The sequence below is a fragment of the Anomaloglossus baeobatrachus genome, chromosome 4, assembly GCF_048569485.1.
Source record: "Anomaloglossus baeobatrachus isolate aAnoBae1 chromosome 4, aAnoBae1.hap1, whole genome shotgun sequence".
NCBI lineage: Eukaryota > Metazoa > Chordata > Amphibia > Anura > Aromobatidae > Anomaloglossus > Anomaloglossus baeobatrachus.
In genome coordinates this window covers 17,834,652-17,906,740 of record NC_134356.1, presented here as the reverse complement: position 1 = coordinate 17,906,740, position 72,089 = coordinate 17,834,652, and the positions used below count along the sequence as shown (strand labels likewise).

Here is a 72,089-nt window from a genome sequence, read left to right as displayed (position 1 = left end):
CACAGCCGCCTCTATATAGAGCTGTACAGACCACACAGAAGCACGGCCGCCTCTATATAGAGCTGTACAGACCACACAGGAGCACAGCCGCCTCTATATAGAGCTGTACAGACCACACAGAAGCACGGCCGCCTCTATATAGAGCTGTACAGACCACACAGGAGCACAGCCGCCTCTATATAGAGCTGCACAGACCACACAGGAGCACAGCCGCCTCTATATAGAGCTTTACAGAGCACACAGAAACACAGCCGCCTCTATATAGAGCTTTACAGAGCACACAGAAACACAGCCGCCTCTATATAGCGCTGTACAGACCACACAGGAGCACAGCCGCCTCTATATAGAGCTGTACAGACCACACAGGAGCACAGCCGCCTCTATATAGCGCTGTACAGAGCACACAGAGCACAGCCGCCTCTATATAGCGCTGTACAGACCACACAGGAGCACAGCCACCTCTATATAGCGCTGTACAGACCACACAGAAACACAGCCGCCTCTATATAGAGCTGTACAGAGCACACAGGAGCACAGCCGCCTCTATATAGAGCTGTACAGACCACACAGGAGCACAGCCGCCTCTATATAGAGCTGTACAGACCACACAGGAGCACAGCCGCCTCTATATAGAGCTGTACAGACCACACAGGAGCACAGCCGCCTCTATATAGCGCTGTACAGACCACACAGGAGCACAGCCGACTCTATATAGAGCTGCACAGACCACACAGGAGCACGGCCGCCTCTATATAGAGCTGTACAGAGCACACAGGAGCACAGCCGCCTCTATATAGCGCTGTACAGAGCACACAGGAGCACAGCCGCCTCTATATAGCGCTGTACAGACCACACAGGAGCACAGCCGCCTCTATATAGCGCTGTACAGACCACACAGGAGCACAGCCGCCTCTATATAGAGCTGTACAGACTACACAGGAGCACGGCCGCCTCTATATAGCGCTGTACAGAGCACACAGGAGCACGGCCGCCTCTATATAGAGCTGTACAGAGCACACAAAAGCACAGCCGCCTCTATATAGAGCTGTACAGAGCACACAGAAGCACAGCCACCTCTATATAGAGCTGTACAGACCACACAGAAGCACAGCCGCCTCTATATAGAGCTGTACAGACCACACAGGAGCACAGCCGCCTCTATATAGAGCTGTACAGGCCACACAGAAGCACAGCCGCCTCTATATAGAGCTGTACAAACCACACAGGAGCACAGCCGCCTCTATATAGAGCTGTACAGACCACACAGGAGCACAGCCGCCTCTATATAGAGCTGTACAGACCACACAGGAGCACAGCCGCCTCTATATAGCGCTGTACAGACCACACAGGAGCACAGCCGCCTGTATACAGAGCTGTACAGACCACACAGAGCACAGCCGCCTCTATATAGAGCTGTACAGACCACACAGGAGCACAGCCGCCTCTATATAGAGCTGTACAGAGCACACAGGAGCACAGCCGCCTCTATATAGAGCTGTACAGACCACACAGGAGCACAGCCGCCTCTATATAGAGCTGTACAGACCACACAGGAGCACAGCCGCCTCTATATAGAGCTGTACAGACCACACAGGAGCACAGCCGCCTCTATATAGAGCTGTACAGACCACACAGGAGCACAGCCGCCTCTATATAGAGCTGTACATACCACACAGGAGCACAGCCGCCTCTATATAGAGCTGTACAGACCACACAGGAGAACAGCCGCCTCTATATAGAGCTGTACATACCACACAGGAGCACAGCCGCCTCTATATAGAGCTGTACAGACCACACAGGAGCACGGCCGCCTCTATATAGCGCTGTACAGAGCACACAGGAGCACAGCCGCCTCTATATAGCGCTGTACAGAGCACACAGAAGCACAGCCGCCTCTATATAGAGTTGTACAGACCACACAGGAGCACAGCCGCCTCTATATAGCGCTGTACAGAGCACAGCCGCCTCTATATAGCGCTGTACAGACCACACAGGAGCACAGCCGCCTCTATACAGAGCTGTACAGACCACACAGAGCACAGCCGCCTCTATATAGAGCTGTACAGAGCACGGCCGCCTCTATATAGCGCTGTACAGACCACACAGGAGCACAGCCGCCTCTATATAGCGCTGTACAGACCACACAGGAGCACATCCGCCTCTATATAGCGCTGTACAGACCACACAGGAGCACATCCGCCTCTATATAGAGCTGTACAGACCACACAGGAGCACATCCGCCTCTATATAGAGCTGTACAGACCACACAGGAGCACAGCCGCCTCTATATAGCGCTGTACAGACCACACAGGAGCACAGCCGCCTCTATATAGCGCTGTACAGACCACACAGGAGCACGGCCGCCTCTATATAGCGCTGTACAGACCACACAGGAGCACGGCCGCCTCTATATAGCGCTGTACAGACCACACAGGAGCACAGCCGCCTCTATATAGCGCTGTACAGACCACACAGGAGCACATCCGCCTCTATATAGAGCTGTACAGACCACACAGGAGCACAGCCGCCTCTATATAGCGCTGTACAGACCACACAGGAGCACAGCCGCCTCTATATAGCGCTGTACAGACCACACAGGAGCACGGCCGCCTCTATATAGCGCTGTACAGAGCACACAGGAGCACGGCCGCCTCTATATAGCGCTGTACAGACCACACAGGAGCACGGCCGCCTCTATATAGCGCTGTACAGAGCACACAGGAGCACGGCCGCCTCTATATAGCGCTGTACAGACCACACAGGAGCACGGCCGCCTCTATATAGCGCTGTACAGACCACACAGGAGCACGGCCGCCTCTATATAGCGCTGTACAGAGCACACAGGAGCACGGCCGCCTCTATATAGCGCTGTACAGACCACACAGGAGCACGGCCGCCTCTATATAGCGCTGTACAGAGCACACAGGAGCACAGCCGCCTCTATATAGAGCTGTACAGAGCACGGCCGCCTCTATATAGAGCTGTACAGAGCACGGCCGCCTCTATATAGCGCTGTACAGGCCACACAGGAGCACGGCCGCCTCTGTGAGCGCTGAGGTTTCTGCAGACACTGAGCACATGAGATGTGAGCGGCGTCACTGCTGTATGGAATATACGGGATAATAATGGAGACGCTTGTGGATTCCTGAGATCCCATCAGCCGCGACAAGCCGCCTCCTGCGCTGCCCTGACCTCCTCTCTCCATACAGCAGCGGCGCCGCTCACACTTCATACACTCGGGGTTTGCAGACATCTTGGCTCTTCCAGAGGCGCTGGATTCTTCTGTGGATTCTGCGGGGATTGGACGTGTTCACATTTGCTGTATTCGGAGTCGCTGCTCCGTTCTCTTTATGCTGCACAGACCCCATTATAAGCCCCCATATAGCGCTGAATATAAACCTACAGAAGAGACAGTCACTCAGCCCCAGACCTCCCCTGACACCGGGGGGCGCAGAGGACAGAGAGCGGGAAACTCAGCCATTGTGCGGGAATTTCAAATTCAGAGCTCAGCCAATCAGCGCGCAGTATGATTCTGCCTCCGCCCACATAATGCTTTCCACAGACGCTCAGTGTTAACCCCTTAGTGCCCGTGACGAATCCGCTTGCTATTAGAACAGAACAGGAATTTAAGGCTGGGGGATTTACACCACTATGGAGAAAGTATAAGCGGCTCTATATAAATTGTTATATGGAAGGAGAACACAGCACTATAAGGAGGTAGGAGATATTCAACTTGTTATAGATAATAAAACAGAAAAATGACAGTTTACAGCAGTATATGGAAGTATACAGCACTATGGACGGTGTATAGGCACTGCATGGGGTATACTGTACAATGTGGACGTATACACTAGTGATGGGTAGTTCGTGAGTGAGTTCAAAATCAACTACTCCTCAGAGTGACCTACGGTAGTTCACCATCCTGACAGAGATTAGTTCATTATGAACTAAACAGCAGTGTGAGGAGACAGAGTGATCCTCTACAGCTGCAGGAGGCTCCTGCTCTCACACTGGCTCTTTATAGCTCCTGATGCTGGAAAAGGAGGTAGTAAACACTAGACCACACATCAAATACAAATATAATAGGAATATTAATAAAAACTGAAATTGCACAGTAGACGGACACAGCTCATATGTGTGTATGAGAGAGAGAATTTGTGTGTGATAGGATCACCCTCCTGTAGAGGATCAGCCTCCTGGAGTCTAGAAGATCAGTTTTGCTAAAATCTTTACCACTGGCTCATGTTCTGTTCTCAAAATGGTGAATGCTGAACTGCTCCTCAGCTCCCTCATACACATTCATTATGGGTCAGTACTCTACACTACCACAGGGGGCGCTGCTGGGCTCAGTGAGATGCATCAGACTGAACTAGGCTGTCCTGATTCATTCTCAATAGAACATTTAGTTCAGCAGCTCATATAGTTCATTTAGTTCACAGGTCACATGATGCATTTCCTGTCAGCTCCTCACAGGATCGGGTTCAGAGAAATACTGAACAAAATGAGCTAATCTTTTGAACTAATCTTTTCAGTGAACTAATCACCAAAATGAACTAGATTATTCATCACTGGTATACACCACTATATTGAAGGATCCAATACTTTATAGATCTACAAAACATTATGGAGTATACAGCGGGGAGATCATTGACCTGTCACATATTTAAGCAGATATTTTTTCGGGGCCGAATAGAGCTCTGCACCTCAATGTAATGCTGTATACCCCCATATATAGTGGTGGATGCACACTAATAGTATAGATCACCATAAAGTGCTGAATTTAACCTATACAGTATACTGTATTAAATTTTCACTCAGAGCCGGAGCCCTCCCGCCTGATAACATAGAACAAAGCTTTATTCGAAGCTCAGCCAATCAGCACTAAGCAGGTCTCTGCCTCCATCCACAGACCCTAACCGTTAACTCCTTAGAGCCCGCGATGTTTCCAGCCGCCCCTAAAGCAGCGCTGCGCCGATCTCCCGCCCCTCCCCCCGCAGCAGGAGCTGTAGCTTCTCCTCAGAAGAGATGGGTGGCTCTTAAAAGAGCCTTTGTTTTGGTTTTCAGCAGAAGCATTAACCCCCGAAGCCGTAGAGAGTGCGGCCCTGGCGCTTGAGCGCGTACACCACGTCCATGGCGGTGACGGTCTTCCTCTTGGCGTGCTCGGTGTAGGTGACGGCGTCACGGATCACGTTCTCCAGGAAGACTTTCAGGACGCCGCGAGTCTCCTCGTAGATGAGGCCGGAGATGCGCTTGACGCCTCCTCTGCGGGCGAGACGGCGGATGGCGGGCTTGGTGATGCCCTGGATGTTGTCCCGGAGAACCTTCCTGTGCCGCTTGGCGCCGCCCTTCCCCAGACCTTTCCCTCCTTTGCCGCGTCCAGACATCTTCCACGTAATCAGCAGAAAACTATAACTGACGAGCGCACAGTCCTCCTTTATATAGAGCGAGGGAGGACCAGAAAGAGAACAGGAGAGTTGATGTGTTTCCGGGGCGGACAATTTAAAACGGCTCCGCCCCTCCTCTGGTGATTGGCTGAGCGCAAAGTTGCTAGTTATTTTGAATTTCCCGCTCAGTGTCCGGTTATTTTATGGCTTCTACAATTATATGGCCACAACATTCAATATAGTAAACCCCATATACTGCTGTAACATCATTCTTAATATCTCCATATACTGTTATATAACCCCATATAATGGCGTAAAGGCTCTTATTAGTGTTGTATAATCCCATATGGTGCTGTATATCTATTTAAAGTGCCACTTAGATACAACATATTGATCTATACCTCCATATAGTATTATATAGTCCCCATATAATGCTGTATACATCCAAATACTGTTACATACCGACATATTTTACTGTGTAATCGTCATCCGTATAATGCACTGTACGTCCTTTATGGGGAAACACAATATTCCTAATATAATACAGTAAACATATAGTCCTGTATACCTCCAAATATCTCTGTTTGAGGCAATCTGTATGAGTTATTTCGCTGGAGCTCAGTTAGTGACTATATATAATGACCTCTGATTCCATTCAAAATACAGCGATGATATTTATATATAGTCACAATCTTCTTTCTAGTAATCACCATACACTGGTGTATATTCCCATATACCGCTTTATATTTCCAAACATTTTGTAGGAGCCGTTATCAGATCAGAGACTGCAAATCAGGCCATAACAGGCGAGATTAGTGCAGCACGGTGGCTCAGGGGTTAGCACTGCAGCCTTGCAGCGCTCGGGTCCTGGGTTCTAGTCCTGTCGCGGGCGGGGAGGGGGGCCTCTGCGCTCTCACCACCACGCTCGGGTCCGGCTCGGGGCTGCTTCGCTTGCTGCTCGGTGGCTCGAGCGGTGAGCCGGATCCGGGGACTCGAGCGGTGCTCCTCGCCCGTGAGTGAAAAGGGGAGAAGGTTTTGGGGTTATTGTCCGTGACGCCACCCACAGTTGTGGTGAGGTTGTGACACCACCGCTGCTCTGGACGGGGATCCCGGGAGCGATGACGGGGAGCAGCTTGGATGTTGTTTCTCCCCTCCGTGGGTAGGGAGGTTGGTTGTCCCGGGGCCCGGTGAGGGAGAGATGACAGGTGGGTTACGGGACCTGGGGAGGTGCAGGGTCACGGGGGCAGCGCGGTGCCTCACGGCACGGTAGTACTCACTCAGCCAGTAATTTACACGGAGTGTCTAGTCAAGCAAACGGCTGGATGGACGGGTCCCACAAGCGGCTGCAGTGTTTTTCCCCTGACCCAGTTTAGTAGTGTAAGTTCTTCCTGCCTTCCTGCCCCTTCGTCTGCGCTCCGGTTTCCAGCTGGTTCCCCGGTTCGGTACCGGTGGGCCACCGCCCAGCCCCGGCTATCTACGGTTCCACCAAGACTGTCTTCCCGGCTCCCACAGACGGCCACTACCGTCTGCCTCACTGGCTACACGAGGGACTTAGGCTCCAACCTAGGCTCCAATCTGCGTCTGCCTCTCTGCAGACCTCCTCTCTCTTACTCTTCCTGGACTTGTCTGTTCTTGTTTCCTGCCTCAGGCCAGCTAAACTCCTCGGTGGGCGTGTCCCATCTGCCTGACTCTGCCCACCTGGTGTGTCTGTCTGAACCCGAGGGAAGAAATCAGGTCTCACTGGGGATGACTGCTGTGAACTGCTGGGGGTGGGGGTGGGTGTGTTGTTACCTGTGGCCCCTGGCTAGTCCATGGCGCCACAGTCCCACTAAGGACACCATCTGCAAGGAGTTTGTATGTTCTCCCTGTGTTTGCGTGGGTTTCCTCCGGTTTCCTCCCACACTCCGAAAACATACTGATTGGGGCTCACAATCTAGAGTCCCTATGGGGACAGTGTTGCCAATGTATGTAAAGTGCTGTGGAATTAACAGCGCTATATAAATGAATAAATATTATATATTATTATTATTATTATCTCCACTGCACGGAGCAGCGACATCCCCCATGTGCTATATTACAGATATACAAAACCAATAGAAAATGTAGCCAAAGACAATACAACAGTAAAATATAAAATTTTTATTAAAATCATAATAAAAACAATAAACTGCAAGGGATAGTAATGAAAAAAAGTGCCGAGGCACCACAAGACTCAAACAGTGAATTGCAATCAGAAAATAGATTGTATAAAGTATGAGTAGCGCGATCAGCTGAGCTGTCACTGAGGTTACCCGCGGCCACCGCTGCATCCACCGCTGGATCCAGGTAACCTCAGTGACAGCTCAGCTGATCGCGCGGCTGTCTTCAGCTGCTGTGTGAAGCTGACAGGAGCGGCGGTGTATTCTGCAGCTCCTGTCACCTTCATGCAGCACAGCTGGATGCGACGCTGGAGGTCCGTGGATTACGCCGGACATGGAGGGTTTGTCCGGGTTAATAAATTGGTGATGAGGGACTTTGTTAGTGTTTTTTATTTCTAATAAAGGATTTTTCGTGTGTGTGTGTTTTTTAACTGTAATTTACAGATTAATCATGGAAGGAATCTCGGGGAGACGCCTGACATGATTAATGTAGGATTTAGTGGCAGCTATGGGCTGCCATTAACTCCTTATTACCCCGATTTGCCAACGCACTAGGGTAAATCGGGAAGAGCCGGGTACAGTCCCAGAACTGTCGCATCTAATGTATGCGGCAATTCTGGGCGGCTGCTGGCTGATATTGTTAGGCTGGGGGACTCCCCATAACGTGGAGCTCCCCATCCTGAGAATACCAGCCTTCAGCTGTATGGCTTTATCTGGCTGGTATTAAAATTGGGGGGACCGCACACCGTTTTTTTTAATTTATTTATTTATTTTACTGCACAGTATAGACACGCCCACCGGCTGCTGTGATTGGGTGCAGTGAGACACCTGTCACTCAGCGTGGGGGCGTGTCTCACTGCAACCAATCATAGGCGCCTGTGGGCGTGGAAAGCAGGGAATATGAGATGGCTGTGTGCAGAGCACAGCGCGCCCGCCTGTATAAAGGCTCGGCCACTCTGTGCAGGCCGGCCAATCACTGCAATTCCACAACTAACAGGGCTGTGGCATTGCAGTGGTCTGCCAGCCAATCCCTGCATGAGGGCTGGCTCTCAAAAGAGCGCCAACATGCAGGGATGAAGACCACGAGTACAGCACGAGTATCGCGAAATTACTCGGTACCCGCCGAGTAGCCCGAGTACAGTGATACTCGTGCGAGTACCGAGTAGTAACAAGCATACTCGCTCATCACTAGTCACTATAGCAATAGCAAAACGGTCTTCGGCTGTGGACTTGGAGAGTGGAGGAGATTCTGTTTATGAACATAAGGAAAAGCTAAAAGGTGTGTGTTACTGCAAGGAGCCACCGCGGAAACACCTCGGTCAATTGTGAGCGGAGTCGTGTTGGAGTTGGGTGAGGAGGACCGTAATGCCTATGAGCAGCATCCTGTGCCAGAGACCAACATTCTTCCGGTACTGTCTATACAGTGTACCGTGAGAGGAGCGTAAAGTCTGTATTTATGGCAACTGGACACCACAGTACCCGGGTACGGTAGGGTGGGCCCATACAGTAATGCATGCACGCAACACTTTGTTTTATTAGCAAAACACTTATCTGATCTAGTTAGGCCAACTATACAGACAATAAGACTTGCTGCCTCTGCTCTGTCAAATTGTCACTTAGGCTAGGTTCACACACTGCGTTTTTTTGACGCTGCGTTTGTGCGTTTTTTGCGGCAAAAATCGCACAAAATCGCACCCGTGTCAAAAAAACGCGGCCAAAAACGCACGCGTTTTGCCGCGATTTGGTGCGGTTTTTTGCTGCGTTTTGCTGCGTTTTTGCTCACTGCGTCTTTATGCGTTTTTTATCAGTGAACAAAAAAAAAGGTCTGATGTCATTTTCTTCTTCAATGTGTTCTTCATTCTCCATTAGTGTATGCAGAAGAGCAGACAGCTGCAGAACTACAAGGCTCAGCATACTCCATCCAATAGTGTATGCAGGAGAGCAGACAGCAGCTGCAGAACTACAAGGCTCAGCATGCTCCATCCAGGACTGTATGCTTGAGGGAGAGTCAGGGGGAGCAGACCTACAAGGCTCAGCATCCTCCATCCAATAGTGTATGCAGGGGAGCAGACAGCAGCTGTCGAACTACAAGGCTCAGCATCCTCCATCCAATAGTGTATGCAGGAGAGCAGACAGCAGCTGTCGAACTACAAGGCTCAGCATCCTCCTTCCAGGACTGTATGCAGGATTTCTTTGCCCCCCCCCAAACAAAAAAAATGACGTGGGCTTCGCCATATTTTTGTATGCTAGCCAGGTACAGCAGGCAGGTACAGGCTGCCCCCAACCCCCAGCTGCCCATTTGTACCCGGCTGGGAACCAAAAATATAGGGAAGCCCTTTTTTTCATGAAATAATTTTAAAAAAAAAAATGACGTGAGCTTCGCCCAATTTTTGTGTCCAGCCGGGTACAACTAGGCAGCTGGGGATTGGAATCCACAGTGCAGGGTGCCAATGCTTTCTGGGCACCCCCGCTGTGAATTGCAGTCCCGCAGCCACTCCAGAAAATGGCGCTTTCATAGAAGCGCCATTTTCTGGCGCTGTATCCAACTCTTCCAGCTGCCCTTATGCCGGGTGGCTCGCTGGGTAATAATGGGGTTAGGGCTAGTTGTATAGCTGGCCCTAAGCCCGAAATTCATGGTATCACGCCAATATTAGACATGGCCACCATGAATTTCTAGTAAAGATAAAAAAAAACACAACACACAGAAATATATTTTTATTAGAAATAAAACACAACACAATTAGTGACTCCATCTTTATTGAAATAAAGAACCCCCCTCCGCAGTAATCCTGGGTCAAGGGTCCCGCGCCGTCCAATCCGGATCCAATATCATCAGATCGGTTTGCTGGAAGGCAAAGCATCTGATGATATGTCAGGTTCTAGGGGCTGAAGCACATCACACATCAGCTGATTGTATAAAAGCCGTTTATACAATCAGCAGATGCATCGGTGCAAAAAAAAAATACTCACTTATGGGCTGATTACCGGCAGCTCCTGGAGCGAGTCTGATCCTGTCCGATCGCTGCAGCAGCTGCCGGTAATCAGGGAAGAAGTCTCCTGACGCATCCGCTGATAGCTTAAGCCGGCTGGGCGCCCACGTCACCGCGATACTTACGATCACCTGATGCGTCCAGTGACTGCATCAGGTGATCCATCGCCAGGTCCTGCATCTATCGGAGGTGTCCCAGCCGTCTGCACACAGCCGGAGCGGCGATACTGTGAGAGGAGATGGGAGCGGGCATGGCACCGGGAGTCTGCAGACAGGTGAGTATAACTTTTTTTTTTTTCTACTGTTAACTTTTGTTTTCGCAGCCGCTTCCACCTCCCGCCCAGACATGACGCCGCACGGCAGCATACATGCACAGGACGGGAGGTGGACGCAGCGGTGACGCTACCGGGAGGATTCACGCTTCTGTGTTTACTGATAGAAGGAATCCTCTTCCTGTACATGTCACTTTACTACCCACCTCCTGCGTTTATAGCTGCGTTTTTGGTCTTAGAAACGCACCAAAACGCACCAAAACTCAGCTATTTGCGTTTCTCATTGCGTCTTTCAACATCCCATTGCACTCAATGGATGAAAAGCGCAGTGAAAAACGTGGGAATAATTGACATGCTGCGTTTTTGTGGCACCACAAAAACGCAGCTGAAAAAAAAACGCTGTGTGCAGAAAGCAAAAATGAAAACTCAGACTTTGCTGGGGAAGCAAAGTCATGCAGTTTTCTGAGCAAAAACGCACCCGAAAACTGCGCAAAAACGCTGCGAAAAATGCACTGTGTGAACTTATCCTTACAGTTAAAATCATAGAGGAACAGCGACATATGTTTGCATTGACTGTTGCTTTACAAGATTTCCAGGAGTGTGTTGCTGAGCTGTGTGGTTTGCATTCACACTTATCATCTGCCTTATCTGTGAGGCTTCAGCCAACAAGGGTATTCATGGGGGGTAATGGGTTTTGTCTATGTTTAGGTAGGATAACTTGTAACCTGTTGTGATGCGCCACTGGTAAGTCGTGTTCGTGTGTGCGCGCGCGCACACACACACACACACACACACACACACACACACACACTGCTGCTATGCAGAGGGATTACCATGTAGTAGGCAACTGTTTACTCAGTCCCTTGGTTAGTCAAAATTTGGTGAGCAGGGTGTATAAATCGCCATTACGAGTGTAGGGTTTTGGAATTGTGAATAGATTGTTTTATTCTTTCAGTTTTATGTATGCTTCTTATTGTTTGTTTTGGGAAAGTTAAACAATCATTTATCAATCCAACTGCCTAGAGTCCTTTTCCTGTTGCCTGGTTTTGCTGCATACTGGGGAGCCCACCCTGTACACGACTTTAAATGAAGCATAAGTCGCAATAGGAAGTTCACTGTGCTACAATGCGGCCTAGCGGGGCTGTGCAACCACCGTCTGCCCCTTTAACTGCATCTGCGTGCTCTTCATCCTCTGTGACTGTGCGGACATTAGTCACACATGCTTTTTCACGCTGACCTTCCAATCTTTTACCCGCAACAGGGAGTGTGATTGACAGGTCATCAGTTGTTTTGGAAGAGGAAACAGCTGGTCGTGTTGAGCTCTGTCAGACCGCGAGAGAACCACCTTTGGATGAAGGCAACTTTATATCCACGCCTGCACCTTCGTCACAGATTGGCTGGACTACCTGCAGTTAATAATTGCATAGCAGAATTGGAGAGGAGTGTAGAATACACATATGTTGCACCTTGCTCAGCAGCAAAGGAACACTAAGGTAGTATTCCAGACACTTTTAGGATGGCAGAAAAAGTGTCAGCTCTTTGGGGAAAAATAATAGCGTGGCAAAAATGGGCAGGTGGGTAGAATGCACGGGTGCTGTGGGTCAGTGGACAGCAAAGGAAGCCTCACTTTCTATCCTTGCTAATGAAAAAAATCCAGCAAGGAATTGCCTGAGCTGAGGTAGCCAGACGCTGATATCTAATGCCCTAAACAGCGTTTGCATGGACCTGCCTAGCAGCTAAGGCTATGAACGCCTGTAAATCAGCCCTGAAAAGGGCTGAAATAACCAGTAGTCCCTAATCCCTAAAGCGCTGTTTAGATTGCACTGTATGTCAATAGCGCCCACAGCAGCGGGAGCGGTGACTGTCACCCACCCACAGCTGAGAGATAATGGCGGCGACGTGGAAAATGGCCGTATCTTATAAGGAAAGGACATGTGACATGCACAGCCTATGACACATGCCTTTGCTTGCATGGCAAAAATCCACTTAGCCATGTGTGTGTCTGTGATTTGCTGACAGCCTGGCTCGCCCCACTATACGCGCGGTGGGGTGGGGGATGGAGATCGACATTCTCGCAGCACTGATATAAACCGCGTCCCCCCCCCGCACACTATACTCTGAATTTTGATAATAGTGTGATTCACAATGACTTACACTATTACAGTCAGGGCTGTATTTTGCCTTCGTGCTGCCCTAGGCACTTTAAGTGGTCGCGCCCCTTAGTGACAACGTAACACTGAGTTTTCGCACACGACATCTGTTTAAGGCAGATCTAATCTGTAGCACACTTTAAAAAGTATCAATAAGAAACTAACCACCCCCCAATGGGAATCACCACAGGCACATCAAAACATAGCATGAGTATAAAATATTCCCACCACACCGTCCCCACTTATATACTGTGACTGTCACACTGCCCTCCCTTATAAACTACTATATATCCACCACACCTTCCTCGATTATGAAATATGATCTGTACATTGTCCTCACATCATGCTGCTCCCTCCTCACAATGTCCCATGCATGCTGCCCCCTCCTCACAATGTCCCATGCATGCTTCCCCCTCCTCACAGTGTCCCAAGCATGCTGCCCCCTCCTCACAGTGTCCCATGCATGCTGCCCCCTGCTCACAATGTCCCATGCATGCTGCTCCCTCCTCACAGTGTCCCATGCATGCTGCTCCCTCCTCACAATGTCCCATGCATGCTGCCCCCTCCTCACAGTGTCCCATACATGCTGCCCCCTCCTCGCAATGTCCCATGCATGCTGCCCCCTCCTCGCAATGTCCCATGCATGCTGCTCCCTCCTCACAATGTCCCATGCATGCTGCTCCCTCCTCACAATGTCCCATGCATGCTGCTCCCTCCTCACAATGTCCCATGCATGCTGCCCCCTCCTCACAATGTCCCATGCATGCTGCTCCCTCCTCACAATGTCCCATGCATGCTGCTCCCTCCTCACAATGTCCCATACATGCTGCCCCCTCCTCACAGTGTCTCATGCATGCTGCCCCCTCCTCACAGTGTCCCATGCATGCTGCCCCCTTCTCAAAATGTCCCATGCATGCTGTCCCTCTCCATGAACTCCTAATGCTGCCTTCCTCTTTTCCATAATGAGACCTTCATGTTGCCCCACTCATGCTAAGACCACCACACTAACGCTTATGCTGAGACCCCCCACACACACACTACCCCACTCTTGATATTGACTCCCCTACATTGCTCCACTCCATACTGAGCCCACACATGCTGCCACTTCTTCATAATGAGCTCCCAATGCTGCCCCCCTCTTATTCTGAGTCCTTACTTTCCCCCCACCCAAATCGATTTTGTCATTGCACTATCCCTCATCCCTTGTCCTCTGTCTCTAGCATTAGCCCTTCTCTCCCACTCCCCCAGCATCAGCCTCTCTCCCCCAGCATCAACCTCTATCTTCCCTCAGCATCAGCCTCTCTCCCCCAGTCTCAGCCTTTGCCTCCCCCCAGCCTCAGCCTCCCTCCAGCCTCCCCCCAGTCTCCGCCTCAGCCTCCCCCCAGTCCCAGCCTCTGCCTCCCTCCAGCCTCCCCCAAGTCTCAGCCTCTGCCTCCCTCCAGCCTCCCCCCAGTCTCTGCCTCTGCCTCCCTCCAGCCTCCCCCCAGTCTCTGCCTCTGCCTCCCTCCAGCCTCCCCCCAGTCTCTGCCACCCTCCAGCCTCCCCCCAGTCTCTGCCTCTGCCTCCCTCCAGCCTCCCCCAAAGTCTCAGCCTCTGCCTCCCTCCAGCCTCCCCACAGTCTCAGCCTCTGCCTCCCTCCAGCCTCCCCACAGTCTCAGCCTCTGCCTCCCTCCAGTCTCAGCCTCTGCCTCCCCCCAGTCTCAGCCTCTGCCTCCCCCCAGTCTCTGCCTCTGCCTCCCTCCAGCCTCCCCCCAGTCTCTGCCTCCCTCCAGCCTCCCCCCAGTCTCAGCCTCTGCCTCCCTCCAGCCTCCCCACAGTCTCAGCCTCTGCCTCCCTCCAGTCTCAGCCTCTGCCTCCCTCCAGCCTCCCCCCAGTCTCAGCCTCTGCCTCCCTCCAGTCTCAGCCTCTGCCTCCCTCCAGTCTCAGCCTCTGCCTCCCTCCAGTCTCAGCCTCTGCCTCCCTCCAGCCAGTCTCAAAATCTGCCTTCCTCCAGCCAGTCTCAAAATCTGCCTTCCTCCAGCCAGTCTCAGCCTCTGCCTCCCTCCAGTATCAGTCTTTGCCGCCTTTCCCCCCCCCCCCCCCGCATGCGCAGATCTCCGGTCTGCATTAGAGACACTCCCATGCTCTTTATGAATCCACTTACCTGCTCCAGTGCCCGCCGCCATCTTCCTGGCTCACGTGGGTATCCTCTTCTGTCACCGGCTTCCATCACGGCATCCTCCGCGGCGTCCTGCTGTGAGCTCTGCATGTGACGTCCACACAGCAGTGGACACAGCACAGAGGAAGGAGCTGATTGGCACGCGCCTGTGACCCCGGAAGTGCAGGCACCGGCAGTTCCGGGGTCAATCAGCTCCCTGTGCTCGGCGGCCGCAGAAAAAAAAAATGTAAAAAAAAAAAAAAAAAAAAATTTTTTTATTTTGCTGCCAGAAGGTGCCGCCCCTCACAACCTGCCGCCCTAGGCACCGGACCACGGGTGCCTAATGGTAAATACGACACTGATTACAGTGAAAAGCCAGCTAGTAACTAGCTAGGCTTTGTGCTGATCGAACCGTTCTCGAACGTAACTCGAACTGTCGAGCTTTTAGCAAAAGGCTCAAGTTCATCGAGCCTTTCGAACACCCCCCAAGATCACTCGAACATGAAATTTGCGAACCTCGAGCATCGAACATTGCTCGTCTCTACTCTACACTCCTATATACTATACCTGTAATATACTGCACCTCTACACTTCTATATACTACACCTAGAAAAAAAAGGAGCCAGCACGATCTGAAATGGGCATGCATCATATAAAAAGTGCAAATTCACAGATTTATTCCAACTGTCCTATAATAAAAATGAGATTTTTAGCAAATAATTGATCAATTCTTTGAGCCACCCCTGCCAACGTCATGGCAAATCTCAATAGGGTGTGTGTGGGGGGGGTGGGTCCTAACCTATATTATGTATTTCATGTGCCATGCGGCCCCCTAGATAAAGTTAAAAGCAGAACCATAATGGAGCACACATACCTGTAACCTGTATATAGCCGCTTCCATGTTGCAAAAGAGGCAATTATGGATAGAGGCCAGCCCAATTGATAAATTATTTGCTAAAAATCTCACTTTATATTATAGTACAGTTGGAATAAATCTGTTAATTTGCACTTTTTATATGATGCATGCCAATTTTAGATCGTGCTGGCTCCCCTCTCTCTATATACTACACCTGTAATATACTACACCTGTAATATACTACACCACAACACCCCTATATACTGTGTTTTTTCCAAAAATAAGACAGTCTTATAATTTCTTTTGCCCCCCAAAAAAGCATTAGGGCTTATTTTTGGAGGAGGTCTTATTCTTGGAGAAACATGGTTGGGTGTAAGTTTACCCCAAAAAAGCAGAACCCCCCCCCACTTCCCAGGAGACTGATACTCACCAGACCCGGACATCTGAGTGGCTCCCAGGTCCTCCCTGTGATCTCCCGTCGGTACTGCATGCCGTTCTCCCCTGCTGCTGGCTGACACACTGACACACACAGCCCGATCGCAGACACACACAGCAAATCACACACACATTCTGCCGGCGAGAAGAGATCGGTGTCGCTGGATGAGGTGAGTGTGTGTGTGCAATCCGATGTGTGTGCGAGCCGATGTGTGTGTGTGTGTGTGTGTGTGTGTGTGTGTGTGTGTGTGTGTGTGTGTGATTTGATGTTTGCGTGTGAGATCTGATTATGTGTGAGATCTGATTGTGTGTGTGTGTGTGTGTGTGTGTGTGTGTGTGTGTGTGTGTGTGTGATCTGATGAGTGCGGGTGTGCGATCACTGCAGGTCCTGCCACTCAGCATCGGGTGAGTGTAATTGCCGGGTGCTGCTGTCTATAATGAGGTGTCCTGCAGTATTTGTAACCTTTCTTTAGCTGCACAGACACTTCATTATTGATCCAGGACTAGGGCTTATTTTCGGGGAAGGGGGCTTATATTTAAGCCTTGCTCCAAAAATGATGAAAATCCATGCTAGGGCTTATTTTTGGGGGAGGTCTTATTTTTGGAAAAACACGGTACTACACCTGTAATATACTGCACCGCAACAACCCTATATACTACACCTGTAATAAACTACACCTCTACACTCCTATATGCTACACCTGTAATATGCCTGTAATATACTGCACCTCTACACTCCTATATACACCTGCAATATACTACACCCCTATATACTACACCAGTAATTTACTACACCACAACACCCTTATATACTGCACCTCTACACTCCTATATACTACACCTGTAAGTACTACACCCCTATATACTGCACATCTACACTCCTATATACTACACCTCCTTTACTCCTATATACTACACCTCTACACTTCTATATACCACACCTGTAATAAACTGCACCACAACACCCCTATATACTACACCTGTAACTAGGGCATACATCGCGTGGGGAGAAGCCCATACAGTTCACCGGTGCCCATAAATCGGGGGGCGGGGAGGGCACTTACAGATCGAGTGGAGAGGGAAGGGGGGGTGCCCCACGTCCTACATACCGCTCAGGTCATAGTGGAAAGGGCCCACACAGAGCCAGAGGGAAGCGCTGTGCTGGGGATCGCTGGCTGGCACTGCGCCTCCTTCATCTGTGGGACCGAGCAGGAAGCCGGGCGGTAGCTCCGCCCACAGATGAAGCTCAATCCAGGAGGATGCAGCAAACGCTGTGGTCTGCGCGCCTTAAAAAGGGACGGCAGCCACAGTTTCCTGCCGAGGACTGGGATCCCCGGAATTCAGCCTGGGGGCAGCAGAAATGACGAAGATGAGTGGGCCCTCCCAGATCTCCAGGGCCCCGACATTTGCCCGGGTATGCCGGGTGCTGACGCCGGCCCTGTCTACACACTCACCACATCCAGCGATACCGCTTTCTTCTCGGAGGCGTAAGGACCTGCAATGCTGTGCACTGTGCAGTGGAGCTTCCAGGACCTGCAGGAGGAACGCATCACTAGGCCAGAAGCAAGTAATAGCACTGGATGTGGTGAGCGTGTATGTGCAATTGTTCTGATATGTGCTATTTTATGAGTGTATGCTTTCTGTTATGAGAGTGTGTGATCTGATGTATGTGAGTGTCGGCCAGACGCAGGGGAGGATGGCGTGCAGCATATCTGGTGGGAGATCATAGGGAAATCTAGGAGCCACACAGATGCCCGGGGCTGATAAGTTACATAGGTTGAAAAAAAATACCTTGGTCCATCTAGCTCACCCTTCCTCCACCAATTATACATTGTCATTTATAACAGACAATGTTGTGTACTGAGGAAATCATCCAGCCCTGATATAAAGCTGTTCTAGTATCGGCCATTACTACCTCTTGTGGTCGCATTCCACAGTCTGACTGCTCTAACTGTAAAGAATCCGTTCCTATTTAGCTGTCGAAATCGCTTTTCTTCCCCCGCAGCGAGTGACCCCTGCTCCTTAGTATTGTCTTTGGAAGGAGTCAGTCATGTGCTAGTCCTTTATATTGACCACACATGTATTTATACATATAAATGAGATCTCCTCTGTGACGTTTTGCTAAGCTAAACAAATCCAACCTCTCATCATACGGGCGGCCTCCATTCCTTGTAGTAGTCTAGTTGCCGCCTTTGAACTAAAGGCCGCTTTAAACGCTGCGATATATCGGTACTGATATCGCTAGCGTGCGTTCCCGCCCCCATCGGTTGTGCGACACGGGCAAATCGCTGCCCGTGTCGCACAACATCGCCCAGACCCGTCACACATACTTACCTGCCCGGGGACGTCGCTGTGACCGGCGAACCGCCTCCTTTCTAAGGGGGCGGTCCGTGCAGCGTCACAGCGACGACACTAAGCGGCCGCCCAATAGAAGCTGAGGGGCGGAGATGAGCGGGACGTAACATCCCGCCTACTTCCTTCCGTCCGCATTGCGGCTGGCGGTAGGTAAGGAGAGGTTCCTCGTTCCTGCGGCGTCACACATAGCGATGTTTGCTGCCGCAGGAGCGACAAACTACTTCGTACCTGCAGCTCCAACGATATTTGAGAATGGACCCCCATGTCACTGATGAGCGATTTTGCACGTTTTTGCGACGATGCAAAAATCGCTCATAGGTGTCACACGCAACGACATTGCTAATGCGGCCGGATGTGCGTCACAAATTCCGTGACCCCAACGACTTCGCATTAGCGATGTTGCAGCGTGTAAAGCCCCCTTTACTCTAACTTCTGAATGTCCTTTATAAAATATGGAACCTAAATCTGGATCCCATACTTTAATAACATTCGTATTTTTAAGGGCACCATGTGGGGGGTGGAGGGGGATGTGCTGCAGAGCACTATATATGAAGGAATCTGCAGAGACAAGCTGTGAATGTGACTTTTTTATAGCCTCTATACAAATTGAAGATGGAAAGAAGCATGACTCAGAAGATATACCTCTAAGGCCAGAATCACATTTGCTAGTGCCTCGCGTGTAACTCGCGCGAGTCTCTCATGGTAGAACCCGGCATGGCCGCACACTCCCCTGACAGGAGCGGGTCGGTTGCATGTATCTCTATGCAGCTCAGACGCTCCTGTATGCATAGTGTGCAGCCATGCCGGGTTCTACCATGAGAGACTCGCGCGAGTTACACGCGAGGCACTAGCAAGTGTGATTCTGGCCTAAAAGGTACCTGGATGTATACTGCACCCTTGTCACTGACTGACGGCCATCCTTAACCCTTTCACGACCGGCCGATTTTTCGCTTTCCGTTTTTTTTTTTCGCCATTCTTTTTCTGAGAGACGTAACTTTTTTATTTTTCAGTCAATATGGTCATGTGAGGGCTCATTTTTTGCGGAACGAGCTGTACTTTTAAATGAAACCATCAGTTTTACCATATTGTGTACTAGAAAATGGCAAAAAAATTCCAAATGCTGAAAAATTGCAAAAAAAGTGCGATAGCACTATGGTTTTTGAGATATTTTATTCACTGTGTTCACTATATGGTAAAACTGATGTGTGGGTGTGATGCCTCAGGTCAGTGCGAGTTCGTAGACACCAAACATGTATAGGTTTACTTTTATATAAGGGTTTAAAAAAAAATCGGAAGTTTGTCCGAAAAAAGTGGCGCACGTTTTACGCCATATTCCGTGACCCGTAGCGTTCTCATTTTTCGGGATCTTAGGCTCAATGACGGCTTATTTTTTGCGTCTCGAGATGACGTTTTTAACGGTACCATTTTTGCGCAGATGCTACGTTTTGATCGCCTCTTATTGCATTTTGCGCAAAAGTTGTGGCGACAAAAAAACGTCGTTTTGGCGTTTGGAATTTTTTTGCCGCTACGCCGTTTACTGATCAGATTAATTGATTTTATATTTTGATAGATCGGGCGTTTCTGAACGCGGCGATACCAAATGTGTGTATATTTTTTATTTTTTTAACCCTTTAATTTTCAATGGGGCGAATGGGGGGTGATTTGAACTTTTAGGTTTTTTTGTTTTTTTTTAATTTTTTAAAACTTATTTTTTTACTTTTTTTTTTTATTTTACTAGTCCCCCTAGGGGGCTATTGCGATCAGCATTCCGATCGCTCTGCAGTATCTGCTGATCACAGCTGGAAGGCTGTAAACAGCAGATACGCTTTCTCTTTTGCTGTGCCCCGGGCACAGCGAAAGTGAAACCAATTCATGTGTAGTACAGGAGTCATCACATGACCCTGTACTACCATGACAACTATCGGGAGTCACGTGATCGCGTCACGTGACTTCCGGTTTCGGCGGTAAGTAAAACTTTACCGCGATTGCGCTTATAATGGCGCTGTCATGTATTGACAGCGCCATATAAGGGGTTAATCGGCACGAGCAGATAACGATTCTGCTCGTGCCTAGCAGGCACACATCTCAGCTGTGAAAATCAGCTGAGATGTGTGCCGATCGCGGCATGCTGCCGCCGGAGGACCGCGGGCAGTAAGATTATGTCATTTAGGACGTAATTTTACGGCCCGCGGTCGTTAAGGGGTTAATAAGACGTTTCACTGCTGAGTCGGCTGTCAGTCAATGCCAGGAGCAGGTACAGCTGCCATTCTCTATGCGCAGAGCGATGACTGAAACCACTCGAGGGCCATCACAACTGGACGCAAAACGCTGCTGGAGGAAATACAGTTCATTTCATTCTGGCAGCATGGCTTTCACGGTGTCAGAGCACTGTTAATCTGCAGCTTAAACCAATCTCCGCAGGTTAATAGCGTTATTTTAGAGGACAGGTTCCCTTTAAAGGACATATGGGGAGTTGTAGGGTCATCAGATAAATGCATATGGAGATGATTTGACAAAACAATTGATTGCTGTACTAAGCTTCGTGATTTATTCACATACTGATGGTGGTTATGGTGATATAAACATGTACTGATAATTTTACTGCTGCCATATTTATTTCTGACAGTGGTTATTGTGATGTATTCATGTACTGATTATGGCTCTGGTGTTGCATTCATGTTCTGATGGTGGTTTTGGTACCATATTCTTGTACTGATATTGGTTTTAGCAACCTATTTTTTTTACAAATAATGTAGTTTGGTATTCATTCAAGAAGAGCATCATGTACAAGCTCCAGTTTGATAGTATAAAGAGCTTCGCTTAATAAATGAAATGATTCCATAGAGTAAAGTGAGAAGAGATTCTATAGCTGTTCAGTATGGGGAACGCTGGAGGTTGGTGTTCAGTTCCCAGCAGGTGATTACTTGTCTCTGACCTGCTCAGGTGATCTCTGTGGATACAGCCGCTGTCATTAGATCTCTACTTTTTTCATTTACTCTAGTTTGAAAGGTCACAGGGCACTCAGTTTTATAATCAGGAGAGTGATCAGAAATGTTTGCAAAAAATATATATTTAAAAAGGACATACATTGTACTAACACACAACTGAAAAAGAAAAAAAAGGTACAGCAGACGGAAAAGGAGGTGTATAAACATAAGTAGCAACTTGTACAGACGAAAAAAAAACTACACAGATCTTCCGTTAAGGTGACTTGTGTTTTCCCACCTCGGTTTTTCTCCCTTTTTAATATTCATCTATTTTGTATTGGAAATTTACTGTTTCCTTATTATCCGAGTTCAGAGGCCACTTTATTAATAAAGTCATGTGCACATGGATTTCCACAGCAGAATTCCAAGGGAAAAAAAAAAGCATTTGTAATTTTTATCTGCAGAATTTCCACACATTTAGCTCTATGAAGGAAAATCTGGAAAAAGTGCAGAATTACTGCTATAGGAACAGTGCTGGAAATTCAAATTTGCACCAGAAGTGGATTTATGCATCGATAGCAGATGGACAGAGGACATTAGACGTCTATATAACTTTCCACTGTGCTCAGGACTGTAGTATGTTGTATTTATTTCACAGGCAAATAAATAGCGACAAGAAGAATCCCCCCAGTAATTATACACTGTGGGTCCGGAGCATTAGACGCTGATTTACTAGGAAGAATTGCAGGAGTTTTCTCTGCACAGTTTTTATAAACTTCCCCCTGGATTTCCATCACCTTTGTGTCTCTATGTCCTTCATTGTATATAAAGAGGTTGTCCACCACTAGTATAACCTCTTCTGATTCATGTTTCCACAATAATGAAGCCTATACTCACCTCCTACCGGCACCTTCCAATGGTGTCCAGGCTCATGGTTGCGGGATCACATAGGGATCTGATGTCGCTCGAGCTCGGAGTCGAATCAGCACCGGCTTCAGTCTCGCCGCCTTCAGGCACAATCAGCAGGAAGTGAGCGCAGCCGCAAATCTGACCTCCTGAACATTAACTAACTCATTTTGTTCTCAGGCGGCGAGAGAGAAGCCATCACTATTAGGACACAGGGCTAAAGTGACTTTCATAACCCCACATGAGCCCCATCACAATCTCGCACACAGCCGGTACCGGAAGGGAGTATTGGTTTTATTATTTTACCACAAGAAAAACGTGGAATCTGAATAGGTTGTCCTAGTAGTGAAAAACCCCTTTACTGTGGCCACATTTTAGCATCTGTACTACAACCTCAAGTGACTCCATAGATTTATATAATGTAGATTATAAGACCCTTAATCATTCTTCTAAGATAATTGTGTCTTTATTGTGCTGCGCCCCCGGCTATTTGTACTGCACCTTCACATACCCATAACGCAGCATGAAGGGGCTCGGAGAAGGCGGCAGTGAAGGTGTGTAAGTGTCTGATGGGGTCACACAGCTCATAAAAGGACAGCTGCCCGGCCTCATAATCCAGACAGACCCTGACTCCATCACTGGAGATCTGCTGAGGTAACCGGATCACTTTACTGTTATGTTTCACTGAACACTGATTATTATCCAGCAGCCCTTTATATAAACCCCAGGACTTGTTATTATTTCCAATAAGCGACTGATCTCCGCTCCGGTCTATACTGGGGTAACACATCCCCACACCCCACACCTCAGATCTCCCGATCTCCACATCCCAGTAATGTCGTCCTGAGGTAAATCCCCTCCTGCTCATCACCTGATGATAACTCAGGAATCTCTCTGCTGTTTCTGGACGATTCTGTGTTATTCCTGTGCAGGTCGCAGTTTTCAGGTCGTCTGATATAAGAAGATTATTATCAGCCGAATTTACATCCAGTAATATGTCTGCAGGATCCTGTCCATAGAAGGTCACATCATTTATATCTCTTACATCAGATACTGTGTGTGACATGTGTGTTATCAGCGCCATACTCCGGTCACTACCACCATGTCCCCCTGTGCCCTCCTCACGTGCACCATGTCCCCCTGTGCCCTCCTCATGTGCACCATGTCCCCCTGTGCCCTCCTCACGTCCACCATGTCCCCCTGTGCCCTCCTCACGTCCACCATGTCCCCCTGTGCCCTCCTCCCGTCCACCATGTCCCCCTGTGCCCTCCTCCTGTCCACCATGTCCCCCTGTGCCCTCCTCCAGTCCATCCTTCTCAGTTTTACACAAGTCACCAGTGTCTGGATCCTGTAAGACGGTCAGTGGATCAGTCATGTTACACAGCTCCTCAATGTGCCTCATCTTCCTGGACAGCTCGTCCTTCTTTATTTCCAGCTTCTGGATCACATCAGACAGTGACAGTGACACCTGCGCTTCCCGTCTGGAGATCTCACTCAGGAACCTCTTCTCCAGGTCGTCCACCCGTCTCTTCATGTCTATGAACAGGGCAGTGACTCGCTCGGCTTCTCCATCTGCTCTTTCTTGAGATTTTCGCCTAAGCTCCTCCAGACTCTGGACTTTGTTCTCAATTTTCCTTCTCTGTATCTCCGTTTTTTTCAGAACAATTCTCAATGTCTCCTTTTTCCAAAACGCCTCATCTAAAGACTCCAATTTATGTCCTTGATGTTCTCCAACCAAACTGCAGGACTCACAGATACAAGCAGCGTCCTCAGTGCAGTAATATTCCAGCACCTCTTTATGGACAGAACATTTCCTTTTCTCCAGAGAACTGGTGGGATCAGATAGGACGTGTTCTGGTCTTTTACTGTGAACCTTTAGATGTTTATCACACAGAGAAGCCTCACACAGCAGACAGGATTTATCAGCAGGTACAGGAGAGTCCACACAGTAAGTGCAGAGGATTGAGCCATCATCCTCATGATTAGACCAGAATTTCTCCAGTAGGTTACACAGAGTAAGGTTCCTCTTTAGTGCCGGCCGCTCCGGAAATGGTTCTTTACATGTAGGACAGGAATAAACTCCAGATCCATCCTCTATATCCAGGACGAGATCAATACAGACCCGGCAGAAGTTGTGTCCACATCTCAGGGTTACAGGATCTGTATACAGGGTCTGACAGATGGAACATTCCAGCTCTTTATCAAAACCTATAGACGCCATCGCTGACAGCAAAAGGAAGAAATTAAAGTAAAAGTTTGTAAGGATCAGAGAACAGCGGGTGCGGTCTTACAATAAAACAATGTTGAGCTCAAAATCTGTTTGCTATAAGGCCACGTATGAGCTTTTGATGAGTTATGGAGGCTGTGTATATATTGCTGCGTCAAAAACAAAAGCATCTTACAGTCCCAGCGAGTTGGACGGAATTAAGGCTTGTTTCACTCATCCGGCATTTCACCGGATTGCCGGATTCGGCACACTCCAGTACAGTGCAATACAGTACAATGGCATCGCGGCAACTTACGGTGACAAGCTGTCATGTGACCAGAGCTTGCTGCGATGCCATTGTACTGTATTACACTGTGCTGAAGTGTGTGGAAACCGGCAAATCGGCGAAATGCCGGATGTGTGAAACGAGCCTTATAGACCTGCAGCTCCACTGTGCTTTTTTCCCGCTTATGGTAAAGCTCACCTGCGGTGTGTTTCAAATCCTTAACATGTCAGTTTCTTCTGTGGGTGTGCTGAGTTTTATGTGCAGATTTTCTCCATAAATTTGCGTTAGATGCGGAAAACGCAGTCATTTTTACTGTTTTTCCTCAGCAAAACAAAAAAAAAAAAAAAACAAAGAAAAGAACACCCGCATGTAATTCGCGCCAAAAGTATATTAAGGTTTTGTCAATACCAAATACCAGGAAATATCAAAAGCATCGCAGACAAACCAGACAAATCACAGCATCAAAATGCAATAAAAAAAAAAAAAAAGTAAGAAGTCTGAAGTAAATAAAAGGTCCAGAAATGGTGCAACATCAAAAGCTCATCAGGGCAATGTAGCCTCCAGATAAAAAAAGACAAAAAGAAGGAGATCTGCTACGATAATCATTCTGGTGTCATTTTTTTTTCTGATTTTTTTTTTTTTTAATCTTCAAGGAATAACATTTTCTGTCTGTGAGTGTGTAACAGGTGCTGGGCCCTTGTGCCCCACTCTGGAGACATTAATCAACATATATATAGAGTTAGGCTATGTGCGCACGTTGCGCAATTACATGCAGATACGCTGCGCTTTGTAGCATGCGTCCTGCGTCCCCTGCATAATCTATGGATTATATATGTGTGTGTGTAAATAAGGGATGCACATCAAAAGAAGACAGTTAAAACGCCAAAGGTGTATAACAAAACCAATTAATGGTACAGATACATAGTTGGAATGAAAGAAAAAATAAAAAACACACAGCACGTAATACCTATTTAGAATGAGTAATAAATGTTTCAGGGTGTAAAAGGGAGAGAATAAGGAATAAAAAGCAAGAGGTGCATAATGTCATCAGTGTTATTGGTCAGGATAGAAAACCCATGTGAGGCGGAGAAATTGAAGTAAAGAAATGCTGTAACTTATAATGACACCGACTCATGAGCAAAATAAAGGTGCAAATTTACCAGCTCTATCAGGAGATAAGAAGGCGGTGGACAGACAGGCCCAACACGTATCACCGCACAGAGAAGTTTCATCAGGTGATGTCAGATTGTGGCAGAGCTGTGTTTGATATGTAGCAAAAGCTTCTAATAGGGAAAACCTGGAATGGAAACAAACCAGGATCTAGCAGCCAAAAGGCAGAATGGAGCCCTGCCCGCACCACATATTACCTGTGCAGAATCCCAAATAACAGGCAGGTGAGTGGGAGAGAACCCGGGAGGTAAAGTTCTAGAATATCAGAGAATATGTAATATATGAATATAGCGGAGGTGCATATAATCAGAAAGGAACAGCCATAAAACTGCATAGAAGGAGACGCGGATTAGGGCTCACTCACACTTGCGCTATTTTGACGCAAACGGAATCCGTCACTAATGTAGTACAGTTCATTTATTTACAGTGGAAGCGCGACATCGTGTGGACACAAGCGGGTACTGCATGACACACACATGCGCCATAGTAACATAGGAAACAAAAAAGCAATTGTGTGCCTGAGATTTCTGAGGTCTCATGGCTTTTGCTTGTAAGTCGTGTACAGGGAGGGCTCCCCAGTTTACAGCAAAACCTCGCACCAGGAAAGGGACTCAGTGGGGTAGATAAGTGATTGTTTTACTTTACCAAAACCAAAAAAACACATGCATAAACAGAAAGAATAGAACAATATATTTACAAGACCAGAAGCCTACACCCCTGTGCTGCGCCACTCGTAATGGCGATTTATACCACCTTATCACCAACCTTTGCCTAACCAACAAATTGTCTAAACAGTCGCCTAATACCTGGTAATGCCTCTGCGTCGCAGGATTTATGGTGTGTGTGTGTGTGTGTGAACACGACCTACCAGTGGCACATCACAAGAGCTTACAACTTATCTACCTAAACATAGACAAAACCCATTAACCCCCCTGAATACCCCTGTTTGCTGAAGCCTCACAGAAAAGGCAGATGGTAAAAGTGGTAAGGCAAACCACACAGCTCAGCAAGACAGTCCTGGAAATCTTGTAAAGCAGGGGTGGGAAACCTCCGGCCCGCGGTCCGTATGCGGCCAGCGAAGGCCTTTTCTACGGCCCCCGGAGACTCTGACGGCAGCCAAGTCTTGCCGGTTGCCGGCCTTTTAAATCCCCATGCGCACTACCAGGACGCGCATTCAGCGTTCACTACTGAACGCTGGTCAGTGTGTGTGTGCTCAGGACTTATTTTGTGGGCGGGGTTAACACTTTTGAACCGTCCCACAGACGCCCAGCAGCAGTTTGACGGCTTCAACTAGTAGGTGAGCACTGCCTCGTGCTGCGTGCCAGCAAACACGTGCTCGCTCCCCCGCACGCGCTCACCCGTGCCCGCTTCTCCATTACAGCTCCCCCGTGCTCGCTACTTTGTTCCAGCTCCCCCGTGCTCGCTCCCCCGTGCCCACTCCCACTGTGCTGCTATGTGCTCATTACCCATCTGCCGTGTGCTTGCTCCCTCTGTGTCCGATCCACCAGGGTTGTGTGCTTCTTCCCCAGGGTTGTGTGCCCCCCCTCTCCACTAGGTTTGTGTGCCCCCCCCTCCACTAGGTTTGTGTGTCCCCCCCCCCTATACTAGGTCTGTGTACCCCCCCTCCCCCAGAGCTGTGTGCCCCCCACTCCCCCAGAGCTGTGTGACTCCCCCCCACCCCCCAGTGCTGTCCACGCTCCCCCATGCTGTCTGCGCCCCTCTTGCAATGTCTGGGCTCTGCATGTGTTGTCAGTTTCCCCCGTGCCTCCTATTGCTGTCCGTGCCCCCCCCCCCCACTGCTGTCTGCGCTCCAATGCCATATCTATGCCTCCCAGTGATGTATATGTCCTCAGCCTTTTTTGTGACGTAAATATTCTCCCAGCCCCACCTGTGATGTATATGCTCCCAGCCCCTCCTGTGATGTATATACCCCATTATCTCCTGTGATGTATATATTACAGGTGGAGCTGGAGCATACACATCACAGGAGGGGCTGGTGGCTTATACATCACATTGGAGACGCTGGGGCATATACATCACAGGAGGGGCGGGGGCATCTCCTATTAATATATATATAAACAGCTGTCCCAATGTGATACATGTACCTCCAGTGTCTCTTGTGATGTATATACAGCGTTTGTTATGTGATGTATATGATTTACCAATCTTATCACAAAGAGTTGACTGCGCTCCAGACCCAGAAAAAAATGAAAAATAAGTTTTGAGAAGAAACATGATTGGTATTGTGAGGAAAGAGTTAACCTTTTTCACTGGTTAGAAAAATAATAGAAATTCATTCTCCCTGGCAAGAACAAGACCAGACTTATTTACGTAACAAACTCTGAGACCAAACTCAAGGACAGAGAATGTTTTGACTTAGAAACAACTGAAAAACATCTTATTATGAGAAGAAATGTTACAGACTGTTATGGGAATAAAAGTCATTATGTTAATTTCTCTTGTTGGGAACATGTAATCAACGACTTTAAAAAATATGTATGTTGCATAATTACTCCCTAATCAACTTTGTAATGTAAACAAAATAAAGACAGTTCTAATTGGGAGCCGCACCTTTCCAGGTCTTATGTGTATAACAGCGTCTGCCTGTTTTCATTGAGCTGGAATAGCAGAGGGGGGTTACCGGTACTCTCGCCGCATTCGGACATCGCTGAAGAAGACGTCACTCAAGTCACCGGAGAAAACACTTGGAGACTCCCAGGGTATCATGTATGACCACCGGTCACCTCTGCCGGATTGCGGGACACGGCGGCAGGACAGTCCGGCAATCAGGTCACCGGAGATCACAGCCCTAATATCGCCACATCCGCTCCTCTCTACAGCAGCAGCCTCACATTGTATAATTACACAGCAGGGCCACAGATAGGTCTGTTACCCCCATATACTCCTGAGTTCTCCCCATATACATCCATACAGGGCCATATACTGCTGAGTGCTCCCCATATACAGCCATAGAGGGCCATATACTGCTGAGAGCGCCCCATATACAGCCATAGAGGGCCATATACTGCTGAGAGCGCCCCATATACAGCCATACAGGGCCATACACTGCTGTGCACCCTCCATGTTGTCTACATCTCATATTGTACTATTTACACCCATATAAAGCTTTTTCATAGTGATATTCAGTGTTACACCAAACAGTGCAGTATTAGTATAATCTGAAGAGTCCATACAGCGCTGTATACAGCAATATAGTGCGGACATATCAATCACTCCCGGCCTGAGAAGATCACCCGAATCACCGCGTGTTACCGACAACTAAGAGCGGAAACTCTCAGCCATAGGGCGGAATTTTCAAATTTAACACTCAGCCAATCAGCAGTCAGTAAGGCCCTGGCTCAGCCCAACCCGTTACTGCCCGCGATGTTCCCAGCCGCCTCTGGAGCAGCAGAACGCAGGGATTCCAGTTATTTTCTAGTAAACCTATATAGAGTACTGTAATCTCCATATGCTGCATATACCGCCATAAACCTCAAAATGGTTTTGTATATGGACACTGCCATATAACCCCATACTTCTGTATAGTGCAGAATATTCCTAATCTAGTACTGTATACCGCAATACTGTGCTACACATCTACATAAAAAGTACTGTATATTCTAACTATAACCCTATATACCGCCCTATTGTGCTGTATACTCGGTTACCCCAGGATAAAGCTCTGCTGTAGACAATGTGGCGGCTCTTAGAAGAGCCTTTGTGGTGCGGAGCAGCGGTGGTGATCACTTGGCGCTGGTGTACTTGGTGACGGCCTTGGTGCCCTCGGACACGGCGTGCTTGGCCAGCTCTCCGGGCAGCAGCAGGCGCACGGCGGTCTGGATCTCCCGGGAGGTGATGGTGTGGCGCTTGTTGTAGTGCGCCAGGCGGGAGGCTTCCCCTGCGATGCGCTCGAAGATGTCACCGACGAAGCAGTTCATGATGCCCATGGCCTTGGAGGAGATGCCGGTGTCGGGGTGCACCTGCTTCAGCACCTTGTACACGTAGATGGCATAGCTCTCCTTCCGGCTCTTCCTCCGCTTCTTGCCGTCCTTCTTCGGAGTCTTGGTCACGGCTTTCTTGGAGCCCTTCTTGGGCGCTGGGGCGGACTTGGCGGGATCAGGCATGATGAGAGGAAAAAGATCTCTTCACTGGAGAGAGAATAATGATCCTGCTCCTCCCAGAGCGGCCGTATTTATAGCCCGGCCATGCAAATGAGCACTAATGACACATCGCTGTTCTATTGGGTGACAAAGGAAATCTGAACCAGCTCCGCCCCCTGCAGCTCATTGGTTGCCTCCTCTCTGCCGTCACATCAGCAGCTTCTCTCCTCTGTATCTCCCCCATACTACAGATCTCCATACAGTGCTATAAACCCCGCAGTCTACACGGCGCTGTGCACCCGCGGCCCCGTCACTCTGCCCCCGCTCTGCAGTGGCCGGTAATGCCCCGTATAACACGGAGGAAGCAGTGACTGCAGGAGCGGAGTCTCGGTGCTGAGCGGCCGCTGCTCACTCTCCTGACAGCGGCTTTTCCTTCTACATTCAGATATTTCACATTAGAAGCTGCAAAAACAACAACGGAGATTGGAAAACGAGAATTAGAGGAAGAGGCGGAGCTGAAGCGTCACCAGCCGCAGTCCTCTGTGCGGTCCGCCGCCCGGTGACTGCGGGGGATGTTCCCTCACTTCTGGGGAAATAGCAAATGATGATAACGAAGAACGACGGCGAGAAACACCGGATACTGAAGGGTTAACAGAGACGGACCACGTGGTGCCTGTAACCCGGAGCAGAGTGTGGGCGGGGACACAGGCTGCCTAAGAAGTGATTGGCCGAAAATCAAATTTTGAACTTCCCGCTCAGTGGCCGATAGCTCCTCCCACTCTGTCTCCATCCGTGTAACACGCGGCCTCTGGGCGGACGTTCTGCTGAGATTTCTACAATCCGCCGATCCCAGCGCCCGACACAGATCTGTGCGATCTGCAGACGCTGAAGTTTCTTTATCTCTTTCTCACGACAACCAATTACAAACACGGCACTATTTGAGCAGCGTGAAATCACAAACCGATACAATCTCCGCCCAACCTGCAGATAGTCTCCAAGCAGAACAGCGATCTGGAGTGAGGATCCCCCCGGAACGTCTTCAGATCCCACAGCTTCGACATCAGACACCGGATCCCAATAACAGCATCACAGGGCGCATGAATACCGCTGCGGAACCTTCCTCAGTCCTTCACTGATCGCTGTGATCCTGACGGGACCGGAGCCGCAAGAAGTAACCACAGCATCTCCTGCTCCAGCGTCACACAATCCGATCACTGCACCCGACACAGCAGGGATTGTAGCGTCTCCAGGACAAGGTGGTGACACTGATCATACAGCTCTGCAGGACAAGGTGGTGACACTGATCATACAGCTCTGCAGGACAAGGTGGTGGCACTGATCATACAGCTCTGCAGGACAAGGTGGTGACACTGATCATACAGCTCTGCAGGACAAGGTGGTGGCACTGATCATACAGCTCTGCAGGACAAGGTATGACACTGATCATACAGCTCTGCAGGACAAGGTATGACACTGATCATACAGCTCTGCAGGACAAGGTTGTGACACTGATCATACAGCTCTGCAGGACAAGGTGGTGACACTGATCATACAGCTCTGCAGGACAAGGTGGTGGCACTGATCATACAGCTCTGCAGGACAAGGTGGTGGCACTGATCACACAGCTCTGCAGGACAAGGTAGTGACACTGATCATACAGCTCTGCAGGACAAGGGATGACACTGATCATACAGCTCTGCAGGACAAGGTGGTGACACTGATCATACAGCTCTGCAGGACAAGGTGGTGGCACTGATCATACAGCTCTGCAGGACAAGGTGGTGGCACTGATCATACAGCTCTGCAGGACAAGGGATGACACTGATCATACAGCTCTGCAGGACAAGGTGGTGACATTGATCATACAGCTCTGCAGGACAAGGTATGACACTGATCATACAGCTCTGCAGGACAAGGTGGTGACACTGATCATACAGCTCTGCAGGACAAGGTTGTGACACTGATCATACAGCTCTGCAGGACAAGGTGGTGACACTGATCATACAGCTCTGCAGGACAAGGTGGTGGCACTGATCATACAGCTCTGCAGGACAAGGTATGACACTGATCATACAGCTCTGCAGGACAAGGTATGACACTGATCATACAGCTCTGCAGGACAAGGTTGTGACACTGATCATACAGCTCTGCAGGACAAGGTGGTGACACTGATCATACAGCTCTGCAGGACAAGGTGGTGGCACTGATCATACAGCTCTGCAGGACAAGGTGGTGGCACTGATCACACAGCTCTGCAGGACAAGGTAGTGACACTGATCATACAGCTCTGCAGGACAAGGGATGACACTGATCATACAGCTCTGCAGGACAAGGTGGTGACACTGATCATACAGCTCTGCAGGACAAGGTGGTGGCACTGATCATACAGCTCTGCAGGACAAGGTGGTGGCACTGATCATACAGCTCTGCAGGACAAGGGATGACACTGATCATACAGCTCTGCAGGACAAGGTGGTGACACTGATCATACAGCTCTGCAGGACAAGGTATGACACTGATCATACAGCTCTGCAGGACAAGGTGGTGACACTGATCATACAGCTCTGCAGGACAAGGTTGTGACACTGATCATACAGCTCTGCAGGACAAGGTGGTGACACTGATCATACAGCTCTGCAGGACAAGGTGGTGGCACTGATCATACAGCTCTGCAGGACAAGGTGGTGGCACTGATCATACAGCTCTGCAGGACAAGGGATGACACTGATCATACAGCTCTGCAGGACAAGGTGGTGACACTGATCATACAGTTCTGCAGGACAAGGTGGTGGCTCTGATCATACAGCTCTGCAGGACAAGGTGGTGGCTCTGATCATACAGCTCTGCAGGACAAGGTGGTGGCACTGATCATACAGCTCTGCAGGACAAGGTGGTGGCACTGATCATACAGCTCTGCAGGACAAGGTGGTGACACTGATCATACAGCTCTGCAGGACAAGGGGGTGACACTGATCATACAGCTCTGCAGGACAAGGTGGTGACACTGATCATACAGTTCTGCAGGACAAGGTGGTGGCTCTGATCATACAGCTCTGCAGGACAAGGTGGTGGCTCTGATCATACAGCTCTGCAGGACAAGGTGGTGGCACTGATCATACAGCTCTGCAGGACAAGGTGGTGGCACTGATCATACAGCTCTGCAGGACAAGGTGGTGACACTGATCATACAGCTCTGCAGGACAAGGTGGTGGCACTGATCATACAGCTCTGCAGGACAAGGTGGTGACACTGATCATACAGCTCTGCAGGACAAGGTGGTGACACTGATCATACAGCTCTGCAGGACAAGGTGGTGGCACTGATACAGCTCTGCAGGACAAGGTGGTGACACTGATCATACAGCTCTGCAGGACAAGGTGGTGGCTCTGAGAAGAGCCTTTGTGGTAGGAGGACAGAGCGGCTCCGCTTATTTCTTGGCCGCGGGCTTCTTGGGTTTAGTCGCCTTCTTAGCCGGACTCTTGGCAGCTTTGGGTTTTGCCGCCTTCTTAGCCGGACTCTTCGTCACCTTCTTGGGCTTTGGAGCGGCCTTCGGCTTCTTGGGGCTCTTTGCCGCTTTCTTGGCGGCTGCTGCGGGCTTCTTGGCCTTTTTTGGGCTTTTCTTGGCCGCGGCCGGAGCCTTCTTGGGCTTCTTCGGAGATTTGGCCGCTTTCTTGGCTGCCGGCTTCTTAGGCTTGGCCGCAGCTGCTGGCTTCTTCTTGGCCGCTTTGTCCTTCGTCTCCTGCTTCTTGTTCAGCTTGAAGGACCCGGAGGCGCCGCTGCCCTTCACCTGGAGCAGGGAGCCCTTGTTGACCAGAGCCTTGATGGCCAGCTTCAGGCGGCTGTTATTCTTCTCCACATCGTATCCTCCGGCAGACAGAAGCTTCTTCAGGGCGGCCAGAGACACCCCACTGCGCTCCTTGGAGGCGGACACGGCTTTCATGATCAGGTCGGAGGCGCTGGGACCGGAGGATTTGCTGCTTTTCTTGGCGGCCCCGGATTTCTTCGGCACCTTCTTAGCTTTGGCGGCCGGTTCGGCGGGAGGAGGAGCGGCGGCCGGTGCGGTCTCTGCCATCGTGTGATCGGGAAATAAGCACAAAGAAGTCCGTAGGGAAAAATCACTGAGACCGAAGCTGGCGGCGCCTATTATATATACAGACTTACTGCGCACTAATTGGTTGCTGCACTATACCGTCCTGAGCTTCCATTGGCTGACACTGAGCACAGGCCCCGCCTTCTCCCGGCTGAGCCCAGTGAAGCTCCGCTCTCCCCTTGTGCTTCCCTGCCCGGGATAAAAGCTCTATATTATCGGCTACAGCCGGACGGGTGAGGAGCTTCCGCCATCACTTCTCCTCCACCATCATCTCCGCGGAGCGTGTGTGGCCGTCACTGCCAGAGATGCCGGGAAAGAGCGCAGAGGATCCCGGGATCAGCGCCGCCGTCCTCCCGATCTGCTCATCACTAAGTGTCCGGGAAGATAAACCTGCTGCGGGAGCTCGTCCTCCTATTCCCAGCTCTTGTCACCACCACAGGGATCTTCACTACAATATATATCGTGCAGGAAGCGGATCGTACAATGTGGGGGCGATCTGGAGCTGCTGACATCCCAGAAGGGTAACACAGGCGATGGCCTCCGCTGCCTGCACCTCCCGGAGCTGGAATATATCTATCCCGTGTGTGCAGAGTATTGGGGGGGGACACGTCTCCACATTAGTGGATCACACCCGGAGGAGGATGAGTGCGATCTCCGGCACAAGATTGTGTCTTATCCTCTGTGAAGCTTTTATCTCTGAGGCCTGTAATGGAGGGAAGAGCTGTGCTCAGGCGATGGCTTCACAATGCGACTCACTCCACATCAGAAAGCGGAAAAAGATTCGTGTGATCACAGAAATATTAATTGACACATCTAACACAATCTATTGTGCAAAAGGTGAAATACTGAGGAAGAAGCGGAGACACAAAATGCAAAATCCACACACAGAGCACCGCTGTATATACTGCACCATATTTAGTTATAAGTAAAAAGGTTTTTGGTGCCATTAAAAGGTATTACAAATACGAGAATGAACTGTAAATTTTTGCTTCACTGAGAGCAATCAATCATACTGCACAATTAGCACAGCACTGATCAACAGTGTCCATAATAATAAAGCAGGGTGTAGAGTCCACATCGGTATGTACTATATATACAGCTGTGTACAATATATACTGTATAGCCTGTGTACAATATATACAGCAGTGTGTACAATATATACAGCAGTGTGTACAATATAGTGTCCTCATATCTTTACTTTATACAGACTTGCAGAAGAGAGAAGAAGGAAAATCATCCTGATGTATCTGTGAACTCTGCAGAATTCTCAAGTAAGTGCTGGGAACAGGGGAAGGTTATGGCTGCTACAGCGAAAGAAACGTGTGAAGACATGGAGAAAGCGGACAAAGTTATGAAAATGGAATGAAAGCTTACATGCCAACAAAGGATAAACAGAAAAGAAGTTTAAGGACCTAAATGCTTCCTCTGTTTTCTTCTTGTTTTGCTCTGACTTCGTCTTGAAATCAGAGGGCAGCAGCCAAATGTGGAGTTACATTTCATCAGGGAACAAGGCGCTTTACGAGAAGAAAACATCGAAGCTGAAGACGTACAAGGATATGGCGCTGTATCGGTTCAAAGGCAATTAGATAGAGCTAAAAAAAAAGCCCTGCTGAGCCTAAAAAATGCAAGAGAGGAGGATGATGAAGACGAAGAAGAGGATGAATGAGCAATCTCCATCCGTCTAGCATTTATCCTCTGTACGCCCCATTCGCTGAAAGTGTAATAAATGTTTTCCTTCAGAAAGTTATTAAATTATTTCACAGGTTTCCTTAATTTGGAGTTAAAAAATAACCCTTATTAATTTAAAATCAATTCCTATAATGTCCAATTATGGAAATCACAAATATGAAACACGTGAAGTGCAAATTAGATGAGTGTAATGTGGGCAGATCCTGCTTCTCTTCCAGCGGCTCCTGATGACTCCACTGGTACAAGACGCTCCTGTGTCCAGCCCCGTCCTCACTCCCCATGGGGCGGCGCAGTGTGGTGCACGGACACTGCCGCTCACACTGGATCTATATACAATGAGGACAGACAATGTGTGATACGAAGTCCCATCCATGTATCTCCAGTGTTTTATACTCCCATATCGTACCATGTATCGCGCCTCTATATAGAGCTGTGCAGACTCGGACGTGTTCACACTTGCTGTATTCGGAGTCGCTACTCAGTTCTCTTTATGCTGCACAGACCCCATTATAAGCCTCCATATAGCGCTGAATATAAACCTACATATGAGACATTCACTCAGCCACAGACCTCCCCCTGACACCGCGGGCACCGAAAGCAGAGGAAACTCAGCCATTGTGCGGGAATTTTAAATTCAGAGCTCAGCCAATCAGCGCATGGTACGAATCTGGCTCAGCTCATATAATTCTTTAGAAAAAAACTGTGGAAAAGAGAAGCGCAATAGGGTCTTACCCCAATAGATTGGGGGGGGGGGTATCAAGAGGAAAAGTGGTACTCACCTATAGGGGTTGTGACAGTCACAACGCCTATAATCGCATATATGTCACTCCACAGTCACGGCAGCGGTCCCCGGGTATGGCAGATAAAAGAGAGTAGTAGAGTCGGGTGTCCTAGCCGCGCCAAATGACCATTCGATCATGGAAGTAGGAGATAATTGTAACTTTAATTGAGCATAAGTCAACGCGTTTCATAAGCCACCGCTTCCTTCCTCAGGACAAAGATAGCAAAAGTACAACAAATCTGTTTGTTTTTACTTTTGCTTTTGTTTTTAATTTGTTGTACTTTTGCTATCCTTGTCCTGAGGAAGGAAGCGGTGGCTTCTGAAACGCGTTGACTTATGCTCAATTAAAGTTACAATTATCTCCTACTTCCATGATCGAATGGTCATTTGGCGCGGCTAGGACACCCGACTCTACTACTCTCTTTTATCATATAATTCTTTACTCAGACGCTCAGTGTTAACCCGTTAGTGCCCGTGATGCTTAAAGCCGCTGATAGAGCAGAAGAGAACTTTATGTCTGGAATGTTTACACCACTATGGAGAAAGTGTATGCGGCTCTGCATGGAGTATAAAGTGGTGTATGGAAGGAGAATACAGCACTATATGGAGGTATTCAGTTTATGGATAAAAACAGCACAATATGACAGTTTACAGCAGTATATGGAAGTATAAAGTATATTGGTGGTCTGTGTGCGTGCCTCTGGATAAGTGCCTCATAAGTGTCAGAAATATACCAGAAATGAACCAGACATGACCAGAAGGTAAACTTCAGCTCTTTCTAACCAAGTTTTCCACTGACACAACTTACTTGTTAAATCATACACTTACCACACTACCCCCACCATGTTCACCTATGCCCTCACAGTCTTTGCCCTCTCCTCCTCACTCTCCTTCACTATCCCCACACCCCAGCACCCTCTAAGCAAATATTCATCTCCCCCTCCCTCCTGCCTTCTCATCTGTCCTCATCTGCTGACCTACTCCTGAACCTCAGGTCGCTCCTAATATCGCGCAGACCATGCCGTCCACTCTCCTTCTCCCACCTGCTCTCCCTTTCTCTACTCCTTCTCACTGCTGGTGACATAGCCCCCAATCCTGGCCCCCCGTGGATGGTACACCCCTCTTTATCACCCACCCACCACTCTCCACATAATAGTAACTACCGCAATCTATCCAACATAAAAACTATTCCCCTCTCACCCACTCTGCCGCCCCCTCTCTCAGGAGCGCTCTGGAATGCCCGTTCAGTGTGTAATAAACTGCACATCATTCATGATCTCTTTACCTCTAACAATCTATCCTTTCTAGGTATCACCGAAACATGCTGACACCATCCAACTCTGCCTCCCAGCTGCACTATGCTACGGTGGCCTGCACTTCTCCCACACTCCTCGCCCTGGCAATAGACAAGGTGGAGGAGTGGGCCTCCTTCTTTCTAACAACTACAACTTCACCACAATCCCACCTCTACCCTCCCTCGACCTGCCTTCCTTTGAAGTGCACTCTGTCCGAATCTATTCTCCCTCCAACCTCCAAGTGGCTGTCATATACAGACCCCCGGGCGCCACCACTGCCTTCCTCGACCACTTCTCTGCCTGGCTTCTACACTTTCTCTCTGCTGACATTCCCACCATCATCATGGGTGACTTCAACATCCCCACTGACACTCGCCAACAAGCTGCTTCCAAACTCCTCTCCCTTGCTTCGTCTTTTGGCTTAACTCAGTGGTCCACCTCTGCCCACCCACAAAGATGGACACACACTAGACCTTATCTTCACCCGCCTCTGTCCCCTTTCTGACTTCACAACTTCCCCCCTCCCCCTATCTGACCACCATCTTCTGACCTTTTCAGCCCTGTCCTCCTCACCTACCCCCCCTGTCCAGCACCTAGCACATCCCCGCAGAAACCTTGCACACCTCAACATGCACACCCTCGCCGACTCTATCCTCCCACTGTCCTCCATATCGTCCCTCCACGACACAGACAGCGCCACTACTTTCTACAACACCACCCTCACATCAGCTATTGATTCAGTCGCTCCCCTTGTGCATGGCAGAGTGAGACAAATCAATAGACAGCCCTGGCACAATAGCCTCACTAAAAAACTTAGGCAAAGGTCTAGGGGTGCAGAGCGGCGGTGGAAGAAAACGCACTCCCAGGAAGACTTCACCACATTCAAAAATGCAATTCACACATTTCGTTCAGGTCCTCACCTCCGCTAAACACGATTACTTCAGAAACCTCATATCCTCTCTAACACACAACCCCAAACAGTTATTCAACACTTTCAACTCCCCTCCTTCGCCCACCACTGCCCCCTCCAACCTCCCTCATTTCTGCAGAAGACTTTGCCACCTATTTCCAAGAAAAAATCGACCTAATAAGGCAAGTCTTCTCTGCTCAGCCACCACAACCCCTTCATGTAGCTGACCACTGCCCCCTCCCCCATAAACTTCCTCCCCACCATCACCGAAGGAGAGCTTGCACGTCTGCTCTCAAAAGCGCACCTCACCACCTGCGCACTTGACCCCATGCCATCCCACCTCCTTCCCAACCTCACCACCATCCTTATTCCAGCCTTAACCCATCTCTTCAACCTATCTTTAACGACTGGAACCTTCCCCTCTGCCTTTAAACATGCAACAGTCACACCTATCCTAAAGAAAACCTTCCCTCGATCCAACCTCTACTACCAGCTACCGCCCCATATCACTACTCCCACTTGCCTCAAAACTCCTGGAACAGCATGTCCATGCTGAACTTTCCTCCCACCTCTCCTCTAACGCTCTCTTTGACAACCTACAGTCCGGCTTCCGTCCACATCACTCCACCGAAACTGCCCTGACTAAAATCACAAATGACTTGCTTACTGCCAAAGCGAACAAGCACTTCTCTATACTCCTACTCCTAGACCTGTCCTCAGCCTTCGATACCGTTGACCACTCCCTCCTATTACAGACCCTCTCTTCCCTTGGTGTCAGAGATCTTGCCCTCTCTTGGATCTCTTCATACCTCTCAAATCGCACTTTTAGTGTCTCCCACTCCCACACAACCTCTTCATCCCACCATCTCTCTGTTGGCGTCCCTCAAGGCTCTGTCCTAGGACCCCTACTTTTCTCTATCTACACATTTGGCCTGGGACAACTCATAAAGTCCCATGGCTTCCAATACCACCTATATGCCGACGACACCCAGATCTACCTCTCTGGCCCAGATGCCACATCTCTGCTGTCCAAAATCCCGAAATGTCTATCTGCTATATCCTCCTTCTTCTCCTCTCGCTTCCTAAAGCTCAATGTGGCCAAAACTGAACTAATCATCTTTCCTCCGTCTCACCTACACTCTCCACCTGATCTATCTATTACAATAAATAACACCACGCTCTCGCCAGTACCCAAAGTTCGCTGCCTCGGAGTGACCTTTGACTCTGCCTTATCCTTCATACCACACATCCAATCCCTCACCACCTCCTGCCGTCTTCAACTCAAAAATATTTCCAGAATCCGCCCTTTCCTCAATTTGCAATCTACTAAAATGCTAGTGCATGCCCTCATAATCTCCCGCCTCGACTACTGTAACATCCTCCTCTGTGGCCTCCCTGCCAACACGCTTGCCCCTCTCCAGTCCATCCTTAACTCTGCTGCCCGACTTATCCACCTCTCTCCTCAATACCACCCCGCTTCTCCTCTCTGCATGTCCCTCCACTGGCTTCCAATCTTCCACCGTATCCAATTCAAACTTCTAACACTGACCTACAAAGCTGTGCATAATCTTTCCCCTCCGTACATCTCCGAACTACTCTCCCACTACACTCCAACACGTCACCTCCGGTCCTCCCAAGATCTCCTCCTCTCCTCCTCTCTCATTCGCTCCTCACACAACCGACTCCAAGACTTCTCCCGAGCATCCCCAGTCTCCTGGAACTCGCTGCCTCAACACGTCAGACTATCCCCTACCCTTGCAAACTTCAAACGGAACCTGAAAACGCACCTGTTCAGAAATGCCTACAATCTACAATGAACTCGCTGCCGCCCGACCACCGTGCGGAGCTGCCGCCCGACCACCGTGCGGAGCTGCCGCCCGACCACCGTGCGGAGCTGCCGCCCGACCACCGTGCGGAGCTGCCGCCTGACCTACACCCCACCTATTGTCTCCTCCCCATAATCCTATAGAATGTAAGCCCGCAAGGGTAGGGCCCTCTTCCCTCTGTACTAGTCTGTCTACTGTAACTTGTATACGTATTTTGTATGTAACCCCCTTCTCATGTACAGCACCATGGAATTAATGGTGCTCTATAAATAAATAATAATAATAATAATAATAGTATAAAGCACTATGGATGGTGTATAGGGCACTGCACGGGTTATACTGTACTATGTGGACGTATACACCACTATATGGAAGGATTATGGAGTATACAGTACAGCGGGGAGATTGAGACCTGTCACATTTTAGCGAAAAATTGTATTGTTTTTTTTTTCGGGGGCCTCAATAGAGACTAGTACTGCTAGAGCGCTGTATAACGTCCACTCAGGGCTTTCTACTCATCATAAAGTGCTCTGCACCTAAATGTAATGGTAGACATCTCTATAGAGTGCGGACACCCCCTAATAGTAAAGATGACCAGTGTTGAAAATAACCTACATATTAAACATTCACTCTGAGCCAGACCCTCTCGCCTGACACCACGGACTGAAGAAAGCGAGATAGAAACTCAGCCAATCAGCACTAAGCAGATCTCCGGCTCCGCACAGAACCATCTCCGGCTCCGCACAGAACCAAAGCGTTAACTTAGTGTACGCGATATCCCACGCTGCGCTATAGGGCTGCTACAGCAACGAAGCCCCTCTCCGCAGCAGGACCTGTAGCGTCTTCTAGACTAGAAGATGTGTGGGGCTCTGAGAAAAGCCTTTGTGTTATATTTTTTTACAGCAGAAGTATTAACCCCCGAAGCCGTAGAGTGCGGCCCTGGTTAGTTTTCCCAAGTGCCCCTAAAGCAGCGCAGCCTGCAGTGATGGAGCACAGCGCCGATCTCCCACCCCTCTATGCAAGAGCTGTAGCTTCTCCTTGTGGATGGCTCTTAAAAGAGCATTTGTTTGTTTTTTTTCCAGCAGAAGCATTAACCCCCGAAGCTGTAGAGAGTGCGGCCCTGGCGCTTGAGCGCGTACACCACGTCCATGGCGGTGACGGTCTTCCTGTTGGCGTGCTCGGTGTAGGTGACGGCGTCACGGATCACGTTCTCCAGGAAGACTTTCAGGACGCCGCGAGTCTCCTCATAGATGAGGCCGGAGATGCGCTTGACGCCTCCTCTGCGGGCGAGACGGCGGATGGCGGGCTTGGAGATGCCCTGGATGTTGTCCCGGAGAACCTTCCTGTGCCGCTTGGCGCCGCCCTTCCCCAGACCTTTCCCTCCTTTGCCGCGTCCAGACATCTTCTATGAAGTCAGCAGAAAACTATGACTGACGAGCGCACAGTCCTCCTTTATATCCAGCGAGGGAGGACCAGAAAGAGAACAGGAGAGAAGACGTAATTCCGAGGCGGAACATTTGCATCGTCAGCTCCGCCTCTCCTATGCGGATTGGCTGAGCGCAGAACTGTTAGGGATTTTGAATTTCCCGCTCATTGTCCGGTTATTTTCCTGCTTCTATCGTGATTATGTTAAATATAGACAACCTTCATTCCAGTAAACCCCATATAGTGCTGTATATTCCAATTTTATCCTGCATATCTCCATATACTGGTATATAACCCCCATATAGTGCCATAAATATTACTGCTGTACACTCCCACATGGTACAGTATACCTGCATAAATTAGCCATATACATACGACATATTGATCTATAAGCCCATATAGTACTAACGTGTATAGTCCTCATATAATCCTGTATACCTCCAAGTACTGTTGCATACTGCCATTATGTGTTATATAACACGCACCAATAAAATCATTTTCTGTCTGCGGAGCTGGATTTCTCCTCTTTGCAGTTAGTCCCGGCAGTAACTATCCGTGCTCCGCAGATGACTGCACTCAGGCATTACTGGGGAGCTGGACTTTGTCTCCTCACAGTCCTGATTACCGCCATATAGTGCTGTACACCCTATATACATTGTGCTACAAATCACCATAGAGCATATTGGTGCAAACACCCACATTGTGCCATGTCCCTTTTGTTTTATTTCTCCATGTAGGGCTGTATCTTCCCATATAGTGCGCTATAATGGTAATATAGTCCTATGAGGGTCAAGAAACTTGCTGCAAAGTGATGATTGGCTGAAAAAATTGAACTTCCGCTTAGTGGCCGATAGCTCCTCCCGCTCTTTGTCGCCATCCGTGTATAACACGCGGCCTCAGGGCGGACGTTCTGATGAGATTTCTACAATCCGACGATTCCCAGCGCCCGACACAGATCTGAGCGATATGCAGACGCTGAAGATGTTTATCTCTTTCTCACGAGTCTTAACGAATTACACACACGGCACTATTTGAGCAGCGCCAAATCACAGCCCGATACAATTTCCGACCGATCTGCAGATATTCACCAAGCAAAACAGCGACCTGGAGTGAGGATCCCCCTGGAACATCTACAGATCCCACAGCCCCCGACATCAGACACCGGATCCCAATAAGTGCATCACAGGGCGCATGAATATCCCTGCGTAACCCTCCTCAGTCCTTCACTGATCGCTGTGATCCTGACTGGACCGGAGCCGCGGAGAGTAAATCCAGCGCCACAGCATCTCCTGCTCCAGAGGTGACGCAATACGATCACTGCCCCCGACACAGCAGGGATTGCAGCGTCTCCAGGATCAGTGGCGGCTGAAGAGAGCGGTCTGGAAGACTCCGATATCACCCCAAACTGCGCCGCACATTGAGCCGCTCCTAGTGAAAGGACAATGGTAAGAAACCACCATAATAATCTAGATACAGACACTGCGGCTTGTGCTTAAGAAACAGAAAACAAGAGACAAACCGGAGACTCGGCAGCGCCGCCCGTCACATGTACAGAGACCGCGGGGAATGAGGCGGAATCAGAAACCAGGAATCAGCTCGTCTGAGGGAGGATGTGGTGGCTCTGAAAAGAGCCTTTGTGTTGTGCTCGGGGGTGCGGGACAGATCTACGCCCTCTCCCCGCGGATGCGGCGGGCCAGCTGGATGTCTTTGGGCATGATGGTGACCCTCTTGGCGTGGATGGCGCACAGGTTGGTGTCCTCGAACAGCCCCACCAGATAAGCCTCGCTGGCCTCCTGCAGGGCCATGACAGCCGAGCTCTGGAAGCGCAGATCGGTCTTGAAGTCCTGGGCGATCTCTCTCACCAGGCGCTGGAAGGGAAGCTTCCGGATCAGCAGCTCGGTGGATTTCTGGTAGCGGCGGATCTCCCGGAGAGCGACTGTCCCCGGCCGGTACCGATGCGGCTTCTTCACTCCGCCGGTGGCGGGAGCGCTCTTCCTGGCGGCCTTAGTGGCCAGCTGCTTGCGGGGAGCTTTCCCTCCGGTGGATTTACGGGCGGTCTGCTTAGTTCTGGCCATAGCTCTGTATAGAGGAGAACAGGAGTGATGAGAGCAGTGGCGGGAGCAGAGTATTTATCCTCCTGTGCGCGTCCTCATTGGCCTGTTTATAACCGCCCCTGCACGCCATTAGTTACTGCACACAAAAAAAAAAAAAAACTATCTAGCCAATAACCACCTGAGGACTCTGACCAATCACTTTTGAGATAAAGCGCCGCCCCTCAGTAACCCCGCCCCTCAGTCTGCTCGCCACCCTTGTAACCCCGCTTTTTCCTGTGCGTGTCGTCAATGATCTGCAGAAACACGCTCCCTGTAGTCTATTGGCGATGTGACAAAAAAGAAAAATAATACAGCCAATAATCATCATCCTAAGTCTCTTACCAATCAGTCTTCAGAAGAAGCTCCGCCCTTTAGAATCCCCCCTCGGTAACCCCGCCCCTGTTGTAACCCGGCTTGTGTCCCCTCCCATGTTGCGCTCAGCTACTCACTCATTTCCCGCCGCTCTAATAAACAGTCACTTCCCGGCTACACGCGGCTCTGGAGCCACCGATGTAACTGCAGCTTCATCTCCCCGCACACAGCGCTGTACAGTGCAGCCCCCGCATTATCACTACATCCCCCGGCAACATAATCATCTACCGCCCCCTGTACACGAGATCACCGCGGAGATCTACATAGCGAGAAATACAAATACTGGTCATAGGGGGACAAGAGTGACACTGATCACACAGCTCTGCAGGACAAGAGTGGCACTGATCATACAGCTCTGCAGGACAAGAGTGGCACTGATCATACAGCTCTGCAGGACAAGGTGGTGGCACTGATCATACAGCTCTGCAGGACAAGGTGGTGGCACTGATTATACAGCTCTGCAGGACAAGGTGGTGACACTGATCACACAGCTCTGCAGGACAAGAGTGGCACTGATCATACAGCTCTGCAGGACAAGAGTGGTGACACTGATCACACAGCTCTGCAGGACAAGGTGGTGACACTGATCATACAGCTCTGCAGGACAAGGTGGTGACACTGATCATACAGCTCTGCAGGACAAGGTCGTGGCACTGATCATACAGCTCTGCAGGACAAGGTCGTGGCACTGATCATACAGCTCTGCAGGACAAGGTGGTGGCATTGATCATACAGCTCTGCAGGACAAGGTGGTGACACTGATCATACAGCTCTGCAGGACAAGGTGGTGGCTCTGAGAAGAGCCTTTGTGGTAGGACAGAGCGGCTCCGCTTATTTCTTGGCCGCGGGCCTCTTGGCTTTAGTCGCCTTCTTAGCCGGACTCTTCGTCACCTTCTTGGGCTTTGGAGCGGCCTTTGGCTTCTTGGGGCTCTTTGCCGCTTTCTTGGCGGCTGCTGCGGGCTTCTTGGCCTTTTTCGGGCTTTTCTTGGCCGCGGCCGGAGCCTTCTTGGGCTTCTTCGGAGATTTGGCCGCTTTCTTGGCTGCCGGCTTCTTAGGCTTGGCCGCAGCTGCTGGCTTCTTCTTGGCCGCCTTGTCCTTCGTCTCCTGCTTCTTGTTCAGCTTGAAGGACCCGGAGGCGCCGCTGCCCTTCACCTGGAGCAGGGAGCCCTTGTTGACCAGAGCCTTGATGGCCAGCTTCAGGCGGCTGTTATTCTTCTCCACATCGTATCCTCCGGCAGACAGAAGCTTCTTCAGGGCGGCCAGAGACACCCCACTGCGCTCCTTGGAGGCGGCCACGGCTTTCATGATCAGGTTGGAGGCGCTGGGACCGGAGGATTTGCTGCTTTTCTTGGCGGCCCCAGATTTCTTAGGCTGCTTTTTAGACTTGGCGGCCGGTTCGGCGGGAGGAGGAGCGGCGGCCGGTGCGGTCTCTGCCATCGTGTGAGCGGGACGTAATCACAGAAATCTTCTGAGAGAGAAAAATCACTGACACGGGAGCTGGAGGCGCCTATTATATATACAGTCTTACTGCGCACTGATTGGTTACTGCGCTACACCATCCTGAGCTTCCATTGGCTGAAACTGAGCACAGGCCCCGCCTTCTCCCGGCTAAGCCCAGTGAAGCTCCGCTCTCCTCTTGTGCTTCCCTGCCCGGGATAAAAGCTCTATATTATCGGCTACAGCCGGACGGGTGAGGAGCTTCCGCCATCACTTCTCCTCCGCCATCATCTCCGCGGAGCGTGTGTGGCCGTCACTGCCAGAGATGCCGGGAAAGAGCGGAGAAGATCCCGGGATCAGCGCCGCCGTCCTCCCGATCTGCTCATCACTGAGTGTCCGGGAAGATAAACCTGCTGCGGGAGCTCGTCCTCCTATTCCCAGCTCTTGTCACCACCACTGGGAACTTCACTACAATATCCATCGTGCAGGAAGCGGATTGTACGATGTGGGGGCGACCTGGAGCTGCTGACAGCCCAGAAGGGTAACACAGGCGATGGCCTCCGCTGCCTGCACCTCCCGGAGCTGGAATATAAATCTATCCCGTGTGTGCAGAGTATTGGGGGGAGGACACGTCTCCACATTAGTGGATCACACCCGGAGGAGAATGAGTGCGATCTCCGACACAAGATTGTGTCTTAAGGCCCCGTCACACACAGAGATAAATCTTTGGTAGATCTGTGGTTGCAGTGAAATCATGGACATATTGTTCCATTTGTACACAGCCACAAACCTGGCACTGATTGTCCACAATGTCACTGCAACCAAAGATCTGCCACAGATTTATCTCTGTGTGTGACAGGGCCTTTATCCTCTGTGAAGCTTTTATCTCTGGGGCCTGTAATGGAGGGAAGAGCTGTGATCAGGCGATGGCTTCACAATGCGACTCACTCCCCATCAGAAAGCAGAAAAAAATCCGTATGATCAGTGAAATATTAATTCACACAAGTGACACCAAATATTGTGCAAAAGGTGAAATACTGAGGAAGAAGCGGAGACACAAAATGCAGAATCCACACACAGAGCACCGCTGTATATACTGCACAGACTGCACAATCAGCACAGCACTGATCAACAGCATTATAAGTGCCCATAATAATAGAGCAGGGTGTACAATATATACAGCTGTGTGTACAATATAGTGTACTCTATTGTTTACTTTATACAGACTTGAAGAGAAGGAAATGCATCTGTGCATCCTAATGCATGTGAGAACTTTGCAGAATTCTCCAGTAAGTGCAGGGAACAGGGGAAGGCCATGGCTGCTACAGCGAAAGAAAAGTGAAGACATGGAGAAAGCGGACAAAGTTGGTTATGGAAGTGTAATGAAAGCTTACAAGTCACCAAAGGAGAAAGAGTGAAAAAGTTTAAGGACCAAAATGCTCCCTCTGTTTTCTTCTTGTTTTGCTCCAACTTCCCTCCTGAAATCAGAGGGCAGCAGCCAGGTCTGACCATTGGGGACGAGGCAAAGAAATTAGGAGAGATGTGGAATAATAATTTATCAGGGAACAAGGCGTGTTATGAGAAGCAAAAAAAACCCTGAAGAAGTACAAGGATATGGCGCTGTATCGGTCCAAAAGCAAACTAGATAGAGCCAAAAAGGTCCCTGCTGAGCCTGAAAAGGGTGAATAAGAGGATGAAGGAGCAATCTCCATCAGTCTGTTTTCATTTGCGTCTATAGCACGTCCCATTCACTGAACGTGTAATAAATGTTGTCCTCCAGAAAGAATTATTAAATTGTTTCACACGTTTCCTTAGTTTGGAGTTAAAAAATAACCTTTATTAATTAATTGAAAATAAACTCCTATAATGTCCAATAATAGAAATCACAAATATAAGAAAACGTGAAGTGCAAACTGCTGCCTAAATATGATGTACCCATCCACAATCCATATTACATGGGCTTTTTATAAAGCATTCATTCTGCCATTATTTACAGAGCAGACAATGTATATGGCGCTGATTCATCTACTATACGAGACAAGTCACTGAACAGATCATATAATGTTGATAGACAATAGATCTGAGAGGGGCACACTTATTATTATAATCATTCACTAACGTCTCCACTATAGATAGTCAATTATCTTATTTAAGAAATGCTCAAGTGACTATTACAACATTCCAGTCAGTGACTGAGTAGATTAATACCAGTCTCAAGAATCAGGCTATACATCCTATTTTCATTGGTCAAAAGTGAGAGCAGATAGCAGCGTTAGAGGAACGTTTTCAGTAACTAAATCAAGTTTTCCTGGTATAGTATGCACCTCCAGCCAGAAGAGTAAACATTTCTACTATACTCAGGCGGTAACATCAGGCCACGTGGAGCTGGACTGTGGAGATTCCCAGCAGCTAAACTGCCAATACGCCCTGTGCAATGTACTGAGCGGTAGATCGTTTTATCTCTAGTGCCTGTGCTCTCTATCGTGTACGCGCCCTACGCGTTTTATCTGAATTGTTGATTGCTGCCCAGATTCATCAGGGGTATGTGGCAGCTTGTCTAGTTGCATGATGTTACATATGATGCATGTAACAAATAGTAGGCTGCATTATAGCTACAGCGGGGAGCGGCTCCTGCTTCCTCCCTTCAGTCCACCAATCAGCCTGCGATCCATGACATGATGGAGACTGCTGGCTATCAAAGCGGAGAAATGGGGAAACAGTAACCACGGCCTAACACAGCCAATAGCGTTGCTCAAAGCAGCATCAGCAACCAATAGAAATGGATTTCGGACCCAATCATAACTTATGCAGACACAGACCCTATGCAGTACAATGTAAGAATCTGCAGCAGTAAGTGACAATAATAATTACATTATATTTATCACCAGCAGTCAGTAACATCAGCATTTACTATAAATTCATAAGAGACCGGCCTAAATCTGTATAACATAAAGCCCATTCACTTCTATAGGTGCACGGCAATATATCAGCCGCGGGGATAATAATGGGGTGTTTATTATTAGCTGTAACATTAGCATTAGATCAGATGAATTACCTGCAATACAAGCAAAGCAGGTGACAATGAGGAGCTAAACACGGGGCTGATACATAGCGGCATTATTGTATCTACACTGCAGCCGCCATCGCAGCAATCCCGATTATTCCAATATCAGACACAGAACAGCTCTACTCAGCAAATACAATGCTCAGACTCGCAGGGATTATGCAGCAGAGCATAATAGCCATGTATAGGATTATAGTTATATTACAATTATTACATTTCTTCTCTTTATAATAATACACTCACAGATGAATCTATAACTCAACATTTCATTGCACAAATGTCCTTGTTCTGGGCAGAAAGAGGAAGATGAAAGCTCCTAAACCCGAACATCTTCATTGCACGACCTGCTCTGCTGGGAATCTGGCTCTGACAGTTTCTGAGAAGCTACATCTCCTGCTGAGGGGGGAAGGGCGGGAGATCGGTGCAGCGCTGCCCGGCTTCGCCCGGGTTAATAACTGCTGTTAACAAAATAGAATGTATTAACATTCCCGGGATAGAATGTATGAATAGAATGTATTAACGCCCGGGATAGTAACTGTCTCTCTGTTTCTCTCCCATTCTCTGTCTGTCTCCTCCTCTGTATATATCTCTCTGTCTCTCTCACTATCTTTGTCTGTCTGCCTCTGACTGTCTCTGTCTCTTTCTCCGTCTGTCTCAATCTCTTTCCCTGTCTGTCTATCTATCTCTTTCCTTGTCTATCTATCTCTGTCTTTTTCCCTGTCTGTTCCTTTCCCTCTCTTTCCCTGTCTGTCTGTTTCCCTGTGTCTGTCTCTGTCTCTTTATCTGTGTCTATCTCTTTACCTGTCTCTCTCTTTCCCTGTCTGTCTCTTTCCCTGTCAGTCTGTCTCTTTGTCTGTGTCTGTCTCTTTGTATCTGTCTCTTACCCTGTCTATGTCTGTTTCTTTCCCTGTCTGTGTCTGCCTCTTTCCCTGTCTGTGTCTGTCTCTTTCCCTGGCTGCATTGTGACACGCCAACATTCCATAAAAGGGCGTGGCTGCACATTCTTCTGAAGTTCTGGCTGCACTGTGGCTCCCAGCTTCATTCGCTTTAATGGAGGCAGGTTTTTTGGCGAATAACTGTAAAGCGTGGGGTTAAAATTTCCCCTCAAAACATAGCCTATGACGCTCTCGGGGTCCAGAAGTGTAAGTGTGCAAAATTTTGTGGCTGTAGCTGCGACGGTGCATATGCCAATCCCGGACACACACACACACACACACACACACACACACACACACACACACACATTCAGCTTTATATATTAGATATATATACACCGTGTTTTTCATTTTATAAGGCACACCAGATTTTAAGACGCACCCCAAATTAAGAACTTAAAAAGGCAAAAAAAAAAAAATTGTTGTCCTTCATATAATCCGGTGTTGTCTTACCGGAGGGGGGCAGCATTGGTGGTGAAGCGGGGTCACAGGAGGCAGAGGTTGTGCTGGCAGCCGCAGCGGGTTAGTAGCGTAAGCCACAGCGGGTCCATACAGAGAGGAAGCCAGCACCGACAGGCACCCGGCTGCCTGCATGCAGCCACAGGCACCCGGCCGCCAGAACGCATCTGGTCGCCACACAAACAGCACCCCGGTAAGCTGTTTTAGAATTTTAAGATGCATCCCTCATTTTCCTCCTAAAGAGGAAAAATGCGTCCTATAATCCGAAATATATATATATATATATATATATATATATATATATATATATATATGCATCTCACATGGATACGCAAGATGCCCAGTGTCTGAATTATGGCCTATAAATGGTGCACAACACTAGGTCAGGCGGGTTAGTTAGCACTATATTATAATTATAAGTGCATCACACATGACATACTTGCCAATTTACCACCTGAATTCAGAAGGTCCACACACGTCCTGCAAAAATGTATAAAATGTGCCATACCTCAAATAGTGAGATATTAGTTGATATTTTGGCCCAAAATATGGAAGCTCGCAATCCACGTCAAGGATTCTCACATTCGTGTGAGATGCACATATATATAGTGCTGGTTATCCTCCTGACCTAGGTTTCTGATGTTATTTAAAGCTCCTTTTGGTGAGTTTTTTGTTACAGCTCTCCACAGGCAGAGCTAGGCCCCATGGCGGATGTTGGGAGTAGTAGTCTATTAGTGAAGCGCAGGGCTGAAGGTGGATGAAGAAAGGGAACGACACAGGGATTGCAATCAAAATTCTTTACTCACTGTTGAATATCCCATAGCAGCACCCATAGTTCAGTGACCCAGTTGTCCATCAAACAATAAAACTGGGTTAACAGGAACACATGTCTAATATGGGTAGGGATACTCCGGACCGGTTGGCATTCCAGAGCTTGTTTCCAAAGTCTGAATATATTTATCAAGAGCCCTAATGGTATGGGCTGGGGTAAGTTCCTGGTGGGGGACTGGCACCGGTTTCTGTTCCAGGACAGCCGCCTCCGGACGACACAGCCCCACATCCAGGGCGTACCAGCCCCGCTCACCCTTGTGCCAGGTGAAAGACACAGAGTCTCTTGGGTAGAGGTCATGACCCGGTTGTCCCCTTTCTTACGTGGGCTTCAACATCCCGCCGAGTGATGAAGACCTCCTTGGAAACCCCTGGCTCAGAGATGAAGCCCCACCCTTTTTCAAGGTCGAATGGGATGACCATTTACTTCCTCAGCAGTCCCTGGGCAGACGAACATGCTCTCCGGAGCTGCTGTTTCGTGGCAATGTTGCGGGCCTCTATCACCTCCTAGCGGACCTGACACTGCTCCTCCTCGGCTGCCAGCTGGGTGATCATCGCCTGGCACACCTCGTAGTTGCTGTCAGAGGCTGTACTGCTGACATCTTCCGCACGCCAGGGTACGGTGGTGGGCGACAAGGATGGTCAGCAGTCCTCCCAAGCGGATGGCGGATCTTGGCTATAGGCTAAGGTCTGAGGCTCGACCAGCGGTCCCACTGGGATTTAGAATGTGGTCAAGGGTTGCTCATAGTCACTGATCTGAGCCGTGGCAACAGGCAGCCCGGTGTCGTCAGCTGCCAGGTCAAGGTCGGGAGCAGGGGGACGGGCAGGAGTTACCCCAAAGGTGTCACCATCCACTGGGGAAACGGGATCTGTCGTTGCCTCAGTTCCGGTGTCTGTCTCCTCCGGGGTTGTCATCGCTTTTAGCTGGTAGGTACGCAATTTTTCCACCGCTCCCATCATGGATGCCTGCCAGCGATGCATGGTGTCCAACTACATTTTCTCCAGCCTCCGGCTCAGCCGGTCCACCTCTACCTGCAGGTAATCGGTGTCCATCACCATCGGGTGCTCCGGTTCACCTCAAGGACAGCCAGGGGACAACATTTTCTTCCCCTTGTGCTCCAGGTAGTTCCGGTTGCTGCTGCCTCTCCGCTGATCTCCTGCTGTCTGCCCAGTTATCCCATCCTCTTCCGGTCTTTCAGGAGTCGGGATTTCTGGGCTTTGTCCTAAGTTTCGTTTATCCTCTTCTGCTGCAGGGGGCGGGTATACGGCATTTCCCGCCACAATGCCAGCCAGCCCACGAAGGGCAGATACATCCATGCCTTTTGATTACAAATGGCGGCTGTTGTTCTTCAATGGCCGCCAATGTGTTTTCTTTTAACAAACGATCTGTAGGCGCACATCACCCGCATCCTGGTAATCCTGTTCTTAATGCCAAGTGGACGTGCCCATGGGGTCTTGGGGGTTACTCATCACCGGGCCGGTTTAGGGAGAGGGATATCACAGTGGCCTGGCCCGGCTTTGTGACCTCGGCGTTGTCAATAAAGATGGGGATGATGAGAGTAGTTAATTGTGACACCGCCTGTGGTATGCGTCCAGTTATTAGCCGCTGCTCCGAGAGGTATAACTTCTGGGGGAAATGGTGACTCAGCTTGGTTGTTACAGCTCTCCACAGGTAGAGCGAGGCCCCAGGGCGGATGTTGCGAGTAGCAGTAGTCTTAGTGAAGCGCAGGGCTGAAGGTGGATGAAGAAAGGGAGCGACACAGGGATTGCTATTAACGTTCTTTACTCACTGTTGAATATCCCATAGCAGCATGATATGTCAGGGGCCACCTTTGGAGTACCAGGCTCCGTGGTGATGGGCTCCAGTCAATCCCGTGTAGTTCGGAGGTCTAGACCGTTGCACCTTTCTGTATGTCCTTCCCTGGTCGTCTTCCTGCACTGACTCTCTCCCGCCTGTCCTGTGCCAACGTGCACAGTGCCCTGAGCCAATTGCTCCAAGTTTCTTGTCCCTGACCCTATATGGACACCTTCCAGCGGATTTGTGTGCGGATTTGGCTCTGGTACTTGAAGTATCCTCGGCCTCTGGTTTACTAACAGAGCACGTAGTTATTCTCTCCATACCTAGGGTCCAGTCCCTGTTCTTGCGGTCAGGTCCCTCCACTCAATTGGCTATGAGTGGCACGAGCCCACAGGTGTATGGCGCACAACCTGTAGACCCTAGGACCCCTTTCCACCTTCCACCTGAGTTGAGCTGTCCCAGCTTCAGACCATAGGTCTTTCCTGCTCGACTCCTGCTCGATTCTCTTTTCTCCACACACTTCCTTCCCATTGGCTATGCTCCACCCTCGGGTAAGCCAGAATGTGGTGTTATCACCCGTGAGGGTGGCTATCTTGCATTAATGAGCCACCCCACCCATGTCTCCGGACAGAGCTGCTAACTAGGAGTGTTGTGTGCACCAGTGGTCGACCTCCTCCTTACCCAGGAATGGGGCAGTACACCTCTGGCTGAGGTGCAATACCTCTGTGGCGACTGAAGCCGCAGGGACGCCACATCTACTTTCCTTGTTTCCATAAGTCTCACATCCTTGTCCAATTTTGTGTTCCATGTTGGTCTCCGTATATCACCCTGATCCCATCTTAGTAACCATATGTTTCCCTTTCTGGACACTGATGACTAACATCCTGTTCACCATATGTGAACTAGTCTTGTTCCTATGTGTCTCACATATATGTAACATCATCATCCGTACGTCACCTGGTCCCATTCTGTTTCATATCCTGATCCCCATATATGTGCTATCCTTGTATCCATATGTGTCCGATTATGGTCCCTACTTGTTTTCCATTCTCGTCCACATATGTAATTTTGGTCTCCATATGTCTCCCATCCTGATCCCCATAATCTTTCTATTCTTCTCTCTATAAATATTCCATCCTTGTGCCCATGTCATCCTGTTACCATATGAGCTCCATCCTTCTCTCCATGTGTGTTCCATTTTGATTGTCATATTTCTACCATCCTATTCCCTATATGTCATCCTGCTTCCATCCTGGTCCTCATATTTCTTACATTCCGGTCCCCATAAGAGTTCTACACTCATCCCTTTATGCCTCCCGGCCAGGTCCCCATATGTTTCCCATCACAGTAACCAATTGTCTCATTCCTGGTCCCCATGAATCAACCTGATCCCATCTTGGTAACAATGTTCCCATTCTGGTCCCTGTATGACTTACATCCCGCTCACCCTATTGTGTGTTATACTGTCTGCACCAGATTGGGTATATATATATATATATACGGTATATATTGATCAGGATCAGGAACCATCTTCATCGTCTGCAGATCGCACAGATCTGTGTCGGGTGCTGGGAATCGGCGGATGTAGAAATCTCAGCAGAACGTCCGCCCTGAGGCCGCGTGTTACACGATAGGGACAACAAGTGGGAGGAGCTATCGGCCACTGAGCGGGAAGTTCAAAATTCGATTTTAAGCCAATCACTTTGCAGTAAACCTTTGGCCCCGCCCACAGGCTGCTCCGGGGACATGCACCAACGTGGTCCGTCTCTGTTAACCCTTCAGTGTCAGGTGTTTCTCGCCGTCGTTCTCCATTATCACAACCATTTTTATTTCCCAGAAGTGAGAACTGCACCCGATCTCCCGCAGCCGGAACATCCCCCGCAGTCACCGGGAGGCGGACCGCACAGAGGACTGCGGCTGATGACGCTTCAGCTCCGCCTCTTCCTCTAATTCTCGTTTTCCAATCTCCGTTGTAGTTTTTGCAGCTTCTAATATGAAATATCTGAATGTAGAAGTAAAAGCCGCTGTCAGGAGAGTGAGCAGCGGCCGCTCAGCACCGAGACTCCGCTCCTGCAGTCACTGCTTCCTCCATGTTATACGGGGATTACCGGCCACTGCAGAGCGGGGGCAGAGTGACGGGGCCCCGGGTGCACAGCGCCGTGTACACTGCGGGGTTTATAGCGCTGTATGGAGATCTGTAGTATGGGGGAGATACAGAGGAGAGAAGCTGCTGATGTGACGGCAGAGAGGAGGCAACCAATGAGCTGCAGGGGGCGGAGATGGTTCAGTTTCCCTTTGTCACCCAATAGAGCAGCGATGTGACAGCAGTGTCATTTGCATGGCCGGGCTATAAATACGGCCGCTCTGGGAGGAGCAGGATCATTATTCTCTCTCCAGTGAAGAGATCTTTCTGCTCTCATCATGCCTGATCCCGCCAAGTCCGCCCCAGCGCCCAAGAAGGGCTCCAAGAAAGCCGTGACCAAGACTCAGAAGAAGGACGGCAAGAAGCGGAGGAGGAGCCGGAAGGAGAGCTATGCCATCTACGTGTACAAGGTGCTGAAGCAGGTGCACCCCGACACCGGCATCTCCTCCAAGGCCATGGGCATCATGAACTGCTTCGTCGGTGACATCTTCGAGCGCATTGCAGGGGAAGCCTCCCGCCTGGCGCACTACAACAAGCGCCACACCATCACCTCCCGGGAGATCCAGACCGCCGTGCGCCTGCTGCTGCCCGGAGAGCTGGCCAAGCACGCCGTGTCCGAGGGCACCAAGGCCGTCACCAAGTAAACCAGCGCCAAGTGATCACCGCTGCTCCGCACCACAAAGGCTCTTCTAAGAGCCACCACCCATTCATCACAGGAGCTGGCGCCGCTCATCTCTACGTATATAGGACATACGGAGTGCGGGGATGTGGCTGCTCCGTGCAGTGGAGATAATCTCGTTCACTGGTTTATCTGGGGCTGATTTGCAATCACTGATCTGATGTCGGCTTCTATAACATAGTTTGGAAATATAAAGCGCTATTTGGAGGTACACAGCTCTGTATTAGGATTATAGGACACTGGGGAGATACAGCCCTACACGGAGGCAGCAAACATGGTGCAAAGTGGGTGTATGCTTTATATACTGCCTGTGGTGATTTGTATCACAATGTATACAGGGTGTACAGCACTAGATGGCGGTAATCAGGACTGAGGAGACAAAGGCCAGCTCCCCAGTAATGCCTGAGTGCAGTCATGTGCGGAGCACGGATAGTTACTAGTAATGGGTAAAATGCGATTTTTTTTGGTGAGCCGGCTCTTTTGGATCGGCTCACCAAAAAGAATCGGCTCTTTTGGCTCCGAAAACGGCTCTTCATTTCCTATTACCTTTGGCTTTAAATTTGAAGCCCAATTCTGGTATGTTTTAACCCATGATTGTATACCTTTTAGTAAAAATCTACACATGTGCCAATTTATGACATAAAACAGAATAGTTTCCAGAATAACCAGATTTTATATTATTTGCTGTAAAAACTTTAACAAACACAATGTTTGATAAAAAAAAAGTGCAGAAATCAAACAAGTGCAATTCAATTAGCTCAACACTACTGGCAATTGTATGCAAAATCGGATGTGATTTGAGAGTGCTGCACTGCCTTGTATAGGACTAGTTCTGTGCATGAAGTTGTCCCTCAGATTGGCACTGCTATCATGTAACAGGGGCTGCTGGGAGGTTATTCACATACCAGAAACAACAGAACCATTCCAAGTTGCACTAGCTAATGGTGCATTTACACAGTCACTGCAGCACCCGAGCCTGCGATCCAGTGATGCTCAATCCAGCATCGCGGATCATTTGTTCTCTTCCATTCAAGTGAATGGGAGAGAACAAGGGACGCACATTTACATCCGCTGTTTCTCCCTCGCTCAGCGAGGATTTACAAACTGGCGGTAAATAACTATAATCAGGCTAAATCCAGATGTCAGTGTTCCTTTAATAAAGTGCCTGACTGCTGCTTGCTTGTCACAGATTGGAGCGGGGCTGTGAGTCAGTGCTATGTGCGGCAGCAGGAGGAGCATTCTCAGTCTCCTGGATAAGATCAGAGTGACTACTGCCGGGAGGGAGGGGCCGAGAGGGGCGGGGCAAGAGGGGCGGGGCAAGAGGGGACTGACTGTGGAATGGAACTGGCAAAGAGCCGTTTACATTTCAATTGGCTCCCTGCCAGGAGCCGACTCATATGATTCACTATGAAGAGCCGGCTCTTAGAGCCGGCTCGTTCAGGAGCTACCCATCACTAATAGTTACTGCCGGCACTAAATGCAAGCAATTGTCAGACGTCAGTGTGAATAGTCACTAACAGCTCCAGTGATTTCATGTGTAGATCATCTCAAAGAAGAGTATATAGCGGTATACAGCGCACATCACTAGATAAGGGTATATATCTAGCAGTATTTAAGTGTATACAGGGAATATACAGCACGATATGATCGTATGCATCATTCTGTGGAGACTACAGCGCGATATGGGAATATACAGCTGTAATGAAGTCAGAGGTCATTATAAATAGTCACTAACTGAGCTCCAGGGATCTCATTCATTTACATTGCCTCACACAGTATATGGCGGTTTACAGGACTGTATTGTGGGTTTTCAGCGATATATGGAGGTATACAGTTATAGGGGGTTTACTGTACTATATTGGGTATACAGCACTGTATGGGAAAGCACAATATAGGAAGCATAGTGCAATAAGTGGATGACGATTATACAGCACAATATGGCGGTATGCAACAGGATTTGGAGGTATACAGCATTATATGAGGACTATACAACACTATATGGCGTATAGATCGATATGTTCTATATATGGCACTTTATCCAGGTGTACAGCATCATATGGGCGTGAACACCACTAATATGGAGCTCTTCAGAATGATATTGGAATATACAGCAGTATATGAGGATTTCTGGAATAAAAGTTGAGTCTATATTTAACATAATCGCGGTAGAAGCAGGAAAATAACCGGACAATGAGCGGGAAATTCAAAATCCCTAACAGTTCTGCGCTCAGCCAATCAGCATAGGAGGGGCGGAGCTGACGATGCAAATGTTCCGCCTCGGAAACGCGTCATCTCTCCTGTTCTCTTTCTGGTCCGCCCTTGCTCTATATAAAGGAGGACTGTGCGCTCGTCAGTCATAGTTTTCTGCTGATCACGTAGAAGATGTCTGGACGCGGCAAAGGAGGGAAAGGGCTGGGGAAGGGCGGCGCCAAGCGGCACAGGAAGGTTCTCCGGGACAACATCCAGGGCACACAGGAAGGTTCTCCGGGACAACATCCAGGGCATCACCAAGCCCGCCATCCGCTGTCTCGCCCGCAGAGGAGGCGTCAAGCGCATCTCCGGCCTCATCTATGAGGAGACTCGCGGCGTCCTGAAAGTCTTCCTGGAGAACGTGATCCGTGGCGCCGTCACCTACACCGAGCACGCCAAGAGGAAGACCGTCACCGCCATGGACGTGGTGTACGCGCTCAAGCGCCAGGGCCGCACTCTCTACAGCTTCGGAGGTTAATGGTTTTGCTTAACCCCTTCACCCCCGGCCACTAAAACACCCTAATGACCGGGCCATTTTTTGCAATTCTGACCAGTGTCACTTTGACAGGTTATAACTCAGGAACGCTTCAACGGATCCTGGCGATTCTGAGATTGTTTTTTCGTGACATATTGTACTTCATGTCAGTGGTAAATTTAGGCCGATATTTTTTGCGTTTATTTGTGAAAATTTAGGAAATTTGGCGAAAATTTCGCAATTTTCAAACTTTGAAAATTTATGCCCATAAATCTGAGAGATGTCACACAAAATAGTTACTAAATAACATTTCCCACTTGTGTACTTTACATCAGCGCAATTTTCGAAACAAAATTTTTTTCCGTTAGGAAGTTAGAAGGGGTCAAGTCATCAGCAAATTCTCATTTTTCCAACAAAATTTACAAAATATTTTTTTTTAGGGACCACATTACATTTGAGGTGACTTTGAGAGGCCGAGGTGACAGAAAATACCCAAAAGTGACCCCATTCTAAAAACTACACCCCTCACACTGCTCAAAACCACATCCAATAAGTTTATTAACCCTTTAGGTGCTTCACAGGAACCAAAGCAATGTGGAAGGAAAAAATGAAAATTTTACTTTTTAACACAAAAATGTTACTTTAGCCATAAAATTTTCATTTTTACAAGGGAGAAAAGAGAAAGTACACAATACAATTTATTGTGCATGTTCTCCTGAGTACGCTGATACCCCATATGTGGTAAAAATCAATTGTTTGAGCGCACGGCAGAGCTCGGAAGGGAAGGAGCGCCATTTGAATTTTTGAACGCAAAATTAGCTGCACTCAGCGGACGCCATGTCAGGTTTGAAGACCCCCTGAGGTGCCTAACCAATGGAGCTCCCCCACAAGTGACCCCATTTTGGAAACTAGAGCCCTCAAATAATTTTTCTAGATGTTTGGTGAGCACTTTGAACCCCTGGGGGCTTCACAGACGTTTATAGCGTTGAGCCGTGAAAAGATTTTTTTTTTTTTTTTACCACAAAACGGTTGCTTCAACTAGGTAGCTTTTTTTTTTCACAAGGGTAACAGGAAAAAATGCACCATAAAATGTATAGTGCATTTTCTCCTGAGTACGCAGATACCTCATATGTGGTGGAAATCAAATGTTTGGACACACAGCAGTGCTCGGAAGGCAAGGAGCGCCATTTGAATTTTTGAGTGCAAAATTAGCTGCACCTGTTAGCGGACGCCATGTCGGGTTTAAAGACCCCCTGAGGTGCCTAAACAATGGAGCTCCCCCACAAGTCACCCCATTTTGGAAACTAGAGCCCTCAAATAATTTTTCTAGATGTTTGGTGAGCACTTTGAACACCTGGGGGCTTCACAGAAGTTTATAGCGTTGAGCCGTGAAAAGAAAAAAAAAAATTTTTACCACAAAACGGTTGCTTCAACTAGATAGCTTTTTTTTTCACAAGGCTATCAGGAAAAAATGCACCATAAAATGTATTGTGCATTTTCTCCTGAGTACGCAGATACCTCATATGTGGTGGAAAGTAATTGTTTGGGCGCATGGCGGGGCTCAGAAGAGAAGGAGCGCCATTTGACAGCAAAATTGGTTGGAATCATTAGCAGACGCCATGTCACGTTTGGAGACCCCCTATGGTGCCTAAACAATGGAGCTCCCCCACAAGTGACACCATTTTGGAAACTAGAGCCCTCAAATAATTGTTCTAGATGTTTGGTGAGCACTTTGAACACCTGGGGGCTTCACAGAAGTTTATAGCGTTGAGCCGTGAAAAGATTTTTTTTTTTTTAACCACAAAACGGTTGCTTCAACTAGGTAGCTTTTTTTTTTACAAGGGTAACAGGAAAAAATGCACCATAAAATGTATTGTCCATTTTCTCCTGAGTACGCAGATACCTCATATGTGGTGGAAAGTAATTGTTTGAGCGCATGGCGGGGCTCAGAAGAGAAGGAGCGCCATTTGACTTTTCAAACGCACAGACGCAGTGCACTGATCGGCCGCTGCAGGACGCACGGTCGGATGCGATAAAAAAAAGCGTCGGGGATACGTAAAAAAAAAGTCACGCCAAAAATTGACCATGGATGCAGATACGTTATGTGCATCCCTGATCAGCGCTTGGCGGGATGCACGGACGGATGCGATACAAAAAGCGTCGGGAATACGGAAAAAAGTCACGCCAAAAATAGAGCAGGGATGCCGATCCGTTATCTGCATCCCTGATCAGCGCTTGGCGGGACGCACGGACGGATGAGGTGTAAAAATGGACAGGGGATACGGAAAAAAAAAAAAAAGTTATACTCACAGTACCCAGAGGACTAGCAGGAGGATCACTGACCAGAAGAGCTGCAGAGGAACAGATGGCAGAGAGATGGACAGCTTTACAGGAGCAGCAGGCAGATCAGCAGAATGCCCAGGAAGGACCCAGCGATGGACGCAGATGTGATCAGGCCGGTGAAGACAGGTAAGAGGACGTCGGGGGAGAGCAGAGGGGGAGAGGGGGGGTTGAGAGCAGAGGGGGGGTTGAGAGCAGGGGGGGTTGAGAGCAGAGGGGGTTGAGAGCAGAGGGGGAGACCGGAGAGGGAGCTGCAGAATAAAGATAATGGGGGAGGCAGTCAGATCGCGGGGGGAGCAGATCGGGATGTCGGGGGGGGGGGGTGGGGGTTGGGGGGAGCAGATCGCGGGGGGGGCACGGCAGGGGCTATCACGGCAGCGCGCAGGGGCACCACGGGAGCGCGCACGGGCTGCAAAGTGAGCACAGTACTCATGTGCAGCAGCAGCAGCGGTGACCTCAGCGACGGCGGCGGCAGCAGCAGCAGCGGTGGCGTGGTACCACAAGTACCAGCCACTGCACGCTGCAGCCATGTTGGGGGAGGGCTCGCAGGCCAGCACAGGCCTGGGGAGGGCAGCCACCGGCAGATCAGACCGCCCCACTGCACACTGATTGGAGCGATTGTGCGTCATAGCACGATCGCTCCAATCAGTGCTGCAGGGGCTGGGGGCGACATGTTTGAGGTCCACCTATGATATGCTGCAGCAGCTGCGGCATCTCATAGCTGGATCTCACAGGATCGCACTAATTCGGGCATTATTTTTGCCGAAATTAGTGCGATCGATGTGGATGGCGGTTCAGATTTGAACAGCCAATCACATCGATCGTCGATAGGGGGTGGCGATGCCGCCCCCCCTGGGGTCAAGCAAAGGTCCCCTGCTGTAAGAAACAGCAGGGGACATCATTTGAAAGCCATTGCTATGGCCACGGCAATCAAATGAAGTTTAGGCCGTAAAATTACGTCCCTGGTCGTTAAGTCACGTTAAAATAGGACGTAATTTTACGGCCCGCGGTCGTGAAGGGGAAAACAAAACAAAGGCTCTTTTAAGAGCCACCCACATCTTCTCAGGAGAAGCTACAGCTCCTGCTGCGGGGGGAGGGGCGGGAGATCGGCGCTGTTTACTGTCATGGTGGCTGGGAACATCGCATGCTCGGAAAGGTTAACAGCGTCTGTGGGAGGAGCCAGAAGTCCCCTGAGTGCTGATTTGCTGAACACCGTGAATATGAAATTCCCGCAGAACGGTTGAGTTTCCGCTCTTTGTTCTGTGCACCCCGCGGTGCATGGCGGGAGATCTCGTGTGACTGGAGCGATTATCTAATGTATATAGACTAAATTCCGCACTATATGGCGCTATATTGCATTGTTTGATTATAGTGTATTTGAAGGTTTATTGCACTGTATGAAGAATCCAGCATACGAGTATTACACAGCGCTATATGGAGGGTGTACGAAACTATTGGGGTAGAAAACAATATGGTGCATATAAAGCTCTATATGGCAGTATTGGGAGAATAAGGCTGAATGGTGTGCACGCTCTATGGGGGCATACTACAATATGGGACTTTATAGCAGTATATGGGAGTATAAAGCGCCAGAACTGAAGCAGTATATTAGGGTTACACGTAGCTATTGAGAGTATACAGCACTGTAGATATATAGCAGTGTATAGAACATAAGAGAGTTTACAGCACTATATGGAGGGTATACAGCGCAGAAGATTAGGGTTAAAGAGCACTAGAGTATTCAGCACTATCTGGAGAGATACCGCCCTATATGGGGAGTAAACTGCAGTAACTATATGGAGGGTATATAGTCCTATATAGGAAGTATACAGCACTATATGGAAGTAAAAACAAAAAGCCAGCACCAAATGTGCAGTTCAGCACTAAACATTCCAAACTGTACTTATTACTTACTTTAAAAAGCCAGCACCAAGTAGTGCTGTAGTGCACATTTGGTGCTGGCTTTTTGTTGTTTCTTCATTGAATTGGTCGGTGGTTGACCTCCACCTTGCTATGCACCCCAATTTGGGATGTATTCCATCTGTCTAGATTTTGGCGGTTGGTGACTGTTCACATTAACCCCTTCACCCCCGGCCACTAAAACACCCTAATGACCGGGCCATTTTTTGCAATTCTGACCAGTGTCACTTTGACAGGTTATAACTCAGGAACGCTTCAACGGATCCTGGCGATTCTGAGACTGTTTTTTCGTGACATATTGTACTTCATGTCAGTTGTAAATTTAGGCCGATATTTTTTGCGTTTATTTGTGAAAATTTAGGAAATTGTGCGAAAATTTGGAAAATTTCGCAATTTTCAAACTTTGAAAATGTATGCCCATAAATCTGAGAGATATGTCACACAAAATAGTTACTAAATAACATTTCCCACTTGTCAACTTTACATCAGCACAATTTTCGAAAGAATTTTTTTTTCCGTTAGGAAGTTAGAAGGGGTCAAAGTTCATCAGCAATTTCTAATTTTTCCAACAAAATTTACAAAATATTTTTTTTAGGGACCACATCACATTTGAAGTGACTTTGAGAGGCCGAGGTGACAGAAAATACCCAAAAGTGACCCCATTCTAAAAACTACACCCCTCACACTGCTCAAAACCACATCCAAGAAGTTTATTAACCCTTTAGGTGCGTCACAGGAACCAAAACAATGTGGAAGGAAAAAATGAAAATTTTACTTTTTAACACAAAAATGTTACTTTAGCCATAAAATTTTCATTTTTACAAGGGAGAAAAGAGAAAGTGCACCCTACAATTTATTGTGCATTTTCTACGCTGATACCCCATATGGGGTAAAAATCAATTGTTTGGGTGCACGGCAGAGCTCGGAAGGGAAGGAGCGCCATTTGAATTTTTGAACACAAAATTAGCTGCACTCATTAGCGGACGCCATGTCGGGTTTGAAGACCCCCTGAGGTGCCTAAACAATGGAGCTCCCCCACAAGTGACCCCATTTTGGAAACTAGAGCCCTCAAATAATTTTTCTAGATGTTTGGTGAGCACTTTCAACACCTGGGGGCTTCACAGAAGTTTATAACGTTGAGCGGTGAAAAGAAAAAAAAAAATTACCACAAAACTGTTGCTTCAACTAGGTAGCTTTTTTTTTCACAAGGGTATCAGGAAAAAATGCACCATAAAACGTATTGTCCATTTTCTCCTGAGTACGCAGATACCTCACATGTGGTGGAAAGTAATTGTTGGGCGCATGGCGGGGCTCAGAAGAGAAGGGCACCATTTGACAGCAAAATTGATTGGAATCATTAGCGGACGCCATGTCACGTTTTTAGACCCCCCCCCATGGTGCCTAAACAGTGGAGCTCCTCCACAAATTACCCCATTTTGGAACTAGACCCCTCAAGGAATTTATCTAGATGTTTAGTGAGCCCCTTGTACCCCCAGGAGCTCCACTGAAAGTTGATAACGTTGAACCGTGAAAATTATTTATTTTTTTAAAAAAAAAATTTTTAAATTTTTGCAGCAACAAGGTAGCTTTTTTTCTTTTTACAACGGTATCAGGAAAAAATGCACCATAAAACGTATTGTGCAATTTTTCCCGAGTACGCAGATACCTCACATGTGGTGGAAATCAATTGTTTGGGCGCATGGCGGGGGCTCAGAAGACAAGGAACGCCATTTGACTTTTCAAACGCACAGACGCGGTGCACTGATCGGCCGCTGCAGGAGGCACGGTCGGATGAGATACAAAAAGCGCTGGGGATACGGGAAAAAAAAAGTCACGCCAAAAATTGAACAGGGATGTTGATCCGCGCTCAGCGGGACGCACGGACAGATGCGATACTTGTTTTTCTGTATCCCCGACGCTTTTTGTATTGCATCAGTCCGTGCGTCCCGCCGAGCGCTGATCAGGGATGCACATAACGGATCGGCATCCCTGCTCAATTTTTGGCGTGACTTTTTTTTCCGTATCCCCGATGCTTTTTGTCACGCCAAAAATTGAGCAGGGATGCCGATCCGTTATGTGCATCCCTGATCAGCACTCGGCGGGACGCACGGACAGATGTGATACAAAAAGCGTCGGGAATACGGGAAAAAAAGTCCCGCCGAAAACTGACCACGGATGCAGATACGTTATCTGCATCCCTGATCAGCACTCGGAGGGACGCACGGACGCATGAGGTGTAAAAATAGAAAGGGGATAGAGGAAAAAAAAGAAGAAAAAAAAAAAAAGTTATACTCACAGTACCCAGAGGATTAGCAGGAGGAACAGCTTTACAGCAGCAGCCAGCAGGCAGGAAGTTGGACAGCTCAGCAGAAGACCCAGGAAGAAGGACCCAGCGATGGAGGCAGATGTGATCGGCCGGTGAAGACAGGTAAGAGGACGTCGGGGGGGGGGCAGCAGAGGGGGACGGGGACAGCAGAGGGGGACGGGGACAGCAGAGGGGGACGGGGACAGCAGAGGGGGACGGGGACAGCAGAGGGGGACGGGGACAGCAGAGGGGGGCAGCAGAGGGGTAGAGCAGAGGAGGGAGATACCGGAGGAGATGCAGAATAGAGATCACGGGGAGGCCGGCAGATTGGGATGGCGGGGGGCAGACTGGGATGTCTGGGGGCAGATCGGGATGTCGGGGGGGGGGGCAGATCGGGATGTCGGAGGGCAGATCGGGATGTGGGGGGGCAGATCGGGATGTCGGGGGGGCAGATCGGGATGGCGGGGGGCAGATCGCAGGGGGGCACGGGCAGGGGCCATTACGGGAGCGCGCAGGAGCAAATCACAAGAGTGTGCAGGGGCTGCAAGAGAGCAGGGGAGGAGGGATACCGGAGGAGCTGCAGAATAGAGATGGCGGGGGGCAGATCGGGATGTCGGGGGGGCAGATCGGGATGTCGGGGGGGGGGGGCAGAGCGCAGGGGGGCACGAGCAGGGGCCATTACGGAAGCGCGCAGGGGCTGCAAGGTGAGCACAATACTCACCGCTCCTGCTCCGTGACGTGACAGCAGCGGCAGCGGTGGCGTGGTACCACTAGTACCAGCCAGTGCTGCATGCTGCCGACATGTTGGGGGAGGGTCCCCAGACCAGCACAGGCCTGGGGAGGGCGGCCACCGGCAGATCAGACCGCCCCACTGCACACTGATTGGAGCGATTGCGCGTCATAGCACGATCGCTCCAATCAGTGCTGCAGGGGGGGGGGCACGGTGTCTGCTTGCTTCCAGCCAATGATTGGAGCTGCTGCAGCCCCGTCCTAGCTGGATTTTACAAGATCACACCATTTTTGGCATTTTTTTTTTGCCGAAAACAGCGTGATCAATGTGATTGGCGGTTCCGATTTGAACAGCCAATCACATCGATCGCCTATGGGGGGGGGTGGCGATGCCACCCCCCCTGGGGTCAAGCAAAAGTCCCCTGCTGTAAGAAACAGCAGGGGACATCATGTGAAAGCCGTTGCTATGGCCACTGCAATCAAATGAAGTTTAGGCAGTAAAATTACGTCCCTGGTCGTTAAGTCACGTTAAAATAGGACGTAATTTTACTGCCCGCGGTCGTGAAGGGGTTAAGTCATCAGGCCTTGTCCACAGGCTTTTTACTTCATGCAGCATTTGCTTGGACCTGTACCGCCCACAGCCATGACTCAGTCATGGGTACGGGATTGAAATAGACCAGGTGAGTGCTGCTAAGTGCAGTTCTACTATTCATATGTGAGGCCGTATGGCACATTTTATAAAAATATTTTAGTGTAGGACTGCCTCAAATGAGATTTGCCGTGACGTGGCGAGGCAGCTCAAGAAATTGCAATTTTTTGCCAAAAATCTCAAAATTTGTATAAGTACAGTTTGGAATGTTTAGTGCTGTAGTGCACATTTGGTGCTGCTTTTTGTTTTTTCTTCATTGAATTGGTCGGTGGTTGACCTCCACCTTGCTATGCACCCCAATTTGGGATGTATTTCACCTGTCTAGATTTTGGCGGTTGGTGACTGTTCACATTCAGTTATCAGGCCCTGTCCACAGGCTATTTACTTCATGCAGCATTTGCTTGGACCTGTCCCGCCCACAGCCATGACTCAGTCATGGGTACGGGATTGAAATAGACCAGGTGAGTGCTGCTAAGAGCAGTTCTACTATTCATATGTGAGGCCGTATGGCACATTTTATAAAAAATTTTTAGTGTAGGACTGCTTCAAATGAGATTTGCCGTGACGTGGCGAAGCAGCTCAAGAAATTGCAATATTTTGCCAAAAATCTCAAAATTTTTATAATAAGTACAGTTTGGAATGTTTAGTGCTGTAGTGCACATTTGGTGCTGCTTTTTGTTGTTTCTTTACTATATGGAAGTGTATAGCATTATATGAATGGAGGAGATTTAGTTCTTTATGGAAGGAGCACAGCTGTATATGAGGAGTATATAGTACTACCGTATATAGGGACTATACTGCATGATGTGGCAGTATCCAGCATTTTACAAGAAGTTTCATATAGTGATATTGGTGAAAGTTATCAGATTTGCTTATTTGCAATCAGTGATGTATGTTCGGGTTTTGCCAGACTTTAACCCCTTCACCTTCCTTACCCGGCCATTTTTTAGAATTCTGTCAAGCGTCACTTTCACAGGTTATAACTCTGGAGCTTCAGCGGATCCCGGCGATTCTGAGATTTTTTGGTGACCTGTTGTCACATAAAATAGTTAATAAATAACCTTCCCCGCATGTTACTTTACATCAGCACAATTTTTGAAACCTCTTTTTTTTTTTTGTTGGAAGGGTTCAGAGTTCATCAGCAATTTCTAATTTTTCCAGCAAAATTTACAAACCCATTATTTTAGTGACCACATCACATTTTAAGTTACTTTGAGAGGCCTAGATGATAGAAAATACTGAAAAGTGACACCATTCTAAAAACTGCCCCCCTCACACTGCTCATAACATGTGTGAGACCACAAGTGGAAAATATCCAAGTATATATGACGCGCCCACAGGATCTGTGGGGGAGGGCTACCCGTCACCGGCCCGGTTTGGGATGTCACAGCGGCCTGGCCCTGTTCCGTGAGCCCGTCGGTGTCTAGAAAAGATGAAGGGGTTGGTTGGGGATGTTGGGAGTAGTAGTTATTTGTGATGACACCTGTGGTATGCAGCCAGTTAGCGGCCGCTGCGGAAAGTCTCTCTCGTCTGGGGCAGATGGTGACGCAGCTCGGGTGTTGCAGCTCTCCACAGGCAGCGCTAAGCCCCAGGGAGGATGTTGAGAGTAGTTGTCCTCCCCAGTGTGGGAAGCGTGGGGCACGGGAAGGATCAGAAGAAACAGCGGTTGCAGTTTAAGTTGTATACAGGGCGGCACGGTGGCTCAGTGGTTAGCACTGCAGTCTTGCAGCGCTGGGGTCCTGGGTTCAAATCCCACCAAGGACACTATCTGCAAGGAGTTTGTATGTTCTCCCCGTGTTTGCGTGGGTTTCCTCCGGGTACTCCGGTTTCCTCCCACACTCCAAAGACATACAGATAGGGACTCTAGATTGTGAGCCCCAATGGGGACAGTGTTGCCAATGTATGTAAAGCGCTGTGGAATTAATAGCGCTATATAATGAATAAAATTATTATTATTATTATACTCAATGATTTGCTCCTGTCGTTGGACTACCAGACTCCGCTGTGATGGGCTCCAGCTGATCACGGATAGTTCAGAGGCCAGAACTGGTGGGATGCTTCGTGAGTCCTTCCTCCCTGCACTGTGTTGTGCGAGTCCCTGCGGCTTGTAGCTACGCTGGGACCCGAATCCCGGGGGTGATTGTTTCCCGTCTTGTATAGCAGGCAGCGCGAGTCCGACGATGGGGTCGCCCTATGCTCCTGGCTCTCTGTGCTGCTTTGTCCCAGGCACTGTTGTGGGCCAGAAGACTTGAAATATTCTGCCCGGGGAATTCTGCTGGCAGGCAGTGAAGTGCCCACCAGCCTAGGGTCCGCACCCTGAGATCTGCGCCGGTCCTGAGGGAGCTATGAGCTTCTCCTCTTAGCGACCATAGTCTCCTGCGTCTCACTTGGTTCCCGGTGGTTTCTCGACTGTGTATGTGGCTCCTCTCTCCCCAGATCAGTTACCCCGCCAACCCGAGTACCTGAGCAAGTGGGTGGGAGGCCCCAGACGATGTGGTGACCATTAGTGATGAGCGAGTACTAAAAAGCTCGGGTGCTCGAGGCTCGGGCCGAGCATCCCAAGATACTCGTGTACTCGGCCCGAGCACCGAGCCCAATGTTATCCTATGGGAGACCCGAGTATTTTTATGAAATGACCCCCGGCAGCATGTAGAAATCCTAAAAATGTCACAAAAGTCTCAGAAGAGTGCTCAAATGACATGGCAACAGTATGGGGAAGACCCTTGAAGCATTTATCACTCAAAAGTCACAGCTGTGAACAATGTTGTCCGCGTTTTACGCCATTTTTACGGACTCACCAGAAAACCTTCAAAAATGACACCAAAATGAATTTTCATGGCGGAAATGTTAAGGGCACATACCCAATAGTGAGATAGAGCTGGTGTATGTTACTTTTGGAGATTACATGAAAGATTTTACGTGAAAACATTGTGTGGCACTCCGATGTCCCTGAGAAGAGACGTACATGAAGGCCTCTTGAGTCTAATGTGCCCATTTTGAGGAAGTGAGTCTTTGTAGTATTTTCCTTTGCCAGGGCAGTCCAAAATTGTGAGGTTGACCAATGCCCCTGCATACAGACGTGCATGAGGGCCTGTAAACCTGAAGTGCCCATTGTAAGGAAGTGGGTCTTTTGTAGTATAGCCCTTTGGCAGGGCAGCCAAAAATTGGGAGGCTCCACGTTGTCCCTGGATAGAGACGTGCATGAGGGCCTGTAAACTTGAAGTGCCCATTGTAAGGAAGTGGGTCTATTGTAGTATAGCCCTTTGGCAGGACAGCCAAAAATTGGGAGGCTCCACATTGTCCCTGGATAGAGACGTCCATGAGGGCCTGTAAACCTGAGGTGCCCTTTGTAAGGAAGTGGGTCTATTGTAGTATAGCCCTTTGGCAGGACAGCCAAAAATTGGGAGGCTCCACATTGTCCCTGGATAGAGACGTGCATGAGGGCCTGTAAACCAGAAGTGCCCATTGTAAGGAAGTGGGTCTATTGTAGTATAGCCCTTTGGCAGGGCAGCCAACAATTGGGAGGCTCCACATTGTCTCTGGATAGAGACGTGCATGAGGGCCTGTAAACCTGAAGTGCCCATTGTAAGGAAGTGGGTCTATTGTAGTATAGCCCTTTGGCAGGGCAGCCAAAAATTGGGAGGCTCCACATTGTCCCTGGATAGAGACGTGCATGAGGGCCTCAAAACATTGTTCCCATTGCAAAGGAGCGGGTCTTCTGTCGTTTTAATGTCCATTCTGAAAGAATGGGCAAAAAAATTTACCACTGGGGGTATACCTGAAACAACGGCCTAACTATTGTAAGGGTCATCATGGTGGCGCATGAGGAGAAGGAGGAGCAGTCCAGCGATTATCCAAAGTCCAGAAGTGTGTACCCATGGGTGAGTGGAGGTACATGGCAAATTCCCGTTACAAACTTTAAATTCCGCTCTCATTTGCTGGTGGTGTGGTGAAGTCTGGCCCAATCCAACCCTTGTTCATCTTGATCATAGTCAGCCTGTCAGCATTTTCAGTTGACAGGCGGGTGCGTTTATCTGTAATGATTCCACCTGCGGCACAAAAAACACGCTCTGACAAAACGCTAGCAGCAGGGCAGGCCAGGACTTCCAAGGCATAGAGAGCCAATTCATGCCTCGTGTCCAGCTTGGATACCCAATAATTGTAAGGCACAGAGGAATGTCGGAGTACAGTTGTTCGATCTGCAAGGTACTCCTTGAGCATCTGGGCAAACTTAGGATTTCTTGTGGCACTACCCCTCACCTCAGGGGCTGTGGTACGTGAGGGGCTGAGAAAACTGTCCCACATCTTAAAGACTGTTCCCCTACCTCTGGCGGATTGGACTTGTGCCCCTCTCGGCTGTACGCCTTGGTTGTCCACTGATTCCTGACCTATGCCGCTAGCGTTTTGTGAGGGGAATGCTTTGCCTACTTCCGTGAGTATGGCCTTCCGAAACTGCTGCATTTTGCCTGACCTCTCCGCCTCGGGAATAAGAGACATAAAGTTCTCCTTGTAGAGTGGGTCCAACAGTGTTACCAACCAGTAATGATTGTCGGCCAAGATGTTCTTAACGCGAGGGTCACGAGACAGGCAGCTTACCATAAAGTCAGCCATGTGCGCCAGACTCTTAACAGCCATCACTTCAGTATCCTGACCAACACGATGACTGAACATGCTGTCCTCCTCCTCCTCCTCATCTACCCTGTCCTCTGGCCAGCCAAGCTGAACCGAGGATATGACTGGTGTGCATGTCATATCCTCAATTTGGCCGGAGAGTTGCTCCATGTCTTCATCCTCCTCCTCGTCATAGTCCTCCACTGCACGTTGTGATGAGACGAGGCTCGGCTGTGTGTTATCACCCACACCCACTACTGTTTCTTGCTCCAACTCATCGCGCTCCGCCTGCAATGCATCATGTTTGTTTTTGAGCAGAGACCGTTTTAGAAGGCAGAGAAGCGGTATGGTGACGCTAATAATGGTGTCATCCCCACTCACCATCTTGGTGGAGTCCTCAAAGTTTTGGAGGATGGTACATAGGTCGGACATCCATCTCCACTCCTCAGGTGTTATGTGTGGAGTTTGACCCATTTCCCTACGGCTTAGGTGATGCAGGTACTCAACAACTGCCCTCTTCTGCTCACATATCCTGACAAACATGTGCAGAGTTGAATTCCAACGCGTGGGGACATCACACACCAGTCTGTGAGCTGGAAGATGCAAACGGCGCTGAAAGCCGGCAAGGCCGGTTGAAGCAGTAGGTGACTTTCGAAAATGTGCAGACAGGCGGCG

At 49.1% G+C, this 72,089-nt stretch overlaps 3 protein-coding genes across 3 annotated transcripts; all 3 read right to left on the bottom strand.

Moving 5' to 3' along the window:
• Positions 1-33,738: 33,738 nt before the first annotated feature.
• LOC142302668 (histone H1.01-like) lies at positions 33,739-34,383 on the bottom strand. The gene has a single exon (XM_075343768.1). It carries the CDS (start codon positions 34,381-34,383, stop codon positions 33,739-33,741), a length of 645 nt encoding a protein of 214 aa, XP_075199883.1.
• A 9,608-nt stretch (positions 34,384-43,991) lies between these two features.
• Positions 43,992-44,402, bottom strand: LOC142302255 (histone H3). Its single transcript, XM_075343329.1, has one exon. It carries the CDS (start codon positions 44,400-44,402, stop codon positions 43,992-43,994), a length of 411 nt encoding a protein of 136 aa, XP_075199444.1.
• Positions 44,403-45,623: 1,221 nt separating this feature from the next.
• Positions 45,624-46,229, bottom strand: LOC142302254 (histone H1.2-like). Its single transcript, XM_075343328.1, has one exon. It carries the CDS (start codon positions 46,227-46,229, stop codon positions 45,624-45,626), a length of 606 nt encoding a protein of 201 aa, XP_075199443.1.
• Positions 46,230-72,089: the final 25,860 nt, after the last annotated feature.

Excerpts from the sequence above, each read along its gene's own strand:
- LOC142302668 (XM_075343768.1), bottom strand. The coding sequence starts at position 34,383 with ATGGCAGAGACCGCACCGGCCGCCGCTCCTCCTCCCGCCGAACCGGCC.
- LOC142302255 (XM_075343329.1), bottom strand. The coding sequence starts at position 44,402 with ATGGCCAGAACTAAGCAGACCGCCCGTAAATCCACCGGAGGGAAAGCT.
- LOC142302254 (XM_075343328.1), bottom strand. The coding sequence starts at position 46,229 with ATGGCAGAGACCGCACCGGCCGCCGCTCCTCCTCCCGCCGAACCGGCC.